Here is a 50572-nt window from a genome sequence, read left to right as displayed (position 1 = left end):
AACACAGTGTACACACCTGAAATTTACACAATGTTATGTGTCAAATTTATCTAATAAATAAATAAAAATGGGAGGGTCACAATTTAAAATCAGGTAGAAAGCACACCCATTCCCACATCATAAGACAGAGGGATTCAGTAAACTTCAATTTTTACCAAATTAAACTACAAGGTATGACTCTTAAGTATCAATATTTATATTTTGATGCATTAATATAATTACTAACCAAGTGCCAATATACTTTTTCAAAACAGATTTGTATTATAAATTTCATAGAATTTACAAAGGAACCCTGCATGCCCTACTTCATCAAACTCTGTGGAAAGCTCCAAGGTGTTTTTCAAGGATGTGAATGCAAGTGTGTGCATGGAATTTTTTTCTGTAGCTTCTAAAATGAAAGAGATCAGTTCACATATGGGAACAAATTGCACACAGCAGAAGTCTAAATGTATTAAAGAAAAATTTGTTCAGCATTTAACATTTCTACACATGGGCCTGAAAAAAAAAAGTAAGAGCAAAGTTGAGAGAAGAAATCTTGGTCTTCCATTAGATGGTAAGCATGCATCCAACTATGGAAGAGTTATTATGGATCCAGTGGTTTTTGTGAGAAAATAGAGACAAAAATTCTTGGTCATTATTATAGCCCCAGTGCCATCAGCCTTCACTGTAATAGAATAAGTTGTCAAAGAATGCTTGTTGATAAATGTACTAGAAAGCCTGTTTCATTATGAAAAATTCTGAGATGGACAACAACAAGAATACTATTGATTCAACAAAGCAATGATATCCTTAGTGGAATCTGTATGGACATGCGTTGGTACCTTCCAAGACATTCCTTTGCTAAAACAGCTTCCAAGCCATTGGAAAGGAAAGTTTGGTAGAGAATTCTGGAGCCAAGATTTGTCTTTTGTTGTCCACACTCCTCATCCATTCACTTTCATCTCTAATTTATCTCCCTCCACCTTTAAATCCAGACCTTCAGGAGGAAACAGTTTTCATACTGCATCATGTTATGGATTTCTTAGAATGCATTTTCTGCCAAAATTTATGAAAATTTTAAAAGGCTTCAAGCAGTTTTGCTCCTGGCAAGTAAATGAAAATACCCAAATCTGAATCTTAACATTTTCCAAAACAGTTTCAGGAGGCCCCAGCTAATTCCATAATGCTGAATATTGGGGTGTCTGGTAGTAACTCCTAAAGCATGTGACAAAAAGAATGCTCCAGAAGCCTTTTCTATTCATCCACTTCTAGAGAGCCCATAACCCCAGGGTGCCTAGGTGAGGCCCATTTGGGTGAGGCATGATAAGAACACAGAAATATCATTCAGGGCTTCCCTGGTGGCGCAGTGGTTGAGAGTCCACCTGCCGATGCAGGGGACACGGGTTCGTGCCCCAGTCCGGGAAGATCCCACATGCCGCGGAGCAGCTGGGCCCGTGAGCCATGGCTGCTGAGCCTGTGCGTCCGGAGCCTGTGCTCCTCAACGGGAGAGGCCACAACAGTGAGAGGCCCACGTACCGCAAAAAAAAAAAAAAAAAGAAATATCATTCAAACCATAACATGTTCCAAACACAAAATGAAGGCAATGGTATTTTAAGAAACATAGATGACGAGCCCACCATGACCCTGACACCAAAACCAGACAAAGATGTCACAAAGAAAGAAAACTACAGGCCAATATCACTGATGAACATAGATGCAAAAATCCTCAACAAAATACTAACAAACAGAATCCAACAGCACATTAAAAGGATCATACACCATGATCAAGTGGGGTTTACCCCAGGAATGCAGGATTCTTCAATATAAGCAAATCAATCAATGTGATACACCATATTAACAAATTGAAGAATAAAAACCATATGATCATCTCAATAGATGCAGAATCATCTTTTGACAAAATTCAACACCCATTTATGATAAAAACCCTCCAGAAAATAGGCATAGAAGGAACTTAACTCAACATAATAAAGGCCATATATGACAAACCCACAGCCAACATCGTCCTCAATGGTGAAAAACTGAAACCATTTCCACTAAGATCAGGAAAGAGACAAGGTTGCCCACGTTCACCACTACTAGTCAACATAGTTTTGGAAGTTTTAGCCACAGCAATCAGAGACGAAAAAGAAATAAAAGGAATCCAAATCGGAAAAGAAGTAAAGCTGTCACTGTTTGCAAATGACAGGATAATATACATAGAGAATCCTAAAGATGCTACCAGAAAACTACTAGAGCTAATCAATGAATTTGGTAAAGTAGCAGGATACAAAATTAATGCAAGAAATCTTGCATTCCTATACACTAATGATGAAAAATATGGAAGTGAAATTAAGGAAATACTCCCATTTACCAGTGCAACAAAATGAATAAAATACCTAAGAATAAACCTACCTAAGGAGACAAAAGACCTGTATGCAGAAAACTATAAGACACTGATGAAAGAAATTAAAGATGATACCAAAAGATGGAGCAATATACCATGTTCTTGGATTGGAAGAATCAACATTGTGAAAATGACTATACTACCCAAAGCAATCTACAGATTCGATGCAATCCCTATCAAACTACCACTAGCATTTTTCACAGAACTAGAACAAAAAATTTCACATCTGTATGGAAACACAAAAGACTCCGAATAGCCAAAGCAATCTTGAGAAAGAAAAACGGAGGTGGAGGAATCAGGCTCCTGCACTTCAGACTATACTACAAAGCTACAGTAATCAAGACAGTATGGTACTGGCACAAAAACAGAAATATAGATCAATGGAACAGGATAGAAAGCCCAGAGATAAACCTACGCACCTATGGTCACCTTATTTTTGATAAAGGAGGCAAGAATATACAATGGAGAAAAGACAGCTTCTTCATTAAGTGGTGCTGGGAAAACTGGACAGCTACATGTAAAAGAATAAAATTAGAAATCTCCCTAACACCATACACAAAAATAAACTCAAAATGGATTAAAGACCTAAATGTAAGGCCAGACAGTATAAAACTCCTCAAGGAAAACATAGGCAGAACACTCTATGACATAAATCACAGCAAGATCCTTTTTGACCCACCTCCTAGAGAAATGGATATAAAAGCAAAAATAAACAAATGGTACCTAATAAAACTTAAAAGCTTTTGCACAGCAAAGGAAACCATAAACAAGATGAAAAGACAATCTTCCGAATGGGGGAAACTATTTGCAAACTAAGCAACTGACAAAAGATTAATCTCCAAAATTTACAAGCAGCTCATGCAGCCCAATATCAAAAAAAACAAACCCAATCCAAAAATGGGCAGAAGACCTAAATAGACATTTCTCCAAAGAAGATATACAGATTGCCAACAAACACATGAAAGGATGTTCAGCATCACTAATCTTTAGAGAAATGCAAATCAAAACTACAATGAGGTATCACCTCATACCAGTCAGAATGGCCATCATCAAAAAATCCACAAACATTTTATGCTGGAGAGGGTGTGGAGGAAAGGGAACCCTGTTGCACTGTTAGTAGGAAGATAAATTGATACAGCCACTATGGAGAACAGTATGGAGGTTCCTTAAAAAACTAAAACTAGAACTACCATATGACCCAGCAATCCCACTACTGGGCATATACCTTAAGAAAACCATAATTCAAAAAGAGTCATGTACCACAACAATGTTCATTGCAGCTCTATTTACAATAGCCAGGACATGAAAGCAACCTAAGTGTCCATCGACAGATGAATGGATAAAGAAAATGTGGCACATACATACAATGGAATATTACCCAACCATAAAAAGAAATGAAATTGAGTTATTTGTAGTGAGGTGGATGGACCTAGAGTCTATCATACAGAGTGAAGTAAGTCAGAAAGAGAAAAACAAATACCGTATGCTAACACATATATATGGAATCTAAAAAAAAAAAAAAAAGGTCATGAAGAACCTAGGGGCAGGACTGGAATAAAGACACAGACCTACTAGAGAATGGACTTGAGGACATAGGGAGGGGGAAGGGTAAGCTGGGACAAAGTGAGAGAGTGGCATAGACATATATACACTACCAAATGTAAACCGATAGTTAGTGGGAAGCAGCCGCATAGCACAGTGCTTTGTGACCACCTAGAGGGGTGGGATAGGCAGGGTTGGAGGGAGGGAGATGCAAGAAGGAAGAGTTATGGGGATATATGTATATGTATAGCTGATTCACTTTGTATACAACAGAAACTAACACACCATTGTAAAGCAATTACACTCCAATAAAGATGTTAAAAACAAACAAACATAGATGACCAAGGAGTCCTGTCACAGCCTTTTTTATTCATGTTGCTTCTCATATTAGGCAACCAGTTATGCTGAAAATGGTAAAACACAGAAGGAAAGGAACAGGTTGGGCAACTTCCAGTTCCTTTTCCTTTCAGGCCTTCCCTACTCATCAATAAGCCAAAGATAGAATTTTGGTAAGATGTGCATGTATTAAGAAATGGAAGAAAAACAATTGAGTTAGGTTTGTTCAGAGTTTCCACTGTTTGGTAAGAACAAAATATCTATGCACATATGAGTTATGAAATACAAAGCGTAATTTTGGAGATTTGTCATATGAGTTAAATGCTCATATTTGCATTTAAAATGGACATAGAAAAATATAAAGGTGAAGGCTAAAATTTATCTTAATAATTTAAATTTTTATTTTTTACTTAGAATGACATTAAGTAGCAAATTTTAAAAAAAAATTATAAGAAAGAAAAAAGCTTTATATTTTCGTATCTATTATTAATAGCACTTTCTTCCTGTTTTGTAAACAGCAGGATCTGCATTTTCATTTTGCGCTGGGCCCCACAAATTACATAGCTGACTGTGGTCTTAAGGATTATGAGTTAATATATATAAAATCACTTGGACTAATTCCAGGCTATATGCAAGTGTTTTATGAGTGTTTGCTTCTACTGTCATTATTGTTTAAAAGACACATTCAGATAATTTCTTTTTACAAAGGTAAAATTCATCCCCATGCTGCTTATAAAGGTATTACCTGTAATAAAATGCTGAAAGAGGGTTTATTTTAATAAATGCAAATGTTTCCTAGTTATTTGTATTTCTTGAATGGCTATTTTGATATACCATAATATCCCTTGCATGTAACTTCACACGTTTGCCCATTTTCTGGAAGTCATATATTTCTTTTACCATTTTGTTTCCTAATTTCTAACTTATGTTAGGTAAACATCCCTGCTTTGTACCATTTGTAATACAGAAATGTTGGAATGGCTCAAATGTACAACAACTGGAAATTTAAGAATTCTAAAATAACTTATGATCTTTCCTCTAAACATGTTAGCTATCCTTGAGCAAATATTTTTTAAGGTTTCTGAAAATAGAGAAGTTTTTTCACCCAAATGTCTATTAACTGATGGATGGAAAGGTGTATATCTGTACAATGTAATAGTATTCAACAGTAAAAATAAATGAAGTGCTGACACCTGCTACATCATGATTAAAATGTTTTAAAATTGATTGTGGTGATGATTGCACAACTCTGTGAATAGCTAAAAACCACTGTATTGTATACTTTAAGTAGAGGTATTGTATGGTATATGAATTACATCCCAATGTTGCTGTTTTAAAATGGGTAATTCAGCAAAAGAAGGCCCATATTAACTTTTTCCAATCCTACATTTCATCAAGCATGATCAGTATTTTAAAATTATCAATCAAAAATATTGTCAAACAAGCAGAATAGTATTAAAAATTTTTGATATTTTAAAGAAAAGATAACTCTGAAATAAACCCTTCTGTTTCCTGAAATGTTTCAAGTGTCCTCAAATTGTTGGACATTTAGGTTTTTCCAACAGATTCTCCTATTGTTAGATATTAAGGATGTTCCACATAATCTCCTTTTATGGAGGGGGAGAAATTTACACTGTTGCACCTTAACTCATTTACAAACTAAAGAGAAGGAATAACTGGATTCAAAGAATTTAAGATACAAATGCAGCATAAGTTGTAGAAGACTTCACTGTCATTAGGCTGTCTACATGAAAATGGGGGGATCTATATATATGACCCAGGAATTTTATTGCTAGTTATTATCTTATAGAAATACGTCATTATGTACAAAAGATCAATGATATGAATTCCAGGACAGCTTGTAGTAACCAATTAAAAAAGAAAAAAATATATCTCTTCAAGTAGTGTAATATTTAAATGAATAATGACATGCTCACACTATAGAATACAAGATCATTAAAAACAATGAAGTAATGTACAAATACAGGGTGGGGGAAGATCCTTAAGTACATTGGTTAAGAAAACAATAGGTATAGTGTGATGCCATTTATAGAAATCATGTCAGTTTCAGTTCGGGCCACTGTAACAAAAATACTATAGACCTGGTGACTTAAACATTTATTTCTCATAGGAAATGAGTTCTGGAGGGTAGGAAATCCAAGATCAAGACACAGTGTACGGTGACGGCCTGCTTAGTTGTTGGTTCATAGATGGCCATCTTCTTGCTGTGTCCTCACCAGAAAGTTCTCAGAGGTCTCTTTACAAGGACACTAATCCTTTTCATAAGGGCTCCACCCTCAGAACCCAATCACCTACCAAAGGCCCCATCTCCTAACACTATCACATCCTGATAGAATTAGAGGGGGTTAGAATTTTGACATATGAATTTTGGGGCACTCATTCAGTCCATAACATTCTGCCTAAATACAGGTGTACCAATAAAGCCTATATATATATATATATATATATATATAGTGTGTATATATACACACACACACAGACATACACACAAGAATAGAAAAAATAGGCACATCAAATTGCAATGAAATATACTGCGCAGTGCCAAATTGTTCATGAAATAACTATAACAATTTACTTCAATAGCTTATGAGTGTGGCATTAATATAATTTGACAAGCAAAACATTTTTGGATTATATATATTTTGATTTAGGAGAGAAAAGTTTATTATTTTTTTTCAAAATACTAGAAGAAAGGTTGACAAAATTGGGTTTGGCTGGGGTAAGCAGAAGAAAGCAGTAGATTAGAGTGTCATAAAGATCCCCCAGGGTAGGCATCTGTGAGTATTCATCTGTTTATCAATAAGGGCCATGGGTTCTACAAGGTTGAGACCCACTTCTCTATTCTTGCTTCCTGAGAAATCTCATCCATTAATCTGGCCTCAAATACACTTGGTTCACATCTAACTTTTTCTTTGGTTTCAGTGTCTTTGAATGATTTCCCATTCCTTATGCATTATATGGCAGAATAAAAACCAAGTTCTTAACTGAGTATTCAAGGCCCTCCTCCAACAAGGTGCTCTTCCCACAGGACCAGACTCAATCCCCATCCCGCATCCACACATCATCTTTACTCAGCTGCACCCAACATAGGCTATTCTCAGATTACACTGCACACTTCCTCACTTCTGGTTTTGATCTCATTGTCCATCTGGGAATGTCTTTCCCTTTCTTCCTCTTTCATCATGCAAATGAAGTCCCATTCGAATGCCACTCATTCTGTAAAGGGCCCCTGATCAGAATGAACAGTCCTTCTTTCACATTCGTATGGCATTTCCAAGTGGACCTCCAGTGTGTTACTTGTTTTATGACACCTCACATTCACTTATCATTGCTATTTTTTGCCCACTCCCAAAAGAAGCAGTGAAAATGTCTGAGCACCAAAGTAGGCAACCAAAAGCATGGATAGAAAGAAATTAACCAAGATGCACCTTCGTATTTATAGGTATCTTAAGCTAAATTTCTACATCATTCATATAAGAGGTTGCTGGTTATTTACTTACAGTCTGTTATCCCCAGACCCTTCATTCTATCCTTTGCTCTGTAACTGTGACTAGGGGCCAAAAAACCCAACATTTCCTAGGCTTTTTTGCCATCTGGCTTCCAGTTAGATTCTGCTAATAGAACACACTGTTAGGAACTCACAGGGCAGGGAGATGGGAGGAGCCAGTGTTTATTCTCTCTACACCTCTCTCCTTCCTTTGTAGAGAAGCATTCCTGGGGGGGAGGGGGTGTCCATTCCAAGTAAGGTTGCCCGATTTAGCAAATAAAAGACAGCCAACTAAACCTGAAATTAAGGTAAGCAATGAATGTTTTTTTATTATAGATATATCCCATATATTTGGAACACTCTTATACTGAAAAGTTATTGTTTATTTGAAATTCATGCTTATCTGGGTGTCTTCTATTTTACCTGTCAACTCTAATGACGAGGCCTCAGCATTTTGTGTAATTATCTTCCTTTACCCTAGTTCCTGGTTCGATACTGTCCATTTCTGAGTCTTTGAGGATTGATTCTGCTGCATGAAGGAAGTAGGTTTCCTTTTTTAGCTTCCCTCATTGACAGCTTAAGATTCAGCTTTCTCCAGTGTATTGGTTACCACTTGTCTACATGCCTTCTGATTTCCAAAATTTTATTCCTGTTTTTTCCCTTTGCTTATTCCTATCCTTGCAGTTTTATGACTAAAACAAACAAAAACAATTCTACTGTCATTTTAATGAGGTTTTGGGAAGAAGCAAAAGTAGATGTATATTCAATCAACCACCTTTATATTTATTTAATAGATTCCTGTGTTTTTTTTTCTATTTTGGCCATTTTTCTTATATCAGCATGTTTAAATCTACTTCATTTTTTTTAATGGCAGCATAGTAGTCCCTATGCCACCATCTCCATGCACCAGAAGTTACTGCTAAACTAATTTTTATTGAATGAACTTCGAGCTCTCTTCGAGAGCTGGGAGATAAAGACACATGTGGAAACACTCTCCTTGAATGTGTCTGGATGTGGAACAGTTATGTATGAGTGAGGAAATAACTAATGGATGTGATTATCTGGTTGATATTTTCTATTTTGACTGGAAGTAGTAGTTACATCCAATGAAATGGAAAGTAAAAGATTTACCTTAGCTTCTACTTTATACTCCTGCTAAGGGTTTAATGGATGTCATTCTAGATTTATATCAATACCTATGTTTTATTAAGATCATGCTATATATTCTGTTCCTCACATTTTCCCCAATATTCTGTGGCTATCTTTCTACATCAACATTAATGTCTACTACATTCTTTTTAAAAAAAGGCATGTTATTTATTTGGTACTGAAAAATGTGTTAACCAATCCTCTATTCATGGGAAGATGCTCTGTATACCAAAGAATGTACATTAAAAGAGTGTATCATCTAGCATCAAAAACAATAAAATAAAATATTAGGAATGCATTTAACCAAGGAGATGAAAGATCTGTACACTGAAAACTATAAAACATGGATGAAATAAATTGAAGAAGACAAAAACAAATGGAAAGATATACCATGTTCAAGGATCAGAAGAATTAATATTGTTAAAATATCCATACTACCAAAAGTGATATACAGATTCAGTGCAATCCCTATCAAAAGTCCAATGGCGCTTTTCACAGAAATAGAATAAACAATTCTAAAACTCATATGGAACCACAAAAGACCCCAAATAGCCAAAGCAACCTTGAAAATGTAGAACAGAGTTAGAGGGCTCACACTTCCTGATTTCAAATCATGTTACAGATCTGTATTAGTCAAAATTATATGGTATTGGCATAAAAACAGACACAGAGACCAATGGAAGAAAATAGAGCCCAGAAATAAACCAAAATATGTACAGTCAACTATTTTCAACAAGGGTGCCAAAAATACACCACAGGGAAAGACAGTGTCTTGAATAAATGATGCTGGGAAAACTAGGTATCCACATGAAAAGAATGAAATTGGTTCTTTATCTTATATCATAAACAAAAAAGGTAACTATGTGAGGAGATGATACATGAAGTACCTGACTGGGGTAGTTATTTCACTATGTATATGTATAAAATATGTATAAAATAAAATAAAATCATCATATTGTATGCCTTAAAAAAAAAAGAGTGTATCATCTACCCAAGACCCTATTCCATTTCAGAAGGTATCAATGTTTAGTTTCTTAAATGTCCTTCAACATACATGTCATAGAATTTATATTAATAAACTTTACATTTAGATAAGTATAAATAAAGCTTAGACTAGTGCCCAGCTTTTTAAATTTTAATAAAATACTGGGATTTTTCGATATCAGAGCCCTACTAAATTTCCATATATAACTATATCTGTTTCTGGGCTATCTATTCGGTTCTCTTGACTTGAATTTTTATTCCTGCATTAATAAACAACTCTGACATAACTATATGTTTTCTATACCTGGTGCCCCTACCTCTCGTGATTCTGATCTTTTGAAAGTTTCTTAAATATTTGGTATCTTTTATTTACAACATAAACTTGATCATCAATTTGTCAAGTTCTTCCAACAAAACTCATTGAAAGTTTGATTGGGATCATATTAAATTTATGTGTTAATTTTCATGGAAACAGCATAGTTAAAAGTGTCTTTTCTTCCACGGTCAAGGTGTGCATTTCCATTTAAAAACCTTCAATCGAGTTTTACGGTTTTTCGTTCCTTTACATAGAGTTTCCACATTTCCTATTAAAGCTACCCTTAAATATTTTATAGGTTTTGTTCATAGTGTGAAAGTGGTTATTTTGTAGACAATATGAAACAGCTAGCTCACTGATGTTGTCAAGAAATACTAATTTTCAGGTCCCATATTCATCTTGTATGGAATCATCTTATAAGGCATTTTCACGTTTTAACAGATTTTCTATCTGCTTCCTTTATATGCCTTACCTACAAATCATTATAATTTGACTTTTCTTTTCTTATCCTGTTAAAACTCCCAGAAACATACTGAATTAAAAAATGAGTGCAGATATCCCTTTATTATTCCTGTGCCTGCCTCTATGTTCCACCACAAAGAATAATTTAGTATATTAAATACTTCCTAATAATTACTCTTCAAGAAATTTTGACATATCTCCCCATTCTTTCTCTCAGGGCTGGTATTTTTCTTGAATTCTGTCAAATGACTTTTCTGCATATATTGGTTGATAATCTTGTTTATCTGAATTATTTACAATAAAATGTTGTCTGACATTTAACCAGTTTTCAGATAATTCTTTTTCCAGATACATAATTGACTCATCTGCTAGTAAGTTTATTTCCTACTTCCCAATTATTATACTTCAATTTCTTACTTGAATCTAAATGTAGTGGAAAGTTATTTTAAAAAAAAGTTAAAAGTAGTGATGGTGGACATCCTTGTCTTGTTTCTGATGCTAATACGAATGCTTCTAGTGTTTCCCAATTAACAACTGAGGTAGTTATACTTCATCAAGTTTTAAAAGTATCCACCTGTTCCTATGTTTAGTAAGTTTTTTATTTAATGAAGAATGGATTTTAAATACTGAAATGCCTCTATCTTCTATGAAGACGCTCATGATTTTTCTCCTTATATAAAACAATGTGGTGAATTACATTAATTTGTTTCCCAATAGGAAATTTTTCTAATGAAACCTTCCTTGCACTATCAGAATAACTTCCACTTAGATATGTGAAGCTTAATTTTTTTATTAGACTTTACTAATGATTTTTGCATCAATATTCATAAACAAAGTCATAATTTCCTTTGTGCTTTATGGAATTTGGGTATCTTTGTTATACTTACATTTTAAAACATGAAAGCTTTCCTTCTTTATCTAGGTCCTAGAAAAAATTAAAGTGCATTGTAATTAGAATTTCATTCTGAATCTCCATGAGATTTATGATGTATGCAGGTGGTTTTGGTAGGAGTTGACAATTCTATTTCTTCTATGGTAATCTATGTAGGGTTTTTTGCATGTTCTGCAGTCATAGGAATTTATAAAAATAAATTTAAGAAAACTTAACCATTTTATTTGACTGTTTAAATATAATGACATGGATTTGGACATAATTGTCTCCCCTCTCCCCTTTATCATTTTTATTAGGATATCTATCATTCTTCTGTTTCTTGTTTTTTTTGTTTTGTTTTGGTTTGGTTTTTTTGGCGGTACGCAGGCCTCTCACTGTTGTGGCCTCTCCCGTTGCTAAGCACAGGCTCCGGACGCGCAGGCTCAGCGGCCATGGTTCACAGCCCAGCCGCTCTGCGGCACGTGGGATCTTCCCGGACCGGGGCACGAACCCGTGTCCCCTGCATCGGCAGGCGGACTCCCAACTACTGTGCCACCAGGGAAGCCCCTTAATTGGTTTTTATTTACTTTATTTTTGCACCAAAAAATTAACATTTAGCTTTATATACTAACTACATCTTTTTTATTTCACTATTTATCAACTTTTATACTATTTTTTAGTTTCTTCTCTTTTTATGACTTACGTTTAACACATTTGTTTTCATTACTTTTGGATTAGTCAGTTAAGAGAAAGGGAAGTGAGGAGTCAGAGATGAGGTTAGAAGGTTATAAAAGGGAACAGAGAAATGGTGCATATCTAGAAGGGAACATTACGTTTAGTGATTTTTTTTAAAGACACTCATATTTAAAAACATATATTAAATACTTATTTAAATACAACATATTTGTTGATGAGAATCATTTGGCAAAAAGGGAAGGAATTTATGGTGCAGAAAAGAAAGGGGGGGGGGTTGTGGAAGCAAAGTTCTTGAGTAAGCGCGAGTATAAGGCTACGATTGTACACATACTCAGCAAAGTTGTTCTTAGGTGGGTAGTTCATCCTTTGTTAACAGGAGGCAGAAGGTGTAACTGTGGAAATGTGTGTGGTCACTGTTGATGGCTTACCTGAGGTGTGTGCTCATAAGCCAAAAATGAGTCCAGTTAGCACAGCTGTATGTCTCTAACATTATTTTACAGCTTGAGTGTACTCAAGGCATAGGCAGAGTAAGAAATTTAGGTTGGGGTTCTGCCAAGTAAATTTTAAAAAGTCACATGCATGAAATTCTGCTTAAAATTTCATGGGGTTCATGACCATACATGGTGGATGAACTTTTTGCAAGAGGATTCAAGAACACCATAATACAGGACAGCATGGAGCAGGGAAATGGATTTTTTCATGCTCTTCAGAATTTGATACTTGTGTCTAACAAACATAATAGTTGAAGTTCTGCTACGCAGGATAACAGGAGCTATCATTCTCACTACCTTGTGCTAGTAATTTCTCCTTGGCCTTTGGACTGGGCTTTGGGATACTATTCACCTCTATGATTTTTCTTCTTTTAGAAGGCATATTATAATCTCCCAGGGATGCAAGTCTAGTGGGGTTTTCTTCTTTATTTTACAAAATACATGCTTATAGAAAATTAAAACATTATAGAAATATATAAAGCCAATCATGAAAGTTCTCCCATAATCCCACTCTCACAAAGCCACTGATAACAATGTGGTGTTACTTCTCCAGTATTTTTTAGAGCATTAACAAGTTACTCTACCAAAAAAAAAAAAAAAGCAAGCTTGCACAGCTTCCTTTTATATATAAGGGTAAAATTTGGACATCTTATTATTCCATAGATATTTCTTACTCTTAATGGAAACTGCATGAAGATACCATAATCTATTATACCAGTCCCTTATTGTTAGGACATATGGGCTAGTTTTAGTTAAAGACAAAGGTGAAATAAGTATGCTGTGTACAGTTGTCAGATTATTCCCATTAGGCAGTTTCCTAGTAATTTCATTTCTAATGAGGAGTTAGCCAAAGATTCCAAGCATCTTCAATATACTCTGGAAAACTACCCTCCTAAAGGTTGTTAACAACTACACTCCCACCTACAGCATGCAAGATGGTTTACGTATATTTGGAAATGCTTATTCAAAATTATGGTATAATTTCTTAATTTGAAACAAATTTTAAACTGATTGTTCCTGTAATTTTGTTTTCTAACTGTAGAAAGTGAAGTGTGACAAATTTTCTTGCCTGATAGGGAATCAGGATCCTAAGGACAGGGTTTGTAAAACTCGGTATATGCTAGAAAGAGGCACAGGCATCAGAAACCTAAGTAACACTTTTCTATGAAGTCTTCACAAGAGACTGCAGCCCTTGCTATAGCTTCAAATACGTCCATTGGTATCTCCAGTTATTTCTCCAGGGTTTGATACCTATATTGGTAACCTACTGCTTGTGGAATACAATTGAAACTCAAAACATAAGCTTTCCCTGCCACCACCAGCTGTTCTCATTCAACTGCAGCAGACAACTCTGTACTCCTGGGATACACACCTCTCACATGTCTGGCCTGTCACTTCACACCTCATCTTAGAGTACCCTTTTTTTTCTCTGACCTCTTTCAAGGCTCAGCTCAAACACCGCTGACTCTTAAGAAGTCTTCCATAATCTTCCTCAGGGAAAATAAATGGGCTTTTCCTCTGTGTTGTCCTGGCTTTTCGCTGGTACCTCTGTAACAGCATTTCTGTAATAAGCTACTAAAGTGGAAGTCTTAAAGCAGCGGTCTCCAACATTTTTGGCACCAGGGACCAGTTTCAAGGAAGACAATTTTTCCACGGACTGGGGATGGGGTCAGAAGGATAGTTTTGGGATGATTCAAGCGCATTACATTTATTGTGTACTTTATTTCTATTATTACTACATTGTAATATATAATAATTATACAAGTCACCATAATGCAGAATCAGTAGGGACCCTGAGCCTGTTTTCACTTGACACTCACTGATAGGGTTTTGATACGAGTCTGCAAGCAATTGATTTATTATGGTCTCTGTGCAGTCAAACCTCTCTGCTAATGATAAACTGTATTTGCAGCCGCTCCCCAGTACTAGCATCTCCCCCTCAGCTCCACCTCAGATCATCAGGCATTAGATTCTCACAGCGCGCAACCTAGATCCCTTGTACGCGCAGTTCACGGTAGAGTTCGCACTCCTATGAGAATCTAATGCCGCCGCTGATCTGACCGGAGGTGGAGCTCAGGCGGTAATGCCAGTGACAGGGAGTGGCTGTAAATACACATGAAGCTTCACTCGCTTGCCCGCCGCTCACCTCCTGCTGTGCAGCCTGGTTCCTAACAGGCCACGGACCTGTACTGGTCCGTGGCCCAGGGGTTGGGGACCCCTGTCTGAAAAGACAGACACATCTCATCTGTCTACTTCCTGAACAGTATCTAGTGCAGAACTTTACAGAACACGCACTCAAAAACTGTATGTGGAATAAACATACAGAAGTTAATGCTTCAAATCCTTTAATCCCAAATTATCAGTCACAGACACCAGTTTTTAAAGGATTAAAAAGAAAGACTGCTCCCCTCAAAACATGTCCTACTACAGTAAGCAGTTCTGTAAGTTAAAAAAAAAAAAAGTGTGTTTTAATAAAAGTGATAAATCATTCTATCTTTAGGATAGTTATGTTCAACAAACCCACATATGCTTGATATCTGCATCTTACCTCCTAGGATCTCAAACTGTTTATTTTAGAAATAAAAACATGGGGAGAGGACAGTTCATTGTAAAATATGAAAAAGCAATGATTCAAGCATGTGAGTTTTTGCTTTATATTCCTAGCCAGAGCACAAATGACTGGATATTCCCATCAACACCAAGCTAAAAAAAAAACAAACAAAACTGGAACCACCATGAAGACAACGCCACATTAAAATCTCTTTCTCTTGATAATTTCTGGCTTCCAGCTGACTGGATGAGTTTCTTCTGTCTAAAAATAGAAAAGTAAGTAAGTTAAAACAAAGTATTTCTGGCCTGCTTCATATTTAATAGGTTCCTTTCTAACAAAAATACGGCACTTATTCAAAATTATATTACTTGGCATTATGTATTTAGCAGTTCTTTAACAATTTTAAGATAAGTGACAAACTTTTGGCATTATCTGAATCTAATAAAGGATGAATGCATTTGCTACAAATTCAGTTGACGGTTTTTCATTTTAAATAAAATTGCTATTTAGACATTCTAATAACACCAAAGCTTATGATTCTAGAATTAATTTGCATAGTAATCAACTTATTTGCTGTGATTCTTAGTGTAAGATTTTCCCAATAACTCTAATAAGGAACGTTGAGATAAAATCAAAACTATTGATTTTCTGTCATCAATGAAACCAATAAAGAAATCTATGAGCAGACACTATTCAAGATGACAAATACTTTAATATTATGAAGATTACTTTCCCTTCTGATAATTTCAGTAACTTTAAAATGAGAAAATGCTTGCAAAATTGGCATGGCTGATTTTATTATACTTTACAATGTATATGAAACAGAAATCTTACCGCTGTATCATCCTCTCTGTACACTTTAATGGTTTTATCAGCTTCAGCTGTTAATAACCGACTTTCAGACTGATCAAAAGCACAAGCAAATATTCCTGACTCACTGTCCAAAGAACCAGGCTGCACTGCTGCATGAACTCTCTGGAAATTGTAGCCAGTTCTCCAGTCCCAAAGATGCATAGTGCCATTGTCAGCTTAAAGGGAAAGATATAGTTAAACCTGGTGTCCTCTCAACAATTCAGCTTGACAAATGTTTATTAAGCACCACAGTAGTAACTGCAGTCACTACTACAAAGATATATAAGATGCAGGCACTCAAGCTCCTCTTAATATCAGTTTGTCTACTTTCATTTGTACTTAATTCAGAATTTATTATAGATCTCAAAAAGCACCACAAAACGACATTCAACTCCAGAACACACAACCAAACTTTAGGCGATTTCTGGCATAAACCCCTAACTTAGATTTATCAATGTGGGAACTTAAAGAGAGCTAAACTATGAAATATGCTACGTGCATTATGAATATGCATGAACACAAGTGAACATTCAAACAAACGTTAAAACAGGCAAGTTCTGCTATAATACTTAGGTGTGATGACTTAGAAATTTTACTCACTAAAAGAAAAAAATGACAGACTAAAACATATTTATCATAAAAACCTTATTTTACCTCCAGATACAAGCACTCCATCAGAATTTACTGTCAGTGTATTAATAATAGCATTGTGACCAGAAAGATTTTGAATGAAACTTCCATCAGGGAATTTCCACTGTTTTATGTTATCTGGAGAACCAGACGCAAATGTGTAACTGAAATGAGATAAAGAATTAATGATAAAGTAAACCAAGTTAAATACAATGGTGGATTTTATAAAATCTGATTATGGTTGTATTTTGCATGTGTAGTCAGGATCTATGCAGTTTTAGCAAAATATTATCATCATACCGAGAGATAAAAATATCGAGATATTTGTTCCAAGTTAAATCAGATTTTTAAATTATTTTAAATGTACGTTAAGTCCTAGGTTGAAGTTTTATTTTCCTCTCATTTCCCCGATGCTCTACACTAAGCTAAAGCAATAAACATACAAACCCCTAAACTCACATAAAGGGCAACGGGTGATGTAACTATTTTCAAGAAAGCAAGAGAGAAAGCCAGAGAGAGAGGAGAGAGAGACAGAACAAGAAGAAAGGGAGAAAATGAAAGAAATAGAGGCAAGAGGAAGAGAGAAAGGGAGGGGAAGGAATAAAGGGAATGAGGAAGACAGGGAAAGGGAGGAAGGACAAGAGTGAAAATAAAGGTAAGGGAGAGTGGGAGAGAGAGGAGGAGAGGCAAGATATGACTTGTGACCAGAAAGTGCCAGGTGATATAGTTTCATAGACAACAGGTTGTGATATTATGCTCCATCTCTTGGGATACTCTGACTATAATGTTCATGATTACTACTATTTTTTCCGATTATATTAACTTCCTCCTTAAGAATTAACTATTCTATGTATAGCTCAGTGCCTAATAATATTTATGTCCAAAACATTAAATATAGCTACTATTAGCTTCGATTATGACATGCAACTTTTAACCATGATTTATTCGTGTTATCTCATTTGACATCATTTTCACCATGCAGAAAGCTTTCCTTGTCTTATAGAGGGCATGAAGCAAAATACTACGCAAGGAAAATAAAAGAAATGCATGTTCATATGTGGCACAGGTGAAAAAATGACAGTGGCTAAATGACTACCAAAGTAGTATTCATGTTGGTATTTCTGTATTATACTAAGAACTGAAGAAAGAAGAGAAGCTACTTAGGAAAACATACTTACTGTCTTGGATGTAAAACCACAGCCCTGACTGATTTTTTGTGATTTGTTAATGTGACTCTTGTTTTTCCAGCCACCAAATCCCATAATCGTATTGTAGTGTCATGGCTTCCTGTAAGGAGAATACACACACATCCCCAAGATACACACAGATCAGAAAAAAAGAATGTGAAAGTTAAATATAATAAAATTGGAAGCATTCCTCCACAGACATATATATATGAAATAAAAGTCATATTAACCCTTGGCTAATTGTTTTCTATAGTTGCAAAATATTTGGTTGATTTTAAGGTTAATTCTTAAAAGAATGTAATAAACGCTTGTTGCACTGTCATCTGAATAACTAGAACAAATGTGAATAACAAATAAAACAAATACATGATGTCATCCCCTAGTGGAGAGGAAGGAAAAAACTCTAATAATCATTTAGTTAATGAAACACACGGGAAGGAATTATTTTCTAGTCTTGAAGATTCAATGATATTAACCATATTTTAAGCAAAACAAGACTCAAACCAGCTCTAAAAGTCTGAGAGTATTTTGTCTTCTAACTTTAATTTCCTAGACCGGTAATTTTGATACTATAAAACAATGCTTAGTTGTATCTAATAGCACTATTTTCTAGTCAGACACTACCTGATACAAAGATTCTATGATATGTAAAAAGTATGAGATAAAAACAATGGGATGAAATGTTACCACAAAAAATTTCAAGTGCACACAGAAACACTGTATATACAACACAAAGCAAGAGTCATAGTAAATACGAAAAGTATATAATCATAATGCACTCTGATATGAATATACCGTAAACTTGAAAAGTATCGATCGTACCAGTAATAATTTGTGGTTCCGCAGCTTGACACCTCACTGTAGCCACCGCATTAGTATGTCCAGATAACGTGTGTACACTGGCTTTAGTTCTCACATCCCAAATCTATCAAAACACAACAGACATACCATCAAAGAGAACAGGTATTCATATCTCAGGCAGGTAACTAGATCAATGCAAGCCTGGGAATCTACTCGACAACTTTGTGTGCCTGCCTTGAATATAATGAAGAAAGTGAGTAAATGAAATAATCACCTGTAAGCTGGCTGGGGAATGTATATAGGAGGCAGCCAATGGGGAAAAAAGCTACAAGATCAGGGGACCTACTGACTAGTATGGGTATAATGGGGCTACTGAATGAAACAGCTAATGGACCACAGCTGTGGTGACAGACTGGCATGTGAGAGGTCGCATATCAGGGGCGGGGCCTCCCAATTACAGACATAGTGGGGCCACAGAACTCAGAAGATGAAGACTAGGTAGGGCATTGATGGGTCAAGGCAACTATCTTTAAATACTCTATCAAAAACTACATGACTTTAGGACCAAATAAGCATACTGTAAGATGCAATATATGTACAGATCAGCTCTATTCCATTTACCCGTGCAGTTGAGTCTCGGCTACAGGTCACCAGCACATCGATTGTTGGGTGCAGATCTAAACCATACACTGCACTCAGATGTCCATGATAGTGCCTTATAACCTAAAAAATAAGAAAGAAAGTTAAAATCTCTACAATTAGGAAGATAAACAGGGGCCCATAATGTCTCCAATCCTTAACTTCATGCTTACCTTATTATACTCAAGATCCCAGCATTTGACTTGTTTGTCTTCTCCACAGGAAAACAGGTACGGGCTCCTCGTGCTCACTATCACACCACGCACCGTACTGATGTGCCCAGTTAATGACAGTTTTAACTTGCCACTAGCCAAGTCCCAGATCTGCAATCAAAAAATATTTAATTTTTCTTCTTTATTATTCCAAAGCAAATTTTTAGAATCTTGATGTTAAAATTGTCTTCAAAAAGTGAAAGATAAAAACACATAAAAATATAAAAGTTTGCAAAATGACCCCATCAACAAAAATAAAATCAGGGAAAAGAGAATTAAAGGGCATGATCAAACTGGGAAAATATTTGCACAGATGACAAAAAGTTAATATTCTTAATATATAAAGGATATCACTGATAGTAAAAGTACGAATACTGAGGTATTAAATTAGTCAAGGATGGCATCAACTTAAAAAAAAAACCTAAAAGTAGCAAATAAAGGTATCAAAAACTTCAACATCACTATAAATTTTATACACACAGTTTTTGAAAGATTAGATATTCACTTCTGCTTATCACAATAGTAAATATTTTTTAAAAAACACAAGCAATGTGCTGAAAAGGATCATCTCACATGCTGCAAGTATCAATTCACCCATTTTGGAAAATAATTTTTAACTTTGGGTGTCAACTTCAAGAATGCCTGACCTTTAATACTTTTTTCTGGGAAACTATCATAACAAAACACTTTAAAATACAGAAAAAGCTTTAGGCACATATTAACTACAGCATTACTTATGTTAGTGAAAAATCAGGAAACTAAAAAAACTTTAATGCCTAACAGAAGGAAAATAGATTATAGAATATCTAAATGATATAATACTATGGAACCACTTAAAAAAATGTTCAGGAGAGGAAAGGATAGGAGTTTGGGATTAGCAGATGCAAACCATAATACATAGAATGAATATGTAACAAGGTCCTACTGTATAGCACAGGGAACTTATATTCAATACCTGTGATAAACCATAATGGAAAAGAATATGAGAAAGAATGTATATATATGCATAACTGAATCACTTTGCTGTACAGTAGCAATTAATATATTGTAAATCAACTATACTTAAAATAAATTTTTAAAAAAAGATGTTCAGTTTTTGACAGGAATATGCCTTTGACACAATATTAACTGAAAAAAAGCTGGGAACAAAATTACATATCGAACATGATTTTTAAAAGATACACATTTATATACACAGGAAAAAAACGCAGAAGAAAATGCAGATACACATACACAGAAATAAATGTTAAAAAGAAAATTCAAATATCTGACAGTGGTAGGATTATGCATGGGTCTATATTCTTTTTCTTTTCTTTCTTTCTTTCTTTTTGGCTGCGTTGGGTCTTCATTGCTGCACGCAGGCTTTCTCTAGTTGCAGCGAGTGGGAGCTACTCTTTGTTGTAGCGTGGGGGCTTAGTTGCTCTGTGGCATGTGGGATCTTCCCAGACCAGGGCTCGAACCCAGGTCCCCTGCAATGGCAGGCGGACTCTTAACCACTGCGCCACCAGGGAAGCCCTGGGTCTATATTCTTTTATACTCCTTTACATTTTCCACAATTTTTATAGATAAGCATGCTTTAATTTTGTAACCAGAAGGAGAAAAAAATATGAAGAAATTAGTTGTAAACAGTCAGCATGTACTGTTTGGAAAAAAAACTGTTGCTTAAATACCACTTTTCAAACAGATATTTATTTGAGACTTTTTTTTAATTTATTTATTTTTGGCTGCATTGAATCTTCATTGCTGCACGCTGGCTTTCTCTAGTTGTGGTGAGCAGGTGCTACTCTTCATTGTGGTGCGCGGGCTTCTCACTGCGGTGGCTTCTCTTGTTGCAGAGCATGGGCTCTAGGCACACGGACTCAGTAGTTGTGGCTCGTGGGCTCTAGAGCGCAGGCTCAGTAGTTGTGGCACAGAGACTTAGTTGCTCCACAGCATGTAGGATCTTCCCGGACCAGGGCTTGAACTGATGTCCCCTGCATTGGCAGGTGGATTCTTAACCAATGCACCACCAGGGAAGCCCTATTTGGGACTTTTAACTGGTATAGATAATAAATTTTACTCCACACTCGGGTCTAAGAAATCAGAGAACTAGAACAGCAATTCCCACCAGAGGAAATAAAACATTAAAATTACACGGCAAACACAAAATCATGTTTACATTTTTCTTCCTTATTACCTTTATAGTTCTGTCAGCAGATCCAGTAACAAACCACTGGTTTCCAGGTTCCACAGCAATACATCGAACCCAGCCAAGATGCCCACTGATCACCTGTATTTAAAAAGGTAGAATGAGCAGGCTCACTACAGAGAAGCTAAAGTTTATTCAATTTCAACTCATCACACTTATGTTAAATATGATACAACTGAAAAGTACAACTACAGTGATCGAAAAAAGATGAATGGTTGGCAGGGGTGAGAAAGGATATGATTATAAGAAAACAGCACAGGGGTGTTTTTGAATCAATGGAACTTCTATTATCCAGATTGCGGTAGTGGTTACCCAAATTTATATATATATTAAGATTTATTAGATCTATACACCAAAAGAAAGTCTATTCTAAGGTATGATAATTTGTCTAGCTGTACATTTCCTACTATTTACATTTTATTTTAGATTTGGTACATTTTGAATCATTCCAATTTATTATAATTAAAAAGATAACTGGTAGGGCCACAGAAATGTCCTGATGTATGGATTTTCTCCTTGGAGGTTAGGTTTCTCCATAGAACACCTTGAACACTTTCCTAAATTTATTTTGTCTGCTCTCCATTTAGTAGCCTCTATCAATACTGTATACTGTATCTTATACAATTACAAGTATAGCTTCCATTTAATGAAGTCTCCTTCCCAAAGTATCTTTTAAGATACTGTCTAAGCCCCTCCCTCCACCCCACCTCAGATCACTCTACCAGCTCTCATATTCACTCTGTTTCCTCCTTATTCCATTCCTCGGCTCTTGTTTAAATGGAAAGCAGTGATCATGTTTCATGTAGTGGAATAATATACAGATTCACTCACTCTGTAGAGTTTCCACGGTGGGTGCCACTGAGGTTTCGGCATTGTAGGGGCTTTTTTAGCCATCAGTGCGGAGTTCTTGGCATTGCCACTGTCCATAACAACCTAGATATGGAATAGATTAATTATTAAAGATATCTTACCTAAGGTTTCATGTTATCAATTCAAAAATGGAAAGTCAAAGGGATTTATGAAAGTTTTTTTCCTTAAGAAAAAAAGATATCTGAAAAATATCTGCATACCTAGAAAATGAGTCTAAGACTTCCAATCAGAACTATATTTTCCGTATGTTAATTTTAACTTTAAAAAACAATTAAATCTCAGAGAGGCAGAACCTTAACATTGAGAGCACATATCACTGTGCACGGGTTCAAAACCCAACTCTGTCCGTTACTAGCTAATGACCTTGGGTATAAATTATGTAACCTCTGTGCCTCTCATTAGTAAAATGGAAATAACAGCAACTATCTCATACAGTTATTATGAAGACTGTAACAGAGTAGTAAATGCTGAATGTAAGCTCCCATTATTATTTAAGTAAATATATGTGGATTAATGCTGTTGCTTTTGTCATATTTTAACATTATTGATTTCATACTACAAAGGAGAAACTGAAAGTTCCTTCTATTTATCTCCCACAAAAGTATTTCAATACTATCTTAAAGGGTATACTAGCTGATATAACCATATACTGATAGCATCCACCCGTCCAAAAAACACTGAAGCCTGTAAAGTTATTGCCCTCAAGAAGCTTATGTTATATCCTAAGGAGGCAGAAAGCCTGGGCAGATGCTGTGAATGGAGGCTAAAGACCCTGGTAGGAGGACTACAAATTCATTCACTTCACAAAGCAACTGCATAATAAACTGACGAAGTAAAGACTGCACTCACTTCAAGTAACAGCATAATAAAGCAAACTGCATATTTTCAGTTATTCTTTCTATAACTACTTTCACCAATAACAACAGTAGCTGCCATTTACTTACAAATAATATATTTCTAAATGCTCATTTGTAAGATATTAGTTGTATAGCCTGTGAATATTACGATACTAATAGCACTCAACTCTAACCGTACAAACCAAATGAGAGTTTAATAAAAAAACACTTTCATATCTAACACGTACTAATAGAAGCTTCAGAATAACCATGCTTGCATTTTTAATAGTGGGTAATAAAGAGCATCATCACATTATCTTCATCAAAATACATGTTATGTCCAACGTGCAAGTAGACACAGAATTAACAGAACTTTAAATTCTTCTGTCAATCCACTAGCAACTTAAATTTTAGGGCTATGAAATATTAGCAACTAGCTCAGGCTGCTATTTACTTGAACAAGTCCAAGGAAAATGTTCATTTATTAATATTTAAGGTAAGAATCTTGGAATAAATGGAAATAGGCAACATGTTAAAGTTAGAAACCCACAGCGTGATGTGATTTGACACAGACAACTTACCGCCCCTGCAGGCTGTGACCGGTCAGAAGCCCCAGGGTGTCGGTATTCACCTCCAGCAGGTGCACTACGGTTTGCATCAACCCTGAGGCAAAAGAAACACCATATTCTAAGTAATTAATGTCTCCAGTCAGGTGTTCTGCAGGACTGACTCTATATTTTAAGTTTTTGTAAGCACTGGTAAAGGAAAATGTCATACAATACGTAACTACAAAGAAACAAATTTAAAAATGAGAAAAAATGTGAACAGTAAACTATGCTTTCAAAATCTTTGTTATTTAGAAGCATAGTATCTCCTACCTGGCTTGAGAAGTAGGTAATGCCACAGCTAAGGACTGTGCAGCTGATTCACTTGGCATTCTTTGGATCTTAGTGTCCGCTGTCAAAGCAACCCCTGTTGAAATTAAAAAAAATCAACTCCTTTTAGTATCTATCTTTGCTTCCATTTACATGTATTTACAATAAAATAGTGGAGGAAAACATAACAAAAAGGTAATGGTGATTATCTCTAGGTGGTGATATTACAAAAATTTTTGTTACATTTTGTAGGTCTTTTGTTTCTAATTCTTTTACAATAAATATTGCCCAACAACATATATCTCAAATTTGTCTCATATATTTAATCAAAACAGCTTAATATTAACATAGCCCAAGATAGTAAAGTTAAATTTCTATTATCTTGGGATATTACCTTCAAATATAAAAATTAAGCAGTTCCCCAAATACTAACAGAATGTTTCGAAGGGTAAATGTAAATTCCTACAACAAGAAGCACCAATTCATCTATACTTGAATATGGTGAATTCCGTCCTCTAAAATTACTAGAATCTGGATATACTAAGCTTTTTGTCCTCCACCCTGTTATACTGGCCACTCTATTTGTGTGCGAATTCCTCTTCACATACAACACACCCAGGATATGTTTCTATCATACCTGCTTCTATACCAACACTTCTAACACTTTTATAAGCTTCGTGATATTTATGTGTCCGACTTAACTTCCAGGTAATAAGCTTGTCTTAGCCTGGAGCAGTCTTATTGTCTTTGAATTCTTAGCACAGTGCCTAAAAAAAAATAAGTGCTTAAGAATGTTTGCTGAATGAATGCATGTGAAACTTAGTTAATTATCATCTAAACAGCTATGCCTGGATGCTTGGTTATTGAGCTTATCTTATATTTTACAGGCAATGGGAATCATATTATTGGCTCAGTCATGGAAATATAAGTGACAATAAGACATTTTCAAATATAACAGCTATTTACCAGGTCCTGGTGGATACGGATGTGTACCTGTCACCAAATATTCAACTTCTTGTCCTATTAAAAAAAGGGAGAGAGAGAGAGAGAGAAAATTCATCTGTGGCAAAATTATCTTATATACAAGTATCACGTCTTTTAATGAATTAAATAATATTAAATTATCAACTGGATATCTCAAATTTTCCCAACTAAGCCCAAGCCTCAGAAATAAGGTAAGTTGATCATTTTTGCTTTGCCTTCTGAAGACCATGTTCACAGGTAGTTCTCTGATCATTTGCTGATGTGGTGTCAAGAAAGCTTGTACATTTGCTATATAGCAATGGTGTGTAGAGAGGTCATCTTATCAAGTAATAATCCACTCAGGTTTATCTTCCAAACAAATGGTTTTCCTGTGGAATCTTGGATTATCTTTATTCACTACAATTTTAGTACTTAATATCATCTTTCTGAATTATAGCCAAAACAGATAGATGAAAGAAAAATTCCCCACAGGTTAGGAATTTTTCCTTTAGTCTCCACTATGACTATCTCCATATCCTAAGAATTTCTGCCATCATTATACCACTGTTTTAATTTCCTATAAGGGAAAAATCCACCAACCAATAATCTCACTCACTACTCCAATGAGGAAATCAAGCTGTTAAATAGGGTATGGCTCTAATAAGTCCTTCCAGAAGAAGCACTAATAAGACATTTCATTTTTCTATTTTTAAAATTCACATATAAATCCTGACATTTCTGACAATGCCATACTCACCTTGATTGGCAGGATATTGTTTGTGCCCATATGAATCTGATGCATTCTGAGGGCCTTTCTCTTTAAGATTTTCTTTTGAAGTAGGCATATGCAACACAGGACCATACTCATTACGCAGCTTGATTGCCATTTTTCGTTTGTGACTATTTAAAAATTATAAACATAAAAATGTATCTTTGAGTACTTTAAATATATTCACCAATGTAAATATATTCACAGATATCCAGAAAACAAGTATTTAAGTAGCTTAAGTTTGCCTAATCATGTAGAAAAAGTTACTATTAAGATTTTAAAGTTAAACAATATTTTAAAAAATTTCCAAGTGCATTTCCACACTTTTGTTCACAATCTACCACATAGCATCCATTAAGTAATAGTTTAGTTTGTTAACCAATTATATAAAAACTTTCATGTTGATTTATCAAAAGTCTAACTCATTTTAAAATATATAGAAACTAATATATCCTTTAAAAAAAACCTCAAAGTCAGTATACTTTCCTTCAAATGTCTAAATATAAAAATACAGTAAAAGCTTCTATAGTAACCTTTCCTGGATATACCTAGAAAGATTAGTTCAAACTAATCCAAGTACTTAACTCAGCATTTTAGAAACAAATGCACTTATTATGCTACTTTTAAGGATAGTCCACTTGGTAAATTAAATATAAATGCTTGTTTGAGGAATTAGGTAGATTTTTAAAGAAGGGTAAAGGACAAAGAAGGAACACTGCACATAATGCAATCCCAGACTGGAGCTGGAGATGTAGAACCAAAAATATGCCACCACTCAAAAATCTTCATCATACTAACGAGAAAAGATGGGAGTAGAGGTACTGGCCAGGTACAATTTCAGCTCAGCAAGGCTCTGAGAGCAGCAGGAAGCTGAAAGCACATACAAAGTGATTGATTATAAAATATAACGCCTAAAAGGGACTCTCCTAATTACTGGGTATTTGTAAAATGCAATTAATTAATGGGACTTTTACTGTAAAAGATAAGGCCAAAAAAATAAAGTTAACTCAGCTTAAATTATGCCCAAACACCACTTATTACTGAATAGATATCCTATGAGTTAGTATTACTTACTAATCTTTAAACCTTCCCGTCTTCCTGCTCTCTTCCCCCAATATTATAAGTTGAAATATTCTAGCAATTGAAAAGGAACTATCCCTACCTCTCTTCATCCAAAGGCACAGGTTTTCCATTATCAGCCACAAACATGTCATGGGTTCTCTTCAATGACCTGAACACAAGTGTGTGCACAGAATGTTTCTGTACCTCCTAGAACAAAAGAGTATAATTACATATCTAGCTACAAATTATATATACCATAACCTAAATTAAAGTGAAATTAGTTATACACTTTACATGTTTAAATATGTAAAAAGCTTTGTACCACTCACCACAGCTATCTGTAGCAAGCTATAGGAGTCAAGTTCAGAGAAGAGGAAGAAGCTCCTCTTGGGCCAGAGCCCCAGGTATACCAGCTGAGTGATGCCTGAGATTAGTCATTTACTCAATAAATATTTACTGAACTCCTACTAATTGAGTGGCAGGTATTGTGCTAGAAACTAACAACAGAATGGTGAAAGGCAGCCATGGTCCCTGTGCTCAAGAGGAAACAGGCAAATAAAAACAAACAAAGTAACTCCACATTTTAATAAGTGCTATGAAGGAAACAAGCAGGGGGCTGAGACCGAGGACGGAAGAAGACCTTAGGGTGGTAATGAAAGATCTCTCTGAGGTGGCAGCTAAGCAGAGAGGGAGTTAGCCTTGCACAAAATAGAGGTAAGAACAATCCAAGCAGAGAGAAAAGACCAAACAACAAAGGCGTTTGGTAACCGAAATAATGCCAGAACCTGCAGTACAGCTGTGTATGTTCGGTGAAAGGGTGGGTTGATGATGCAAGATGAGGTTGTAAGGATAGACAAGATCCAGATAAGTTTTTTTTATACCATTGCAACGGTCTGCATTTTTGCTCTAGATACATAGGACCACTAAAGGGTCTTAAGCAAGAAAAGCTCGAACATCCTACGTTTTAAACTGATCAATTTACTGGGGGTGGGAGAAGGGTGACAGAAACAGAAGCAAGGAGACCACCAAAGAGCTAATGCATCAGCGTTGGTGGAAGATGATGTGGTCTGAATTCAGGTGATGGCAGTGGGCCTGGACAAGAGTCAAGAATTTTGAGATAAAACGAACAAGGCTTGCTAATAGTTGTTCAAGCTAGCGGAAAATGCAAAAATTCAAGAATGGCAGGTTTTCCCGGGGAAGAGCTTTAGTAAGACAAAAAATGAAGACCAGAGAAGACCGCCAGTTTTGTAAGACACAGAATCACCGACTCGACCCAGCAGGCAGCGAGTACCACTGGTCGAACATCGACAGAAACTCCGCCTCAGAGGACAGTGCCCAGCTCAAGTGCCCAAGGGCCAAATGAAAACTGGAGAAATTATCTCAGGCTTCCCGCCCAGACAGAACCTCCAACTTGTGCTCTCATCCGGCTTCTCTGCCTCCCTAAAAACCTTAAGAGACTACCCGGCCTCGGCCAAACAGCCTCCCCTCGCAGCCGCTACTCTCCCCTGACTCCCAGCACCCTCGATCCCTCACGCCCGCCGCCAAAGAAAAATAATCCAGAACAGATGGCCCCTGGGCACCCAAGTGTCACTTTACCTCGACCATGACGCCGCGGTCTACCCAGTCGCTCCAGCAAGGATGAAACTCCAACCAACTGGACAGAAACCGCCGCCACAACTACTCGGCCCCTTCCTGAATCGGGCGTCCTGGCGCCGGATGTGACGTAAGACTCTGCGCACGCGCGCTGGTGGGCCGCAGGCAGTCTGGGGCCAAAGGGCGGGCCTTTCTCCTCGGGGGCCGCCTGTGGGGCGGAGCTTCGAGAGTGCGGGGCGGAAGCTGCCGGAATCGCGGGAGTAAAGGTTTTACTCGCTTCTGCAGAAATCTTGAGATAATATCGTTTTCTGCCTTACTCTCAGCCTTAAATATTTTGGTTTAGGGCTGTGGTTGTTTGCACTCTGTTCTCTGGAATCTTAATACTTTTTTTTCAGACAACCTCAGCAGTCAGTTCTAGGGAAGGTCCGGAGAGCGCGAAGGCTCTTACCCCTCCTTGCCTTCTTCGGGGGTCGCCTCCGTGATTTTTGTCGCCTGATTCCGCTACTTGGCTCAATTTGGCTGGAAGCATTTAGAAATCTTTGTAGTCTTGGTGCCTAAAAAATAATTCCACTTACACTGTCCATGAAACACTTGTTGAGTGAATATTGCGGAATGGTTTCAATTTGAGAAATTTTGCAAAAGATTTTGGCTTTAACAGCATACGGCAAAATCTCAAATTTATTTTCAGCCAAAATAGTTTTGTTTTTTTTTTTTTCAATATCCCAACAATGGCATAACTCTTGGCCATTTCCTCGTTGTCTGATGATGAATGTGGCTTCAACAATGCCAGGGTACAGTTTGTCAAAGCTGGTGGAAGAAAAACACAACTGAAGACTTTAGCCATTTTTGTGTGTATACAGACTGGTGCCAAAGGATTGGCATTTTGTTTTATACCCAGGTAAAATCTGCAGTTTGTGATCAGTCGTGCCTATTTTTCCACATAAGAAGGAAAATTGATGGAACTGGACATTTGCAAACTTGAATAGACAAGCATTTTACTGGCTCTGCTTGTTCTTTAACCATAGTCAGTTTCCACAGATCTTGTCACCAGAGCATCAAAAGTATAGCAATGTGAATTGATCATCTCATTTAGGAATTAATTTTTAATTCATTACAAAAATTAAGACCATCCTTCTATTTGAAAATACAGTCATCTCTGAATTTGAGTGTAAATTTGGCCTTAAGAATTGATTTTCTATAGCAGTGGCCACTGATGGTAGGCCTTGCAAGGAAATGCCATAATTATAAAATATGTACTTGGGAAAATAAATCAGAGTATACCTTACCTATAGATAGAAATAACTATACAAAAGAACATGACCAGCAAAGGGCAATAAAATTATAGAAAGATAAGCAAGATTCTAATATATCTATGGCAATATAGATAAAGATGTGGTACATGTATACAGTGGAATATTACCCAGCCATAAAAAAACAAAATAATGCCATTTGCAGCAACATGGATTGTCATATTGAGTGAAGTAAGACAGAGAAATACAAATATCATATGATATCGCTTATATATGGAATCTGAAAAAGATACAGATGAACTTATCTACAAAACAGAAATAGAGTTACAGATGTAGAAAATAAATTTATGGTTACCAGGGAAGGGGGAGGGATAAATTGGAAGATTGGGATTGACATATACACGCTACTATATATAAAATAGATAACTAATAAGGACCTACTGTATAGTACAGGGAACTCTACTCAATACTCTGTAATGGCCTATATGGGAAAAGAATCTTAAAAAGAGTGGTTATATGTATATTTATAACATATTCACTTTGTTGTACACCTGAAACTAACACAACATTGTGAATCGACTATACTCCAATAAAAAAAAAGAAAAGAAAAAAAAAAAAGAATCCCTGTCCTGGCTGACACCTAGAGCTGCCTTATTTGAGCAGTAGGGGTCACTGCTGCTCTTCATAAGCGTAGGAAGATTGTTCCCAAAAGCACACATGGTGAATACTTTATTAATATATATTATTAAGTCTGTTTGGGTGAAACCAATAGTACAAATCTTAAGTAAACTCTCCCTTCATTAGTTAAGCTAATTTTTTTTTAACTCACCAATATAGGACATCTCTATATTCTCTTTCAAAAATCAATAGCTTTTATGTATGCAGTTAAAATATATAATGGGGGAAAATCTCATAACAATAAATGAAAAGTATGCAAGTCATATGAAAAAAGCTTAAGGGACATAAAGAAGAAAATTTGAATCAATGAAAATGCATACCTTATTCTTGGATCAGAAGACTCAAAATTATAAATATCTGTTATGTCATTAATCTAATCTTGGGCATATTGTACAGAAAATACTGTTAATTTAATTCAAGACATTTTTATTAAATAGTGAAAGATTTTTTAAATGAATGTTATAAATAAATAAAATACTCCAAATAAAATGTTATAAATAAATAAAATACTCCAAATAAAATGTTTTTATTTTCTACAGAGTTTTACTACTGGTACTATATACTTAATCACTTTAAGTGCTTTATTGCATTGTGTGAAAATACAGCTTCTGTTTCCAATGTGTGATTTATGCTTTTTTTAAAAACTCAGTTTGATTCCCAAACATTTGATCTTAACTTTCCCTTTGAAATAGTTCAGCAAACCCCAGACGCTATCTCAGCCACTAATTAACTTACCTTTTAGAGGTTTTTTTTTAATTAATTAATTTATTTTTGTCTGCGTTGGGTCTTTGTTTCTTTTGTTGTTGTTTTTGTTTGTTTTTTGTTTTGTTTTAACATCTTTATTGGGGTATAATTGCTTTACAATGGTGTGTTAGTTTCTGCTTTATAACAAAGTGAATCAGCTGTACATATACATATATCCCCATATCTCCTCCCTCCTGCATCTCCCTCCCACCCCTCTAGGTGGTCACAAAGCACCGAGCTGATCTCCCTGTGCTATGCGGCTGCTTCCCACTAGCTATCTTACATTTATTGGTATATATAAGTCCATGCCACTCTCTCACTTACCCTTCGTCCCAGCTTACCCTCCCCCCTCCCTGTGTCCTCAAGTCCATTCTCTACGTCTGCCTCTTTATTCCTGTCCTGCCCCTAGGTTCTTCAGAACCTTTTTTTTTTAGATTCCATATATATATGTGTTAGCATACGGTGTTTATTTTTCTCTTTCTGACTTACTTCACGCTGTATAACAGTCTCTAGGCCCATCCACCTCACTACAAATAACTCAATTTCGTTTCCTTTTATGGCTGAGTAATATTCCATTGTATATATGTACCAAGTCTTCTTTATCCATTCAAATGTTGATGGACACTTAGGTTGCTTCCATATCCTGGCTATTGTAAATAGAGCTGCAATGAACATTGTGGTACATGACTCTTGTTGCTGTGCGCGGGCTTTCTCTAGTTGCGACAAGCGGGGGCTACTCTTTGTTGTGGTGCACGGGCTTCTCATTGCAGTGGCTTCTCTTGTTGCAGAGCACGGGCTCTAGGCGCCCGGGCTTCAGGAGTTGTGGCTCACGGGGTCTAGAGCTCAGGCTCAGTAGTTGTGGCACACAGGCTTAGTTGGTCTGCGGCATGTGGGATCTTCCCGGACCAGGGCTCAAACCCGTGTTCCCTGCATTGGCAGGAGGATTCTTAACCACTGCACCACCAGGGAAGCCCTAACTTACCTTTTAAATAGTACTCCCCTGCATTAACTTACCAAAAAATAATGGGGGTACTATTTAAAAGGACAATCAGGTGTCTCAGATTTCGCAGAAGAATCAGATGATCAAGTTTGGAAGTTTTGGTGGCTCCTGCTGCTGAAGTTGGTAGGCTTTCTCTCTAGAATGCTGCCATGAATATGACCTCAGGCCAATCAACCTAATTATTTCCTTTGCTTATTTCCTTTGCAAACATAAAACTGGGGAAGAGAAGCTGATAGGGCTAGCTTGGGTAAGGGATCTACCCCTACTCAGTCACCTGTGGCTAGAGGGTCAGGGTATCACAATACTAACAGGACTGCCGGAGCCCCACTCCTGCATTTTAGGGGTCATTCCAAGAGAAGGGAGCAGCACTCCAACTGGTGTTGGTCACACCCTTTGTGGTTTTGAGTCTAATGTGACAGAAGCAAAAGAGCATCTCTGTCTTTTCTCTAGCTCCTGTGATTGGCATTGGGTTGAAGGAGAAAATGTCCTATTTTTCTCCTTATTGCTGTGGTATCAGCTTCCGTAAGAAAAGCAAACTGATATCTACCAAGTCAATAGAAGGAGACTTTCCATAAGAGACAGAGCTAGCCCTACCCTTCTTCCCTGCAATGTGCTTTCCCATTGCAGATGCTAACCAGTTATGGCTGTCACTGTCACATTAGTCTCAGGCTTGCCCATCAAGCTCTGATCCAAGCTGGCTTCCAACTCTTCAGTATTAATATCCCCTTGGATAGTGGTTCTCATACTGTGGTTCAGGGTAAGACAAAAAAAACATACAGAGACTAACAATGATTTAATATGGTTCTCAAAACCTATGCCTTCTTAGACAAAGAGAATCAGTATTTCATTTTATTTATTCAATCATTCACTCATTCTATGTTCACAAACTAGTTCAACAGATATTTGTCAAGTACCTGTCATGTGGCCGGTGTCTGATATAAACCACACAGTCATTCAAACCACAAGTTTCAAGTCCAAAAGCCTTTTCCTTTCAAGTCATTTTTCCCCTGGAAGGAGGTTAGGGTCCCTAAGTTACTGTTCCCAAAGCCTCACCTTTCCTGGTTCAGCACAGGGTCTTAGGTTCAGCACAGATAAGTAGTTTTTATTTTCTGTCTTCCCCTCTAGACACAAAGCTTCATGAGGACAGGGCTTTTGTCTATCTTGGCGACCAAAGTATCCTTGGCCTCTAGCACAAAGTAGGTGTTCTATAAATATTTGATGAACACAAATTGACTTGTGTGCTATAACTGGGCCTGACTTGAATTGTAAAAGTATCAACAACAAATGCTTGACAATCAGTGCTGGCAAGTCTGCCCTTCTTGCCAGAGAGCTGCTGGGCAGGACAGATAATTTCTGTTTTTTTCTGTCACTGATTTACTGCCCTTGACTTACATAAGAGGATCAGCTAATTCGAAGAACCCTGCACTATTGATCTAAAAACATAACTGAACAAATAGTACTCCCTTTCTCCTCCACCAATGACAACAATATTTTTAAAAATTTAAGTATTTTAGAGAGCAGAATCTCTGTAAATGCATTTCTTCTCTTTGAAAACATGGTAATTTACTTTGTAATATTAGGCATTTTAAAATGTTAGTATAGCTCTATAAAAAATCTAGCAAGAAGTAGAATTAAAGAAACTCATAGTTATTATTCACTGCATCAACCATGCCTCTCACACAGACATGAATATCCAGCCCACACCCACATATTACAGTGAAAATGTAAGTGAAAATAAAGGCTAAGGATGGGAGTGCCTGTCTGAGACACTGTAGTCTCAAGAAAAAGAGCTGACCAAAACAACGACAACAGCAAACCAAAAAGGTACAGGTTAATTCTTTATCATGTTTGCATTTTGTTGGGCAATATGGTCTAACAGGCACAGAGCATGAACTGTCTGGTCACACAGACATGGGTCAAGTCCTGCTACCAGTACTTACTACTTGTATGCCTTGAGTACTTTACTTAACCTCTCTGAGTCTCTGTTTCATCATCTGTAAAACTTAAAGCAGATAAATGATTATCAGAGCTTGGAATCTGAAGCCTGTTTCAATGAAGGCTTGTTCACCCATTCATTCTACGATTTTTTAAAATGCCTACTATGGTCTGTTTTATTCACCAATGTATCCCCAGCTTCTAGCACACTGCCTGTCACATAGGAGGCCCTCAAGAACTATTTGTGGAATGAATGTTTAGTCTCTGGTGTCATGGAGTATAAATTATAGTGATTTCCTTCCACCTTCCTGTTGATTATGGCAAGAATGCCTGTCAGAGTAGAAAAACAGTGAGACTTATAAGGGAACTTTCACGTTAATGTTGTATAAGTTACTATAATATGCTAGAAGAAACAAAAAATTAACAAACTTCTGGGAATTAAATAATGGTTCTATTGCTAGTTGATGTAATGTCAGTGCTTGAAAATGAAGATAATATAATGTTACCTCAAAAGAAAAAAAATTTTTAGTTGTCTTAACATTGTCTGTCTTTTTAAATCAGCAAGAACCTGACATCATTAAAATAAAACCCTGCCCAGATGATTAAAATAAACTTTTCCTCAGTTACATTTTGAAGGGAAATATTATTGCATCTTCTTTTAATTGACACATGCATACACACATATTTGCTTTCTCAGTCAGAGTATGTATTCTTATAAGAAAAACTAAAACTAAGCTAATCATAATGTATAGTATTTACCCAGTACTAATGAATGAGATAAATTAGGAAAAATCCAATCAACTATTTTACTTAATTTAAACTCAACACTTTGCTTCTATAAATCTGAGTTAAAAGGATTTGGGAATGCAACTTATGTTACCCAGAGAAGAAAGAAATTTAGTGTGTTTGATACCATTATCAAGAGACTGCTTCAAAGCATTGTTTAAAACATATTCTCCTGATCCAAACCTGGATAACCTGCTATCTTTTTAAGAAAATCACTTAAAAAATTTAACAACAGATGTTTCACTTTGCATACCAAAAAAACCCAGGAAAATGCTGTAAAGAGCACACTTGCTGGGATTTTTGTTTTGGCTTTGGTTTTGCTTTTGATTCTTGTAAGAGTTGTTAATCCTGATTGCAAAAAACAATGAAAAGACGACAAAGATGCATTTGTTAGCTTATAGGAAATTATGAAAGGAAATGGTATCTGAGCTTCTATTTGAAATAGATATGAAGGCTTCACTAATGTTAAAATAACATTGTTTTTATAAATATTAATAATATAAAATATAATATAAAAATAAAATGTTAAATATGTATCCAATCACCATAATAATGATTTTGATTTAGGAATCTGTAATCTACTAATTATTTTAATAATGTTTAGAATTATTTAAACATTTTAACGTATTAGTAAAGAACAAAATATGGAAAGTGGTCAGAGCAAAAAAAGACTACATTTTCTTTTTCATGTTAGTCTATCATAGCATAAGGCATGAATATTATCGATAATTTTGTTATTCTGATTAATGTCTGAAAGATAAAATGAACACATGGTAATATTATTCTTGAGTTTAATGGCCTTTTTAAAACCTGAATTGCAGGATTACCCCAAAACAACACTTATGGTAAACCTCTAGTGAGTTCACAATGTTAGTGGGTGCCTTGTAAGTAGGTTGAATTTTTTTGTGCTTGGATTAAAAATATTTTTTTCCTCACACATTCTTTGGGAGCCTGTGTAGCATCCACATTAATTTACAGGAAATGTGATACACAGCTCTTTTAGGAATGTCCCAATTTCCCATCATATTGTCCGATTAAATGAATTAAGGAACTTCGGTGTTACTAAACTCGGCCAACAGGGAACAGTTGTATGACAAGTAAATAAGTCTTGCTGGGAACATGTTGCTTAAGGGATAGAATGGTTCAGCCAACAAGTGAACCAAAAAATTAAACGTTAACTAAGGAAGGTAATCACTTGGAAAGGCATAGCTAACAGAGGATTCAGGTATATATAGGATTGAAAATCTCTCAGTTAAGTCTATAGCAAAGGATGGTTTCTTGGAACTTCCAAAAATTTAAAACCATGAAACATCTACTACTGCTACTATTGTGTGTTTTTATAGTTAAGGGCCAAGCTATTGATGACTACGATGAGGTGACTTTTAAATATTATTGTATTCTTACTAATATTATTAATATAAAATATAACCAAAACATAATCATATGTGAATATTTATTATAATGAAATTAACATTGATTTTAATTATGAAATTGAATTGTTAATCTCTAAGGCCTATTCTATTTAAAGAATGTTGCATAGTATTTCTTATATAAAAACAAAATAATAATTTCTCATTTTCTGGTTTATCACCTTTATTTTCCCAGGAAGAAGATGTCAGAGCTAATTTAAGATGTGTTTTTCCGATTGTTGCTATCCTGAGTACTATCATTTCCATTGCGTTCTAGCAATATGTTATTACAATTTGAGAACAAATATCTGAAAATTTCCCAGACTATAAAATAATAGAAGAGCAGCATTTTAAAAGAAAAAAGCTGTAGTAGCTAGATGGCTCTTTGGTGAAGGAGGGTAATATAAAGCTCCTGAAATTACAGGCTATTTATGAATGAAAATTGTAAACTAAATCTAAAAGCAGAATAGAGCAAGTAAGGTAATAGAAGATTAAAAATTGTTTTTTTCAAATGAGAAATTTATTTATTGTTATTATGAGTGGTTATCAAATATATCACTCCATTTAATTTATTCATTTGTAGAACAGTTTTTCCTCAAGAACTATCTTTGCTGATTTACTCCTACTGGTTTGAAGATGTCAAAAATACAAAAATACATTTAGAGAAATGAATATTTAAAGAATTAAAATTTTATTATCAGATAACTCCAGATCAAATTTCTTGTGTATAGCATAGTATCACCATACTAGAAATAAAAGTACACAGTAATACATAAATGAAGTGATTCATTTTGGATCACTTGTTGAATTTGAAGGGAACCTAAGTGTTTTAATTATCAAACTATACATATAAAAGATAGTTATTTGGTTAATTGAATTAGGTAAGAAAAATGTAAAGAATGTGTAAGAGTAAACTTTTACAAAGTACTTGGCTAAGCACTTTTACACTCCTGCTCACCAACTAATCTACACAGAGACAGTTTACTAGTTTAGCCTTCCAATTGGACTTTCTAGTTTCAGTTATTTCAATAAGTGGTCTTCATAAACTTCATATAATTTCTTTTAAGATGTTTAACCTTTTTCATTTACTTTTCTCTAGTAAAGCTAGATCACGAACACTACCTCTTTAATTATATTCTAAAATAAAAAGGAAATATTTTTCTTCTGTTATAATTTGATCTGTAGTAAACAGATGAATCACATTTCACAAAATTCCTGTCTGGCTGGGACCATGTCTTTGACACAAAATATGTATATTTCCTACAAATCTTCATACATTATTATTTTTCTTGCAGTCACACATAACATATACTATAGTTTAATTTCAGCAGTTAAGCAGGGGAATCTTGATCCAACTTGCCTGGGTTTAAAGCCTAGCATTCTACCACTAAATGTTAAATATTATTCTAACTTACTGAATAAATGACAGTGAAATTCCAAACAGTCATTCGATGACTTCTAGGCCCACAAAATAGCTAGAGAGCTTAGTCTCTGCAGCAAGTCTAGTCATTTGTTAATTTGTAATTAAGTCCAAAAGGTGAAAGTACTGACAAAGGTCATATGATGATAATATAGTTAATCTAAGCCAGCACTTTTGTATTGCATTGCATATTTTCCACTTCACTATCTTTTAATGTAATATTTTTTCAATTAGCAAATAATTTTAATTGCAATGCACATACCTTGAGAATTATTTTAAATATGAGAAAATCATGGTATTTGATAAAGGAAATCAAGTAGAAAATTTCATGAGAATGATTTAACAATTTTGTTGATAGAAGTTAAGGTTGAAGTTAGTAGTGGAAAAGCCACTTACACTGTAGTATCTGTTATGTGTGATTGCAATAAAAATAATAATAATAACTCAATATGTGCCAGGTATTCTTCTAAGGGTGTCATATGCAATAAGTCATTTAATCCTAACAATCATCTTATACGGCAGATACTTTTATCATCCCTATCTTACAGATGAAGTAACTTGCCGAAGATCTTTATAGCTAGTAAGTGGTGGGGGTCAAGACTTGAAACCAAGCAGTCTGGCTCCAGAATGCCTTATTCCTCTTCAAACGTGTTAGAGCCAATGGTTGTCTTATTACAAATAAATCCTAAGTAAATTTCGCTTTTAATAAATCTGTATTACCTCTTAAATATTATTATATAGGAGTTAGCCAAATTAATCATCAATTCATAAAAATTGAAAGTAAAAAAATAATTAACAATAATTACAGGAATTTAGTAATCCAGTGCCTTGAGAACATTTATTCCTCCTGACGGTATAGATTTCTTACTATTTTGTGTCTTCCAACTTATAGGTTTCAGGAATCTGAGGTCATTACCTTTCATTATCTAATGCAACATTTTTTAAAGTCTCTTTTTAAAAACTACCCCAGGCACAATAGCTTTTTGCACTGTTTTTCTTTCTACTGTTACTGAAGAGACCTAAGGAACCTATTGATTTACGAACAACAACTAGCTAGTTGGTGGATCTTAAGCAAATCCTCAGTCATTTGATAACCTAATTTATAGAATGAGGGTGTTGGAATAGCTGCATCTAAAATCTCCTATAACACTCTACATTTTATTTCTGCCTGGTTCCCTGAAGTTTCATTTGGATGCCCGTGGTCATCGACCCTATGACAAGAAGAGGGAAGAGCCTCCCAGCCTGAGACCCGTCCCCCCTCCCATCAGCGGAGATGGCTATAAGGCTCGTCCAGCCAAAACAGCTAACCGCCAGAAGAAAGTGGAGAGAAAACCCCCTGATGCTGACGGCTGCCTGCACGCTGACCCAGACCTGGTGGGTGGGCCTCCCATGCGAAGAAGGCCTGTATTCATCATGTCTTCCTGATGTTGTGTTGACCCACATTACCATCATTTTTATTTTGTTTGTTTCTTTTGGATGTAAATACAAAACATAAACTTATTGGGCCCTGAGCTAAGGGTGCCTTTCTAATTTTCTTTGGTCTGGGACCAAGATTACAAATTAGGACACATGAAACATCATGAAACATCATCTCCTTTGTACTTTGCCCACTTTGTCTGTTCAGATGGTAACATTTTCATAGCCTAATTACCTTTGTTCTGTGGTAAAGATTATTTTTAATCTTCAGAGGAATATAATGATGAACCTAGAATTTCTGGTCTCACATAAAGAAAATCAAATTGCAAGTTTTTATATTGGTGAATGATATCATTGAATTTTCACTATGTGCTATTTTCACAAATATCCATAACCCCAATCCTTCATCTAATGTTGGCTATTTTCTTTGTTTGCAGGGCGTGTTGTGTCCTACAGGATGTCAGTTGCAAGATACTTTGGTAAAAGAGGAAAGACTAACCAGAAAGAATGTAGAAGAGTTAATGACTAATATAGAGTCTGTTTCCCAGACCGCTTCTTCCACCTTTCAGTATATAACTCTGCTAAGAAACATTTGGAAAGAGAGGCAGAAGCAAGTAAAAGGTAGATGTCCTTGTGTTTCCTGTTTGATTCTGTTATAAAATTGAAACTGTCAGAGTGCCATGGGAATGCACAATTCTGAGAAGATTCATGTTTCTAGATGAGTCCGAGTAGTTCAGTATGGGCCTGATTACCCCAAGGTCCTCACTTAGGCATCTTCACCTGCAACTTGTCTGACAAGCACTATGCAGCTCTTATTCCCAGTCTGGCATCAGCAAGGATGATTCTCTATGAAAATTTTCACTGTGAGTCCTTATTTTTAGTCTATAAAAAAAACTTGTGACTCCGAAGACAGTATATTCACAGAGTAAAAATTTAGCATTTATAGATTTAACATTTGAGGTTTTGAATATAACTGTGTCCAGGATATACTCAATTGAATTGAAGATAATGATCTTACCCTTTGAATCCTGAGATGTGAACTTTGAGTGCTATTGTCTTGGTGGTTAGGAATCAGCTAGTGAGCCAGCATGGCATAGGTGTTTCAGGGAGTAGCAAACCCAAGTTTGGACATTTTTCAAAGGAATCATGGCATTTCTCTTGTGTATTTCAAGGCTCTGCTGTACTTAAGTAAGATGAATAAATAAATCAAGTGTATCTACTCCATAAGATGTTGAACTTCTGAGATGGAAAGCCTAAGTCCTGCTTTCTCCTCTTTTCCTCACCAAAGTAATAAACAACTTATTGTATTTATTATTAGCCATAATTTTTAGCTTAATCTAAGGTAAATTACTATTATAGTAGCTAGACTATATGTTAATTTGTGTATGCCATGGGGAAAATAATTTCCCCTAAGTACAACTACCTATCATGACTGCCCGATGTTCATTCGGGGTCTATAAGTTTATTCTCAGAAAATCAGAATCACAATTGTGTGGTTGAATACATTTAGTTTTTTTATCGAGACAAAATGCTAACCATTCCTACATAATTTCATTTTTCCAGATAATGAAAATGTAATAAATGAGTACTCCTCACAGCTGGAAAAGCACCAGTTATATATAGATGAGACTGTGAACAGTAATATTCCAACTAAACTTCGTGTGCTCCGTTCAATTCTGGAAAATCTGAGAAGCAAAATACAAAAATTAGAATCGGATGTCTCAACTCAGATGGAATACTGCCGCAGCCCGTGTACTGTCACTTGCAATATTCCTGTGGTGTCTGGCAGAGGTAGCTAGTTAAGACACATATTTCTAGTAGGTTCCAGAAGAACTCACACTCTCTAAAAATAAGAGAACTAAAAGAAGTCCAGTGGATTTCCCAACAGATCCTAATAACATCTTAGCACATCATGAAGATATCCCTAGCATGCCTAATACATTTGCCAGTTTTTGATGAGTAGGAAGCAGTGTAATTATGGTGGTAGCTCCATGGGTGTAATGTACATGCTTTCTTGAAAAGATGCTGGAATCATGGATACATACATGTAAAGATTTCTCCATCACGTGGGTTCTGGAAGTTTATGGATATCACAGGACACAAAAGGTAGAGAAGAGCTTTTTCACCCCCTTGGCAGATAGAATTCCTTGAAACTGAGTTTGATTTTTAGTAAAAGGAAGATTTAGTTTCTACAACATATTCTCAAATGTCTAAAATAAAATGTTCCTTAGTATCTATGTAATCAGTTATCTTACAAAATTAGTGACTAAAGACAAGGTAATGATGTTGTAATTCCTAAATATAATGTTATCTTATGGTTGCAGAATGTGAGGAAATTATCAGGAATGGAGGTGAAACATCTGAAATGTATCTCATTCAGCCTGACAGTTCTACCAAACCATATAGAGTATACTGTGATATGAAAACAGAAAGAGGAGGTAAGCGTTTGATAGCTTTTGACCTATTATGCTGAAATTATTTTAATGCCAGGAAATAAAACCTAGCTTTAATGTAGCTAACAATGAGCCATTTGATTTGGAATTCAATCTGATGTTTTAGAATATCTCTGATTCACAATTTGGGGTAAAATAAGGCACTTGCAGTTTCCAAAGATTTTGCGAGTTTTCCTCTCACATTTATTTCCTTATTATATCTATTTTGGAGCACTAAATATCAATGGGCATGAATTAAATGGGCAAGGAATTCAGACATTGCCCTCAAAGTGACATTATTTGTTAGTGGTAATGTGTGTTATTTTGTTTCTTTCAACCAAAGGATGGACAGTAATTCAGAACCGTCAAGATGGTAGTGTTGACTTTGGCAGGAAATGGGATCCATATAAGGAAGGATTTGGAAATATTGCAACCAATGCAGATGGGAAAAAATACTGTGGTGTACCAGGTAAAAGCTAGGAGTACAAAATAAAATCATTTTTTTTTAGATCATTTTTCTCCATTTAAAAAACATAGTGTTGGTAGTCTGTTTTTAGGAGTTTTAGGAGGTTAAGAAGAATTTACAAAAAGAGTATAAAAGCTAATGATGAGGGGGAAAAGCCAGTTTTTTTTTTAAAGGTTTTATTTTTGGTGAGATTTTATTTTATTTTTCCTTTAGGTGAGTATTGGCTTGGAAATGACAAAATTAGTCAGCTTACCAGGTTGGGACCCACAAAGCTTTTTATTGAAATGGAGGACTGGAAAGGAGATAAGGTGACAGCATTCTACGAAGGATTCACTGTACAGAATGAGGCCAACAAATATCAACTCTCAGTGAGCAACTACAAGGGCACAGCTGGCAATGCCCTCATAGAAGGAGCTTCTCAGCTGGTGGGAGAAAACCGGACTATGACCATCCACAACAGCATGTTCTTCAGCACATACGACAGAGACAACGATGGCTGGTACGTGCTGGTTCTTCCCTCCTGCTTTTAGCACCGCTGCTAACATAGCTGCTTGGAGTCATTAATGATCACTAATGTGATTAGTGACTCTCATTTCTTGGGTACTTCCTGTGTGCCAGCCACTGTGCTAAGCTCTTTCTGGGTCACTCTAAAGCACTCCAGCTATAACGTTGCCATTACTATCCTCATTTTACAAATGAAAATTAGAGAGATTAAGTAATTTACACAAAATCACATAACCATAAAAGATACAACTGGAATTTGAGCACAGTTACAAAGTAGTGCGTACTTAGACAGATTTCCCTGTCTCTAAATTGGACTGTGTATATCAAAACCTCCATTTTGTTTTCCAGGGATCTGTAACACTAAGGGATCTGAAAGCTATCATTTCAGGATAAAGTAACAAATATAGATTAATTTGCCACATAGGCCCAGTTCTCTCCCTTTCTTCCTATAGGGCAGAGAAGACCTTTGCTGTGTAATTGTGACTTTACATATAGAACCAGAGGGAAGGAATATTGCACCCAGCACTTCTCTGTGCGTACTTTGCAAAGAATTAACTTGAGGGCACTGCAGTTCTAATAACCCCAAACAAATTTCCTTTCAGGAAAACTACAGATCCCAGAAAGCAGTGTTCTAAAGAGGATGGTGGTGGATGGTGGTATAATAGATGTCATGCGGCCAATCCAAATGGCAGATACTACTGGGGTGGCCCTTATACCTGGGACATGGCAAAGCACGGCACAGACGATGGAGTGGTGTGGATGAACTGGCAGGGGTCCTGGTACTCGATGAAGAAGATGTCCATGAAGATCAGGCCCTACTTCCCAGAGCACTAGTCCTCCACACATAGATTATTATTCTTCCCCATGTGACAACATTTTTATATATCATGTCATCAGAATTTTTTTTCATACCTTATATCCCTCTAAAGCTATCAAAATGTAGGAAGTGTGATTTTTTGGAAACAGTATTTAGGCAAATGACATTTAAAACAGCACATGATTTTCTTTCATATTCATCATTTCTTTTGCATACCAAGATGTAACTAAAAGGATGACTGTGGATAGTCAGTGTTCATAATTTCAGTGGATTGTGAAAAGTTTCAAATTAGGAAGTGAAATGTTCTATCCTTGTGGGAAAACTGTGAGGTGAGCTAAAAACCTGTGTTTAAAAGTCCACTTTTAAACCTCTCTTTATTTATGTAAGATCTGTCACAGAAAACTCAAAAAGATTTATTCATTAAACTGGTTTCTGTTACAATAAATTAATGTTTTCTTATTTTGTACTCCACACGGCCACTGAATTAGGCTTTGAACTTGTGAGAAAAGAGAAGCATTCACAACCTCAAGTAGCTAATGAAGTGGCAGTGAACCCCTGAAGTTTCAGCATCTCCGTCTGCACCATGAAAATCCACTGCTCTGCAGGGAACTAGACTTGCGGATCAGAGATCCCAAGAGGACAGTCACGGTCAAGTCTTCACCATTTGTTTTTTGAGGGAAACAGCAAGGGAGGAAGCAGCATTTGCCTGTTGCCTCTGGAAATTCGGCCTATTGGCCTCAACTGGGTTTTTGTTTTTCACATGGTCACACCAGAACTGAAGTAGAAGTGAATTTCTCTTCTTTCTACTTCTCCTCAGCAAATGAGTATATCAACTCAACTTTCTTTTACTCTGTATTCTCCATCTGCCCTGTGCAACCCTCTGACCCTTAGTCCTCCTTCCCTCTTGTAGCATCATTGCCACTGATTTTCATGGAAACATTGTCCTGATGCTCATCTTCTTAACCTTTGCATCTAAGCAAAGATTATTCATTTCTATCATGGAAATACCATCACTCCCTTAATTCCTCATCATAGCCAACTTCAACTTTTACCTGGTTTCCCTGCCATAGGTTCTGTCCCACCTATATTCAATTTGTCTGTTACTCTGCCATCACATATACCATCCTAAAAAACGAAAATTCTGACCAATTTACTTTCCTGCTTAATGTTAGCTCGTTGTTATCTAAGTGTTAAAATCCAGATTTCTTAGCTGGGAGTGAAAATGGCTTGTTACTTGGTCCCAGCACTGTCTCCTGCCCCTGTCCCCCTTCACTATACATCTGCATTTTTGTCACAGTGAATTTTTCACCATTCCCGGAAAGGTCAGGCCCTTTTATATTGTGCTCCCATTGTAAACAACATCTTTCCTCCAACACCATCTGACAAAATTGCTGTCCATTTCAAGCTTCGCTTTAAATGCAACTTGTCTGTTCTACACATCTTTCTCCTTCTTTGATAATGAGCTCTTACTCATCTTTGATTCCAGAATCATCTGCTTGTCAGATTTTCATAAATTTATAAATATTCTATGACTAAACCCAATGATTATCAAGATCTTGGATAGCCCTTTTTTAGGTAGAACCCATTTTCCAATAAAGGCACACATAGAAACTCAATATGCAAGATACTGGAAATTAGAAATTTTGCAGCAAGCCTGAGTGTATCAAAAGCCCACAAAATAAAGGATGGGGAGGTGGCAGGGGCCCAATCTAAGGGCAATATCCCTCAGATCTTTGCTCAACCCCCTTATGTACTCAGAGAGGACTAAGAGAATCCTAGAGTTTAAAGTAAAACCACAGATTAAAACCCACTAAAGTAGATAATCTGATGGTCAATTTCTTAGTTAATGTACAAGTAGCAGAAACACAGAGACCACACCTGGGTAATATGTAATATCTATCTAGAAGGAAGTAAGCCTTCTTAAGGTATCAGTTGGTAAGAAATGTTACCTATCTGATTTTGCCCATTCAAGCTTCACAATTTCAAATACAATCAAAAGGTAGTGTCCCCTAGTTAGAATATATAAAACAGTATCTAAAAAGGTTAACTCATGACTTTTATGAAGATAATAAAAAGATGAGTTGAAAATTAATAATCCCACACTATGGCATGAGAACTATATTTATTATACAATTAAGACTGAAAGTATGGAACAAACTATAAAGGATATATGCACTTGGGATGTAAACTTCCCATTCCTCTGCATTTAGGAACCAAGGAAAACAAGTAACCAATGTTAACTGAAGCCTTGTTTTTTAAGGTGAAAACACATGGGGCAAAAACGTAGATTATCTAGCATACCACGAGCCACAGTAGTTGAACTGACATTTCTGTTCAACCATTACACACAGCAATCATCTAAACCTGCAGAGCTTATTTAGAAAAGAGAGTTCCTGGAGTCAACCCAGGTTTATTACATCAGAGCCTCTACATGGGAAGATCCTAAGAATATATATTTTTAATAAATGTCCCCAAGAGATTCTGATCACCAGCTGGATTTCGGAACGAGTGATTCAGGCTACATTTGCATTCACCTGAGACTCCCATCTTTCTTATCTAGCACTCTTCCCACTCAAGCGGTGACTGTGAGGCAATATTTAGAGCAAGAGGTCATCTTTGAAATTACTGTGACTTCATACTGTGACCACTGACTATCTTTAAGGCTCAACTTGGATTTAGCAGCTAGAACCACTATTTCTTTTCTGGTATCTGTCAGTCTCAGCTGATTCTTTAGTTGGACTTTTAGTTTTTCTGAGGCGTAGAAACAAATGAAAGATGCTACCTACCATTTGTACATAGAGCTGAAGCTGTGATCTGAACACCATGCATTCCCCCACTGTGCCATGTGATCTGATGCTCCCTGCTTGATGCTCCCACGGTCACTCAGCTCTGCACCAAGTCACAATGTGTTGGTGCATAATTATGCCTAAACCTAGCAAATGGAATAAGTTCTGTTTATTTTAACATTAATTGTGGTTTTAAATAACGAAAGTAGTACATATTATGTGTAGATGTTTTGGGAAATACAGAGAAATGTAGAACAATTTATAATTTCAGCACTAAGAGGGAAGCAGCTAATATCTCGGTAGATGTTTTTCTTTTTATCCTGTGTGCATTTTAGAACTTGAATATTTCACATTGTGGCACAGAAAATTTTCCATGTTACTTAATATTCTTCTCTAGTGTTATTTTCTATATGATTTTTAATGACCATATAATATTCCATTGTGTGCCATGTACTCCTTTTTTTTTTTTTTTTTTGCATGGGGGCGGTTTGCGGGCCTCTCACTGTTGTGGCCTCTCCCATTGCAAAGCACAGGCTCCGGACGCGCAGGCTCAGCGGCCATGGCTCACAGGCCTAGCCGCTCCGCGGCATGTGGGATCTTCCCGGACCGGGGCACGAACCCGTGTCCCCTGCATTGGCAGGTGGACTCTCAACCACTGCACCACCAGGGAAGCCCATACTCTTTTTTAAGCAAGTGTCTCTCATTAGACATTTAGATTTTTCTGACCTAGTCCTAATAAAGACAATACTGCAATTAGCATCCTTATGCATAACTTTTTTGCATATATACATAATCTGTATTATCTATAATATAGGTTTTTATCTATTTCTTTCTAGAATAAATTCCTAGAAGCAGAATTTCTAGAGGAAATAAAGGATTCTGGCATTCTAAAAGTTTTTAAAATAAATATATTACCAAATAACTCTCCATAAAGATTGCATTGATTTACATGTAACACACAGAATTAGAGGTGTTTGTATTTTTATTTTTCTTCTCCTTCATGAATGCTGAAAGTTATGATTAAAATATTGACAATTGCTTTAATTTTCATATCTTTAATTACTGGTGCAACTAAGGGATTTTAAAATGTTTAATGATCATTTGTGTATCTTGTTTTGAGAGTTTCCTTTCAGGTCCTAGCCCCAATTTTCTATTAGGAGAATCATCTTTTATATGAATTCTTAACCATTCATTATGTATGTAGGATAACAATCAGGAGCATGATATTACTCACTATTTACTCAACTATTTTATTTCCTAGGTGATTACACTGGGAGAGTCATATGCTTATGCAAATAGTCTTAACTGGTATGAATATTAACCATTGTACCCCTTTCTCTCCTCCCAACCAAGATGTGACCAACAGGTGATATGTTTTTTGGTTTTGTCTTTTGACTGAATTATACTTATTTCCCCAACAACTTTTTATTTGAAAAGTTTCAGTCTTACAAAGAAATTGTAAGAATAGTTTAATGAATACCTCTATGCATTTCACCTAGATTCACCAACTGTTTGTTACATTTGCTTTATCTCTCAAAAGGAGATACTTTTAATGCAGTTTTGCAACAGCCTATGTAGGCATATGACCCTGAGGTCACAGATCTATTGCAGATAGAGCCAAAGGTGGATTTAGCAAATATTTTCCAGAGTGCTCTGTTGCAATCAACAGAGCCACCTTCAGCAATGAGCTGATGAAGAGGCAGACCACTGTTTAATAGCTAAGCATTTCTCAGCTCAATCCTGGCAGGTTACCTTAAATTTCCTTGCCTCTGTGGTTTTGAAGTGTTGCTTTTACAAGTGGAAATGGAAGACAAAATGTCTAACTCTCATATGAGAATATGAATCTCTTCCCTGGGTGCAAATTCCTCACCATACTACTTACTCCCTTCTATGATGTTTAAGGCCCTGGCACCCCCAGCCTCAATTAATTATAGATTTTTCTTCATAAATGAGATTTATAAAGTATCTGAGAGTCAATTAAAAAGGAGATATAGGTGAATTAATAAATGCATAAATAAATAAATATGATAGCTCCAGAATGCTTTCTATGTAAATTTCATTAGCTACAAGCAATTTGTATAATATTCACCAAAATCTAAATGTTGCTACTTCTCAAGTTGTTTCAGCAAAAATGGTATTACTTTGTTCAAGTATAACAAATACTTAGCTTATGATTTTTGCATCCTGCATGGACTTATATTAATATGGTATCATTTTCTTTCAGGCTTTTCTAGACATGATTTGAGATAAATAATGAACTTGGATGGATGGGTCTTGTTTTGATTCACCAGCTGCACCCCTAGTGTTGGCTAACTTGGAAATGTATTTTGTTGTTTATAAGGGGAACACATGACAGTATAATTAGATCAGTAATACTACTGGAAAAGTAATTAAAATTAAATGCTATTTGCAATACGCTCATGTTTATCTATAAACTACAGTATCATTATCCTAGAACTTAGAATAAATTATGTGGGCAACTGAAGTGGTTAGAGCCTGTAAGAACACTGTTGTGAGCTTCATCCCCAGATGTGTTTCTTATCATCACATTATTTAACCTCCCTAAGCTACTATTTTCTCATCAAAAAATCAATTTATAGCATGTCCTCACCTTCATTAAAGGAACTCTAGTAATTATCAATTAAAAATATTCTTATAATATTTTCTGGAAATGTAATACTTTATTCTAAAAGGTTTCCAGACACTAAAAATAAATATGTAAATAGAATACATGAATCAAAATGTAAATAATTTCTTTTAATAAAAATGAAATATGACATCAATAGATACAGAAGGGATTTATGCATTCAGTAGGAGCTTGAAATGGAAGACCTTTAAAGTTCCTTTTAACCCTTAAATTTCTTAATTCACAAATATTTTATTGGGTCATTACTTTGTGCCATACCTTGAGTGAAGTAGTAGAGAAAACAATACAGTCTCTGCACTTAAGGAAAGAGTAATCAAGAGGTTTCTCATGCACCACTGCATGCTAAAGAGAGCATCAAGGTGGCTACAGGCTAACAGATGAAGATGGATCTATCTGGGTATAAAATTAAGATACAGCTGAATATTTTTTACATTTCTTACTCAGGAACAAACTCCCTAATTCAGCATTTTCCTCTGTAGCAGACATATTTAAAAACCATGTACTTTCCTGGCAAAACTTTCAGGTTCATATCTATTTTATTAATTTATTGATTCATTCATTCAACTAGGGGTTATTTTGAAATGGGTAATCTAAACAGAACTTGCAGATTAAGAGGGGGTTTGGGTGGGTGGGTGGTGGGAGGAGCAGTAACACCACGAGTAAGTAGCAGAAGTTAAGGAAAGAGGAAACAAAATAATTTAAAAAGTCAATGTAAAATAGAACTGTTTTTAAAAAATTCATCAACTGTAATAAAATCTTCTACATTGAGTGATAGAGAAAGTTTGGAAATAAAGGAACAACATGCAAAAAATTAAAGAAAGAGGAAACAATAATAAAATTTAAAAAATTAACTTAAAATTGTTTTAAAATGTATTTATTATTTTAGGAAAGCTTTTTGAATAAAGTGATAATGTTAAAAATAAAATGGCTTGTAAAGATATCTAGGTAAATGCAATAAAAAACAAACTAGGAGTAATGGTAATACTAATATTTAACAAGGGGAAATTCAATTCTAAAAGGATGAAACAAGTAAAAGAGGCACATTATATAATGACTAAAAAGTATAATCCATGGAGAAGATATAATAGTCATAAACTTTCATGCACTAGATAATAAAAGAGCCAATCACACAAAACAAAATTTCTAGAACAGGAAAAGAAAAAACAAATACACAAAACACTGAGTGAGACCTTACTATATCCACACGGAACACACATAAAAGCATGTATGTGGCGCAGTGGTTGAGAATCTGCCTGCCAATGCAGGGGACATGGGTTCGAACCCTGGTCTGGGAAGATCCCACATGCCATGGAGCAACTAGGCCCGTGAGCCACAACTACTGAGCCTGCGCGTCTGGAGTCTGTGCTCTGCAACAAGAGAGGCTGCAACAGTGAGATGCCTGCACACCGCGATGAAGAGTGGCCCCCGCTTGCCACAACTAGAGAAAGCCCTTGCACAGAAACAAAGATCCAACACATCCATAAATAAATAAATAAATAATAATTTAAAAAAAACC

The 50572-nt window shown here is 35.8% G+C and overlaps 2 protein-coding genes across 4 annotated transcripts; one reads left to right on the top strand and one right to left on the bottom strand.

Annotated features, from left to right (window-relative positions):
• Positions 1-13443: 13443 nt before the first annotated feature.
• On the bottom strand, positions 13444-28875 carry PLRG1 (pleiotropic regulator 1). Of its 2 annotated transcripts, none has more exons than XM_082838315.1 (15): positions 28770-28875; positions 27274-27380; positions 26100-26242; positions 25346-25399; positions 24383-24476; positions 24086-24167; positions 22630-22731; positions 21787-21879; positions 19572-19721; positions 19381-19482; positions 18781-18883; positions 17950-18058; positions 16796-16935; positions 16124-16317; positions 13444-15550 (listed from the first exon to the last, which is right to left on the bottom strand). In XM_082838315.1, exons 1-15 carry the CDS (start codon positions 28776-28778, stop codon positions 15491-15493), a joined length of 1542 nt encoding a protein of 513 aa, XP_082694441.1. In that variant the 5' UTR covers positions 28779-28875; the 3' UTR covers positions 13444-15490. The 2 variants fall into 2 exon arrangements, with proteins under 2 accessions (XP_082694441.1, XP_082694442.1); XM_082838316.1 differs by lacking the exon at positions 28770-28875 and adding an exon at positions 26910-26981.
• A 7527-nt stretch (positions 28876-36402) lies between these two features.
• FGB (fibrinogen beta chain) lies at positions 36403-44068 on the top strand. 2 transcript variants are annotated; one of them, XM_082838503.1, is made up of 9 exons: positions 36408-36534; positions 36765-36787; positions 39173-39362; positions 39842-40025; positions 40968-41195; positions 41729-41842; positions 42180-42305; positions 42516-42801; positions 43409-44068. In XM_082838503.1, the coding sequence occupies exons 1-9, from the start codon at positions 36430-36432 to the stop codon at positions 43638-43640; spliced, it is 1488 nt and encodes a 495-aa protein (XP_082694629.1). In that variant the 5' UTR covers positions 36408-36429; the 3' UTR covers positions 43641-44068. The 2 variants fall into 2 exon arrangements, with proteins under 2 accessions (XP_082694630.1, XP_082694629.1); XM_082838504.1 differs by lacking the exon at positions 36765-36787 and having other exon boundaries at positions 36403-36534; positions 39171-39362.
• Positions 44069-50572: the final 6504 nt, after the last annotated feature.

Source organism: Leucopleurus acutus (genome assembly GCF_964270905.1).
Source record: "Leucopleurus acutus genome assembly, chromosome: 4".
NCBI classification, from domain to species: domain Eukaryota; kingdom Metazoa; phylum Chordata; class Mammalia; order Artiodactyla; family Delphinidae; genus Leucopleurus; species Leucopleurus acutus.
This window is presented reverse-complemented; position numbering and strand designations above follow the sequence as displayed.

What these genes read in the sequence shown, in the direction of transcription:
- PLRG1 (XM_082838315.1), bottom strand. An exon ending in GTGCCTTTGGATGAAGAGAG is followed by an intron (nt 26,243 to 27,273) that starts GTAGGGATAGTT and finishes ATTTTTAAATAG; the next exon opens with TCACAAACGAAAAATGGCAA. An exon ending in GGAACCACAAATTATTACTG is followed by an intron (nt 18,059 to 18,780) that starts GTACGATCGATA and finishes TTCTCCTTACAG; the next exon opens with GAAGCCATGACACTACAATA.
- FGB (XM_082838503.1), top strand. Translation starts at nt 36,430, where the DNA reads ATGGTTTCTTGGAACTTCCAAAAATTTAAAACCATGAAACATCTACTA. An exon ending in TCCTGTGGTGTCTGGCAGAG is followed by an intron (nt 41,196 to 41,728) that starts GTAGCTAGTTAA and finishes TTATGGTTGCAG; the next exon opens with AATGTGAGGAAATTATCAGG. An exon ending in TATGAAAACAGAAAGAGGAG is followed by an intron (nt 41,843 to 42,179) that starts GTAAGCGTTTGA and finishes TTTCAACCAAAG; the next exon opens with GATGGACAGTAATTCAGAAC.